Genomic DNA, 71,738 nt, shown 5'->3' on the forward strand with positions numbered 1-71,738 from the left:
TGTGCGGTTTGAATGAGAAGGAGGTGGCTTACACAATTCACCAGAACAGCAACCGATGGGATGCCTGTGTGCTCTGAGCCAATTATGAAATTTTTATGGGCCAGCGTCCAAGTCTTAGCTCTCATTTATGTAGAGGTGGGAGGCAGCCGGTGTCAATGTCTGTCTGCAGGCTGTGTGCACACACACTCTGATCAATATGGCGTGACAGCTATGTATTTATTCAAGAAAATAATGATCTCAATTTTCTTGTACTCATTTTCCACAACTTTAAAAAACACAAAGCCAAAGGGGAAAAAAAGAAAAGCCACAGTTAACGTCACCAAAATGTTCTGAGATCTCCCAACCCCCTCCCAAGAGGCACATCACCATTAATTCATTATCTTCCTCCGTGAGTCCATCCTTTCTCATCCTGGAGTTTTCGGAACTCCTTAACGCTGTCTTGCACCTCTCATGCACAAGCAGCCACCACATCCTGACACATTCAACTCCAAAGATCAGTCGATTCATTTATTCGTGAACTTGTCTTGCATTTGTTAAATAAGTACATACTGTGAACCATGCATTGTGCTAAGCACTGTCTCATAGATCCAGTGATAAGACGGTCTCTGCTGTCACAGATCTTACAGTCTGATGGGATTTCCGACAAGAGACAGGGCCCAATGCAGTAGCCTAGCAGCTGAGGTCCTCGCCTTGCACGCACCAGGATCCTATATGGGCATCAGTTCGTGTCCTGGCTGCTCCACTTCCCATCCAGCTCCCTACTTGTGGCCTGGGAGAGCCATTGAGGATGACCTCAAAGGCTTGGGACCCTGTACCCTTGTGGGTGACCCAGAGGAGGTTCCAGTCTCCAGACCTTGAGACCACTTGGGAGTGAATCATTGGATGGGAGATCTTCCTCTGTGTGTCTCCTCTCTATATATCAGACTTTCCAATTAAAAAATAAATCTTTAAAAATAAATACATAAATTTTAAAAAGAGACAAGTTGGAGGCCACTCCGTGTATGCTAGCAGTGGAGGGGGAGAAGTAGGGGCGTCCACTGGAGCAAGTCTGGCTTTGGGTTCGAGAGCCTTTACCCGCTGTGGAGAGAGCTGATGACTTAGCTGAGACATTTAGCTTCAGGGACATGAAGTGGGAAGGAGAGTGCTGAAGGCATCCTCCGCTCAACAGCATTCTACTGAAGACAGACTCCAGGGAGTGCTTTCTGTTACACTGTGGAGATAGTGAGACAGATTCGACACAACAAGCCCGGTTCTGCTGAAGCCTGGAGGCAGGGCAGAAACAGACCTGATAAAAAAATGGCCATACAAGTGGCTGCAAGCAAAAAGTTGTGTACCAACTGAAGTAAAATCTCATTGTACACCTGTGGGTGACACAGCTTAGAAACCTGCCCCAAGGAGAAGACCCTGCTAACCACAAGTACAATGATCAAGAGCAAAAGAAAAGACAAAGGCACAATGAATTATTACCAAAAACTCCCCTGCAAAGGAGCAAAACCCTATGCCAACCTCAGAGTTAACTAAGGAATACATCAAGAAAATGGGGCACACAGAATCCATAAAGTTCATTTTAAAGATTCTGATCAAAAATGAGAAGCTCATGCAAGAGCTCAAAGAATTTAAGGAAGGAATAAAGCAAATCAAGGCTGATCTATCTGAAATTAAGAACACAGAAGAGCAAATTAAAAGTGGAGAGTTTCCAAAATAGAACGAAGCAAGCAGAAAATGAATCTCAGAATTGGAAGATATTTCCTGTCAAAAGGGGGAAGCAAACAAAAAGCTGGAAGCAGAGCTGGATCAGGCCAAAAAAAAAAAAAAAAAAAGGTATTCAAGAATTGGAAGAAACTAGTAAAAGGCCAAATGTAATAGTTATGGGAGTCCCGGAAGATGCAGAAAGAGAAGCTGAGTTTGCAAATGTACTTAATGAGATAATAAAGAAAAATTTCCTTAATCTAGAGAAAGAACTGGGAAATAAGATCCAGGAGGGTCAAAGAACTTCCAGCAGGCCTGATCAAAAGCAATCTTCACCATGACATATGATTATCAAGCTCTCTTGAATCGAACATAAGGAAAAGATCCTTAAGTGTACACGTGAAAAAATCAATTGACATATAAAGGAATGCCAATTCAACTCACAGGAGATCTCTCACGGGAAACTCTATAGGCAAGAAGAGAATGGAGTGACATATTCCAGATTCTAAAAGAAAAAAATTGTTGGCCTAGGATAACATATCCAGCTTTCTTTTGTCTTTGAAAATGAAATAAAATTCTTCCACAGTAAAGAAAAGTTAAAAGAATTTTCCTCTTCCAAACTTGCCCTACAAATGATACTTCAAGATGTTCTCTTGACAGAGAAGAGGAATAGCACAAAAAAAAAAAAAGGCAAATGTGAAGAACATACCAGTAAAATGACAACAGAAGACTAAACCAATGAACAACCCATTCCTAGAAGGACAGGACCAAAGTACGACCCATACAAATTAAACTCTGAATGTAAATGGCTTAAGCTCAATCAAACGTCATAGATTAGTAGACTGGATTAAAAACAAAACCCCTCTGTTTATTGTCTGGAGTAGACACACTTCAACAAAGATCAGCGGAAACTATATCACATGGGTTTTGTTGTTTTCTGTTGGTTTCATCTCTTCAAAAACATTTTCTTCTGATTAAATCATTCAATGACTCATAGATCATACTGTAGCATCATTTTCTTCAAGGAGGTTCTTGATTTTCATTTCTTCAGCTATACATTAGTCATTTAATAGCATGTTATTTAACTTCTTGGTGTTAATTTCTTTTTTCTTCCTGATGTTGATTTTGTTTTATGGCTCTTCATTTAAGGGGATGTATAGTGGCTATGTAATGGAGACTGTCATATCTAGTAACATGTCATTTAATTTCATGGCATTGTAAATTTCTATTTTTCTTTCTATTGTTGATTTTGTATCATGACTTTTCATTTAAGGGGATGTACAGTAGCTGTGAAATGGAGACTAACATCCAGATGTGAGGACGCAGTGTAGTATGCATTTCTGCTTCCAGACAAAGATGGACTTACAATGAAGCTGTTTACTATATCTTGACAGTAGGATGCTGGACTCTCTACCATTGTGCATGCCCGCAATGATGGACATATGACTGTGTATGAAGAACTATACTTTAGTAATGATATAGAGGAACTAGGTGGGGGTGAGGGAATTGGGGAGGGGATAAGGGAATATGGAACTGTATCATAAAATGATAATAAGTATAATAAAATGTAAAAATAAAATACAATAAAAAAGAAATAAACAATAAAACAAAAGAGATAAACAAACAGAAACAAACAAACAAAATGGCCACAAGACACTTACTTAGGTATCCAGTTCCTCCTGCTGAAACTACTTCAAAAAGTTTGTGGAAAGGGCCAGGCGCGGTAGCCTATCGGCTAAAATGCTTGGTTTGCACGGGATCCCATATGGACGCTGGTTCATGTCCCGGGGTCCCTGCTTCCCATCCAGCTCCAGGCTTGTGGCCTGGGAAAGCAGTTGAGGACGGCCCAAAGCCTTGGTACCCTGTACCCGTGTTGGAGACCAGGAGGAAGTCCTGGCTCCTGGGTTCGGATTGGCACAGCTGCAGCTGTTGCAGCCGCTGGTGGAATGCATCACCGGACGGAAAATCGTCCTCTCTGTCTCTCCTCTCTGTATATCTGACTTTTTAATAAAAATCAAATCTCTCTTTTTTTAAAGTTTGTGGTAAATGGACTTAGCACATTTTGGTGTAAAAATCTTGAAACTGACGCATAACTTACTCCTCAGACACATTTCCCAGCACTTCGTACAGACTCGGTGTATACACAGTGATGGGAGACAGACAGGGGCATCATTTTCCTCCTCAAGTGGCTCCTGGCCGCTCCGTGCTGCTGCTCCAGGCTCTGCTGTGGCTGCCCACGCAGCTTCCCAGGGGATGCTCCCAAAGTGGGTGAGTGTGGGCCGGGCACTCTACCCTACCCAGAGCCCTGAGTGAAACACTGGGGGGCTGGTTACAGCAGACTGCGGTCTGGAAGCGAGGGACCACCCTTCAAGGTGACGGCTCCTTCGTTTGAGTGGGAGCCAGACCACAGGGAAGCCACAGCGAGACCGGGAAGGAAATCAGCGGCTCGAGAAGTGCTCCCTGGGGCTCCGGCTCGGGGGTCTCCCCAGGAAGCGCCACCTCTGGCCTCTGGCTGGGGGGGGGGGTCTCCCCAGGAAGAGCCGCCCCTGGCCTCCGGCTCGGGGGTCTCCACGATGAAGAGCCACCCCTGGCCTCCGAGGAGAGGAAGCAGCTGGCTCGTGACCAGCACAAGCTGCACAGCCCCGAGGCCTGTGCCCAGGGAACCCTGCCTCTCCTCGCGGCCATCACCCTCTCCGCATCTCCTGCTCCACACGGCCACCCACAGGGTACTTAGCCCTGAACGGCTGGTCCTGCGTGATGAACTGATTTCACCCTCTGGTCGGGGACCCCGTCGTTGATCCCCATGGCCTAGGAATTCAACTCTCCTAAAATATTGTTCCTGCACGGCAGAGCCTTTCAAGGATTCTGCTCAGGCCACCTGCCCGTTTTCCTCACACCGTATTGTTCCAAGCCTCCTTTAACATTAAGGTCTAACCTCAGAGTCACGGGACCCGCTGGCTTTTCTGGAACCGCGGTCCGGAGCCGGGATGACGTCATCCGCGGCGGGCCGGCTCCGTGCGGGGCGTGACGTCAGGCGGGACCCCAGGCCGCCCGTGAGGTCACCCGATGGGCGCGGCCGCAGCGTCGTCACGGGCGGGGGCGGGCCCCGAGCGTGTCAGCGGCCGCCGAGTCCAAACAAGCCGGAGACGCGCCTGGGCGCTGGGCCTCGGGAGCGCGCCGCTCGCGCCCGCGAGCCTCGGGTGGCCGCGCGGCGGCCGGGATGGCGCGGCGCGGCCCGGGCGGCTAGGGCCGCGCGCCTCAGGGAAGCCCCCCGGACGCCGGCCGGCCGCCTCGCGAGATGCCCAACCCCAAAAACAGCAAAGGCGGCCGCAAAAACAAACGCGCCAACAGCAGCGGGGACGAGCAGGAAAATGGAGCCGGGGCCCTGGCCGGCGCGGGCGCGGCGGGCACCGGGGGGCCCCTGGCGGCGGCTGCAGGCTGCGGGGCGGGCGCGGCGGCGGCGGCGGCGGGCGCGGCGGGCACCGGGGGCGCGGCGGGCACCGGGGGCGCGGGGACTGGCACCGCGAACGCCGCGCTGGCTGCCGGCGCCGCCGCCGCGGGAGACGCCAGGAACGGTAAGCCGGGAGTGGGGCGGGGGGAAGGCTCGGCCGGGGCGGACGCCGCCTTCCTCCCCGACGGGGCCCTTCGCCCGTGGCTGGGACTCCTCGCCCGTGGCCGGGCCCCGGGTGGACCACAATGCGAGAGTCAGGAAGTGCTCGGCCCGGTCCTCCGCCTGCCTCGCCCGGTTGCGGGCGCCGATGGGCGCGCCCCTACCCCGGGTGCCGTCCCTTGGGCTCCGAGAGGAGTGTCCGGCTTGGGGGGCAGCCCCTGCCCGTGGTGGTGGCCGAGCTGGCAAAGCTCGATCCAGGGAAAGAAGGGAGGGAGGAAGAGGGAAAAGGGCTGCCCAAGTTGAGAATGAGCCGATTGAAAACTTGGGCGCCAGCGCGGCCTTTCTGTGTGCTCCCCACCCATCTACCTAATAATAATAATAACCAACAGATCTGAGCTGGCCATCCTTAGGGCCACAGTTGAAGAGGCCGCGTGACATTTCTGCTGTCCAGCGTGTGTGTGTGGGTCTGGGGGTCTGGGGGGTTTCCTCCTCTCTGGCTTGCTTGAGGAAGCGAGACAATCTAACTTGACTTCCGTTCCCAGTTTGGAGTTAGAAGGAAAAATGATTATGTGTGTCGTGCTGTTTCACGTTTTTTAGAAGCAAACGTAATAATTCTAGATAGTGCCAGAATCCTCCTTCCTGGGGGACAGGTTGGGGATAGTCAGCCTGGGAAGGGTTTGCGTCCTCCGTCCAGTGACATGGCTTTTCGTTATAGGGTGCTGGCCAAGCACTTCTACTTGTTTGGACAGTTCTTTGAATTCCTCCAGCCAGGCTGTTTTTTAGGAAGGGGAATGCAGGCATATTTCACTGAAGGGCAGTGTGGGTCTTTGTGTCTGGCTTTGAAGTCAACAGTTTTCAGCTTTTGAAGCCATGCTTAAAATGTGGATCAGTCACTTTTTCGAACGGCACCTGCACTTAGCGAGAGCCCTGCAGCGCTCAGCACCCCGGAGGATGGTTGTGGTTTGTTAGGAGGAGTCTGGATCCCGTGAGTCTGCAGGATCGAAATAGGAAGATTGGTTCATCTTCAGGAGCTGGCTTAGCCCGTTTGTGGCTGTCTTTACAGTAACACTCCTTTGGACAACCTGTGTTCGCTGTGTTCGGTTTCTTTCTTAGCTCGCTCCTTTGCTTTGATGTTGATCCTACCAAGAGGAGGGTGCCTATGTTGGGCTTAGGGCTGACCCACCGGTGCAGCCTTCAGAGCATTGGCCTCTTAGCAAGGGCTGTCCCACTGAGTGTGTTTCCTTCTGTGTAAAACCAAGGCCCCTCCGAGGGAGACGAAGGCTGCCCGAGGGCTTATGCCCTGCCGGGTGCTGGGTGCCTGCTTGAAAGAGGGCGTATTGCGTAGGTGACATTGCACTAAAGTTCCTCTAGAGTGTGAGTGACAGCCATTATTCAGTCATTCAAAATAGAAATCCCCTGCGCATACCATCTTACAGGTACTGTGTTAAATACTAAGAAGAAAGTGGTCCAGCCTTCCTCGCCCTCGGAGCTTGTGCTCCTGGTGTGGGGGTTGTGGTTGGCCCTGATGTACTTATATGTCACACATAGGGCATGCATATGTTATATGTATATATTTTTGCCTTAGATGGAAGCTTCCAGTCAGCTATTTTCTTCTCTCTCTCTTTTTTTATCCACAAGATCAGACCGTTTTAAAGTATTGTGAGGAAATTGTTCTCAGGCTGGTGGTACCTCCTAGTTCCTACGTCTTATACACTGCTTGTGATACCCTGTTACTGCCCTGCTCCAAAGGAGCAAACTCAGGAAAATTTTTTGGTATTTAATACCTTTGTATAAAGCTGTGTATTTCTGTTTAGGCTCTTGATTTATTAAATGTGCTGTAATTGGGGTCGCAGAAAATGCCAGCTTGTGTTAGAGCCGTGGGCTGAGTGGTATCATGCCGACTGCGTGCTTCTGACGGTGCAGTCTTAGTGAGTCACCGTGATGGAGAGCTCCTCATGGCAGCCCTCCTCCATCAGTCCACACGGCAGGCTCTGGTGCGCATCCGTGATGAGGAAGTGACAAAGGCTCCTTTCCCAGCCACGCTTTCTAACACAGGGCTGTAGGAGAGATGGCACGAGGGGAGTTGGAAGAATGGGGCAATGAACATGCAAATATGCAGATCTGAGAAAGGCCCAGTTACTTCGAGTTTTAAAGTGGCATGAATTGGGCTGTTTTTATTTTCTCTACATTTTTTAAGTCTTTTTTTTCCCCCATTGGAAATTTTATGTAGAGGAGAGAGAGAGAGAGAGAAGAAGCAGCAGAGAGATAGCTTCCTTCTGCTAATTCACTCTCCAAATGGCCGCAGTAGCTGGAGCTGGGTCTGGCTGAAGCTGGGAACCAGGAGCTTCTTCTGGGTCTCCCATGTGGGTCAGGGTCCCAAGGAGATAGGCCACACTCTGCTGCTTTCCGTGGTCATGAACTGGAACAGCCAGGATATGAACTGGTGCCGGTACGGGATGCTGGCGCTGCTGGTGGATCCCTACCTGGCTATACCGCCGTGCTGTTACCATTTCGACATTTTTTGCTTACTGTGATGTTAAATTTTTGTGATCATGAACAATACAAGTGGAATAGATACTCTTGGGAAGGAGTAAATAAATATTTTGCTAAACCTTTAAAATGATTTGTTCTGTTCAAATCACCTTATATTAACATCTGCAAACATGCATTTGTTGATTCTTGTAAGTTATTAGCTTTTATTTACAATTGTTTAGAATTTGGAGAGTGGTTTTAGAACTTGTAGGTCTTGGGCAGTGTGGCCACTGGGACAGGGTGATATTACCTCTTAGTTGTTGATTGATTTTCTTTTCTTTTTTTTTTTTAAGATTTATTTATTTTTCTTGCAAAGCCAGATATACGGAGAGGAGGAGAGACAGAGAGGAAGATTTTCTATCCGATAATTCATCCCCCAAGTGGCTGCAATGGCCAGAGCTGAGCTGATCTGAGGCCAGGAGCCTTCTGCTTCATCCCGGTCTCCCGTGCGGGTGCAGGGTCCCTCCCATAGCTTTGGGCTGTTGTCTGCTGCTTTCCCAGGCCACAGGCAGGGAGCTGGATGGGAAATGGTACTGCTGGGATTAAAACCATTGCCCACATGGGATCCTGGAGCATTCAACGCGAAGACTTTAGCCTCTAGGCTATTGTACCAGGTGCTGTTGATTGATTTTCAGTAGGTTTAAGGAGTCACACTTACTCTGAGAGAAGGATAGCTTGGGAGACCTGAGGTATGGTTAAAGTTGAAGAAGTTGAATTCGTTGCATTTGTATGTCTTGACTGAGTGGAATATTAACTGTAAGGATTTTGTACTTTAAAAAAAATAGTTAAAAAATTTTCCCTGCAAAGGCCGATCCATAGAGAAAAGGAGAGACATAAAGGTCTTCCATCTACTGGTTCACTCCTCGAATGGCTGCAATTGTTGTAGCTGAGGTGATCTGCAGCCAGGAGCCAGGAGTTTCTTCCCAGTCTCCCACATGGGTGCAAGGCCCAAGGCCCTCGGCCATCTTTGCTACTTTCTCAGGCCACAAGCTGGGAGCTAGGTGGGAAGTGGAGTCGCTGGGACACAAACTCATGCCTATATGGGATCCTGGCATTTGGAGCTGAGCCAGTGTGCCGGCCCCAGGATTTTGTACTTTTAATGGGTTTATTAGGTTTTGTTTTACAAAACATTTTACAGGGAATGCAGGACATGAGGCTGTGCTGTCCTCCTACATCTGTCTGCACATGTTGTAGCATTTTGATTGTAGATGGACAAGATTTTGCCAATTATTATTTTTAGGATCTAGGAATCATGCAGTGGATTATAATTATGTAGTTTCATTTGGGAATTATGGTTTTATTAAACCTCTGCTTTTCCCCTTTAGGCCTAAAAATATGTGACTTGTGGTCTGAATTATGATACATAGTTTTCAGTGAGCCTGGATTTCAAATACTTTTGTGAATCAATTTGAGATGGCCAGGGCTCACTATGCCCTGTGCTCCTCACTGCCCTAGGACCCCTAATTCATTCAGGAATTCTGTCTGAGATCGAGTTAGTTCACTTGGTGATAAACTTTGTACTTGGTAGACCTCTGCATCCCACCCAGTCCTTGCTCCTCTGATTTCCTGCTGAATGAATCAGGGCAAGTCACGGAACTTCTCTGAACTATAGTATTTTGCATATATAAAAAGGAATGGTAACATCTATCCACAAATATCAAGTAATGTAGCTGTATTATGCATATCTTTCTGACAAGGTAAATATCTATCTTAGAAAGGTGCCTGACTTACAATAGGAGTTTTCAAAATTTTTAATTAATTTATTTTTATTGGAAACGCAGATCAGATTTATGAAGAGAAGGAAAGACAAAAGATTTTCCATCTACTAGTTCATTCCTCAAGTGGCAACAATGGCTGGAGCCAGGAGCTTCTCCCGGGTCTCCCATGTGGGTGCAGGGTCCCAGTGCTTTGGGCCAACTTTACTGTTTTCCCAGTCCACAAGCAGGGAGCTGGATGGGAAGTGAAACAGCTGGGACATGAGCCAGTTCTCCTGTGAGATCCTAGTGCTTGTAAGATGAGAATTTAGCCATTGAGCTATTGCACTTGGCTCTACAATAGGAACTTACGATGTGTGAGCATGATGGTTCAATTTGCTAATCCTCTACCTGTAAGTGCCGGCATCCTATATGGGTGCCAGTTTGTGTCCTGGCTGCTCTATTTCTAGTCCAGCTCCCTACTTCTGGCCTAGGAAACCTGCCCTGGATGGCCCAAAGAGACCTTGTACTCACATGGGAGGCCCTGAGGTAGAGGCTCCTGGCTTTGGATCAGCTCAACTCCGACCACTGCCACCATCTGGGGAATGAACCATTTGATAGAAGATCTTTCTCTCTCCTTCTGTCTGAAAATCTGCCTTTACAATAAAAATAAAATAAATTTTAAAAATTTCAAAGAAATGTGAATTGTTTATTTAAGGTTCTGAATAAGTTCTCTCAGAGCTTTATGTGCAGGGTGTTAGGAAGTGGGCCTGATGGTCCTGCAGGTGGGGCGAGGAGGAAGGCAGGATGGTGCGAGGGTGATTACAGCTGTGACAGCAGGGGCCTGAGCTCTCCCTCTGCAGCTGTGAGGACCCCTTCAAGGTTACCTCCCTGAGACTTTGTGGTCTCAGAATCTTTCCTTTCTCTTCCACTCTTGGACTGAGAGCATGACCTGTCCCAGGACGAAAAGATGACCTTGGAAATAGGGTGGCATTTCTTCTGGGGAATCTTGGAGGAATAGAACTCAGCAGGGTTTCATTCCCTTCTGTTTTTGATTTTCTGCCTTTCTCTCTATTTCTTTCTCTCTTTGTCTCTCCTTCTTTTATTTCTGTCTTGTCTTCTGGGGACTCTTGGAGGAATAGAATTCAATAGCATTTCATTCCTTTCTTTCTTTTCTTTTTTTTTTTTTTCAGCTAGAGAAAGAGTTTCCCTTTCCTGGTTCACTCCCCGAGTGCTGGCAGTGGCCAGAACTGCAGCTGGGAGCAGCTCAGGGCAGGTCGCCACACAAGTAGCCAGTCCAGTTGCTTGAACCATTTCCCTGCCTCTCCGGGTCAGCGTTAGCAGGAGGTTAGAGGCGGAAGTGCCAGCCAGGAACTGAACCTAGGAACTCTGCTGTGGGATACAGACATCCTAATCAGAGACTAGAGGCCCGCCTGATGAGAGCCTTTCTTGTTCCGCTAGAGTTACCATTTTCCCAATATTTCTTATTTAACCACTAAACAGGTCTCATGAATCAAACTAGGAATTAACTACCAATGTAACATGGTTTTGATGGGAGAATGTATTCTGAATTCTGTAACATCTGTTGACAAGTAGCTTTCTTTTTGACAGCACCACCTGTTCCCTGTGAACAGGATTTGTGCTTTGATTGCTGCGTACTTGGGCCACATAGCATAGCTTTTGAAAAAAATTTTTTTGTTTGAAAGGCAGAGTGATGGGGAGAAAGGTTTTCCATCCTGCAGTTTACTCCGCACGGGCTAGCAACAGCTGATTCTGGGCTAGACTGAAGCCAGGGGCCCAGAGCTCATTCTGGATCCCCCGTGTGGGTGGCAGGGGCCCCAGGCACTCGAGCCATCATCTGCCCCTGTCTTTGTGTTTTGGCAGGACGCTGGAGGTGTACTGGGCCAGGGTGAGAAAACATGCAATCTCAGGTAGGACGCAGGCTTTCCAGGCAGGATCCTGATGCACTCTGCTCATAAATATGTTTGTAGTACATTTTAAGGAACTTCTTTTTTTGTTAAAACAAAACCAAAACATATAGTTGAATTCCTGCTGCATTTAAGTTACCTATATCTTTCAGAAGGAAGTTGAAAAGATTTTGCTTTTTTTTTTTTTTTCACATTGAGGCCCATGTGTTGGGAGTGTGAGGAGTACAGAACGCCGTTGTGATCTTGGAAGAAGCTTTTGTGCCTAAGCTAGAAGTAAGCTTTGTCAGGTCTCTGAGTGTGTTGTATGTCTGGATGGTGTCTTCTGAAGTCCACCTTAGTCCTGGGGTTTGGCAGGAAGTGCTGCTCAGCCATCAGAGCTCCTTCTGGGGCCTTCTCTGTGTGTGTGTGTGTGTGTGTGTGTGTGTGAGAGAGAGAGAGAGAGAGAGAGATTATCTCTGTCTCCCTTCCAGACCTCAGCGTAAGTCCTAGAAACGAAACTTACAGTGTGAGCTTTCCCGTAAGTTCAAAGATATGCAGAGTACGTATCATCCAATGGAGAATGGGAAATGGCAGTTAAAACTGGGAAATCTCTCACTAGCTTCATATCACAAGACTAGGTGATTTATAAACAATAGATGTGTGCCTTTCACAGTCCTGGGGGCTGAGAAGTCCATGATCACTAGAATTGGCACGCCCAGCGTCTCAGGAGCACCTGCCACTCTGTGACATTTTATTGTGGCCTCCCAGGACAAAGCAGGCAGCATGGATGAACTTGGCCCTTTAAGCTCTTTAATAAGGGCACTGACTTCTCTGTGGAGTCCTTACAGTCTAGTGACCTCCTAAGGGATTAAGTTTGTACATGAGCTTTTGTACATGAGGATTAAAAACATGCAAACCATGACCCTTTCTCAGGACAGAATCTTACTTGTGGACTTGCTGTGTCAAAGGATATGTGTGTGTTTGTGACTTTGATGACGTGTTAACCAATGTATTGCCCTACAGAAAGGTTGTGCCAGTGTGACAGTGCCTCGGACACAGTTCTTGCCCCGTGGCCTTGCCTACCTCTGGTGCCTGTGGTTTTAAGGTATGCTGGTGAGTTGCTAGCCCAGTTGCTGTCAGCAGCCAGAGGCCTGTGTTTGGTGCCAGAGCCTGGAGCGTGTACCATCATCATTAGGAGAACTTTCCAAGAATGGATTTCTCTCTGATGAGAACTTCTGCCATTTGTAGTGACGTGATAGCTGGCCAGGATGCAGCAGAGCATCTGAAAAGGGCGGATCGTATTTTAGAAGCTGACAGTAGGGTTAGTGGCTTTGGATGTGTAGACTTTTGGAATTCTGTCCATATCCTCATCCTTGTCTTAGGAAATAAGCACTAGAGTTTTTCAATGTTCAATAAACGAGCAAGGATGGGGGTTTTAGCAAATCTGCACGTACATCCGGGTACCACATTTCCTAACAAAGTGACTCTGTGGCAAGTCAGTTAGCCTCAGCCTCCAGTTTCTAAATGTAGCCTTCTGGAGGAAAACATTCTACTTACATTTGAAAGGTCTTGGCAGAGACGAGCACTGTTCGCAGTAGTTCTGGGAGTTTCATGGTTGGTTAGAAACCACCCAGCCACAAAACATGGAGCACCAGCCCACTGCAGAGAACAGACACGGAGACGTGTCGTGCGCGGAGAAGGGCCTGTAAGCCCTGGTGCTGAGGAAGACTGTGCCACCATTCATGGCTCTACCTGAGTATGGAGCTGACGAGATGATACAGTCTGTCCCCCTCTCTGATCTGAGCTTTCCCTGAAAAACTGAATGCTTTGCTATCCCTAACCCCAAAGAAAGTTGAAAGCAGAGTGTGTACGCGATTACTCTTGTTTATGTAGTAATAAGTGCAGGATGGCTATTACAGGCAAGGATAGCTGTGAAATAAGCAGCAGGTGCACGTGCAGTGATCAGATATTGGGCTAAATATGTAAGGATGGGGTTTTAAGTCGGTGAGGTATAGTAACTATGTGGAGTTGCATAAATGAAAGGAGGTGAGGTGCCCAGGGTGCTCCTGGGGGATCAGCCAGGGCTTGTCTTTCCTGAGAATTAAACAGAAGGCCCTGTTCTCTTCCCAGTGACAATTGAGGAATTTGTCCATTAGTTACTCATTCATTTGTTTATGAATGGTTTTGTTTATCTACATCCATGGCCAATCACTAAACATTTGTAATGTGCCCATCCTCTGTACCTGCAAGTTGAATTGTACTTAGGAGCAGTAGAATCCACTCCTCTGAGGGCCACAGTAATGGTGACAGGCCCGAAGACATCTGGTGCTGCCGTCATGTACTGTGGGAGAACATGGATTGTCCCGTGAAAGAGAGCGCATTAGAACTAAGCTTTCCAGGAAGAGAGGCAGTTGGGTCTGAAAACAGAAGAGACTGTTCTAAGCAAGAAGGCAAGAGATTGTTTTCACTTCTGTTTGTTGTCAAGAATTAGATGGGGCTAGTGCAAGGTGCAGTAGCAGGAAACGGGGCTGGAAAGGGATGGGGCCAGTCAAATCTGGCTGATCCATAGTAAGTGGAGAACCACAGACACCTGTCTCCCAGGAGGGTGTAAAGCTTCTGTATGTTTCAGCAGAAAGCGTATCTTTTGATACAGTTAGCTCAGTGCAGTGGGCAGCAGTTACATGCTGCTTCTCTCCCCAGAGGATGACAGTGTTACAGTACCCAAGGCTGCAGTGTGGCAGGGTCTCTCCTTGTGCGCACAGCGCCCCTGGGTCTCTGGAGCCATGGGAGCTTAGCTAATTGTGGTTACCCTCAGGTAGCCCAGTGCCAGGAGACAGGGTTGGGCCACCTGGGCAGTAAGGGTTTTCTCCAGAGGGGAGAGATCGTTGTCTTCGTGGTTTGCTTTTCGTACCTGGGTAGAAAGTGTATGCTTCTGTGCCACATTGGCTGGATTCTCTTGTTTGGTCATTTAAAAAAATCATCATCCAAATTTTAAAAAAGAGGAGAGGGAGAGGCCATTGTTCTTGTACAAAATGACTATGTATATGTATGTGTGTATAGTGTGAATTTTATGTATTTCAGAAAGCTTCCAGTTCTTAGGGAAACCGGAAATGAAATAGCAACATAAGGATTTTAAACTTGTTTATACTTGAAGTTTTCTTATAAATTGTATGTTCTAAAAATGCAGAAAGTTATTTCTACTGAATTATACTTGAAGACAGAAATACAGACATTAAGAGGAAGTTTGGAGAAGAATAGGGAAAGATGAAGATGTTAAGGAGAAAATATTAAATGTGAGTCATGTAATTCCTTAGACTGCATTTAAGAAGAAAATATGATTCTCTTGTACCATAACAGAGTGTTTGGTAGATTTGACTTTACCTCAAGGGCTTCAGTTTTTGAGAGTCTGCATATAAAATTGACAGAAAGGCAGATTAGCGTGAGAAAAGAGAGATTTAATCACCAGAGAAGAAATGAATCCAAAGGCTGATTAGCATCTGGGACTTACGCAGGTTTGAATTGGAGGCGCTGGAGGAAAGGGCACTTGGGGCAGAGGGAGGAGTGTGGTGACTGAAGGGCCCTCAGGATGGGCCCTGTCACAGTCTTCCCTGGTCTCTCTCCAGAAGAGGATTTATGGTAATTGGGTCCTTTTGGGGGGTTCTGCTGTTAGGCTGATAAGAGATTTCAGGGGTCCAAATGCTTTCAGTGAAAATAGTTTTATGCCACAGTGAGATATTCTGGACTCCTTCAAAATGCATTGCCACTCAAATCATATCACCCTCAAAAGAGTAATTCCAGGCAGTTAAAATGCAAAAAATGGCCCAGGTGTCATTTTTCAGTATTTCTGTTTATTTCATTTCTTTGAAAATTCATTAGACATAGGATGCCTTAAGGTATATGCCTTTAAAAGACTAGTTTAAAAAAGATGAATTTAGGCAAAAGGTAGCATAGTATCAAATTGCTTATGTAAATTAGAAAGCTGTTTATCACATTTAAAATTTATTTTTCCCTATGCATACATGTATATTTGATTTTACTTTAGATCATGTTCTCTTAAGTTACAAACACATCTTTCTGCTCTAAAACTGAAACCAAATCACAATTCTGTTTGTTAGTGAACGTGCCCATGCATGATGATTATTTCAGTAAAACAGTAGAAAGGCATTAAAACATAGCTTATTAGTAAAGTTACATATAGCTTCTACATAACGCAGTTCAGCATCAACAAACATGGAAAATGGGAATTGTCCAGAGTCATGCAGCTTTTTTATTGGCGGCAGGTGCAGTCCATAATCTGAGAGGTCTAACCTGGGTGGCTGGGGATGGGTATTGTTGAATAGATAGATGCAGGGAGCACAGAGCAGTGTTGTCTGAAGCCGGGAGGGATTCTGGCACTGAGCCATTGCAGCGCCCCTCAGTGGTAGAGGCCAAAACATGCACATGTAGCACACAGGGCAGCTCAAAGGATCTTGCAAATAGTTTCCATTTCTTTTTTCTGTTCTTATGGATCACTATTTTTGTGTTACGGTTATTAGTTCTCTAATGAGATGACACAGTGAAGGTGGCACAACTCCCCTTGGGAGCACTGTCAGCGATTCAGATGTGGCACCATGCAATCTGTGATGTACATGTGTGGATGAAGATGCTGAGTTTCAGAGATGGATACCCCACCTCCCCCCCCTGCCTTTTTTAAAGATTTGTTTTATTTTTATTGGAAAGTCAGATATACCTAGAGGAGGAGAGACAGAGAGGAAGATCTTCTGTCTGATAATCATTTCTCAAGCAGCCGCAATGGCCAGAGCTATGCTGATCCGAAGCCAGGAGCCAGGAGCCTCTTCCAGGTCTCTCACGCAGGTGCAGGGTCCCAAGGCTTTGGGCCGTCCTCGACTGCTTTCCCAGGCCACAAGCAGGGAGCTGGATGGGAAGTGGGGCTGCTGGGGTTAGAACTGGCGTCCATATGGGATACCGGCCTGTGCAAGGTGAGCACTTTAGCCACTAGGTTACTGCTCTGGGCCCTGCCATCCTTTTTTAGGGAAAATGTGTGCTGCAGAAAATGTGCCAGAGTTGGACCTTTATTGATGTGGGTCTTTTTGACAATCAATTCCCACCCTGCCACTGGCATGTGCAGAATGAAAAACCATATACATATATTCTAGGTAGAGGATGTGGCTTCAATATAAAAATATCAAGGAAGTAACAGGGATATTTACTTTCAAAGGATTCCTTGCTTATCATACAGGGATTTGAAGTGAAGTGCAAATGAGAAAACATTTGTCCCAGGAAGCACTTTATTCATGCATTGTGCAGAGGTTGATCTGATTGCTTCTTCAGACAGAAGGTATCTTGATTGTGACATTGTGGAGATGGCTTCTTGTTGTCAAAGACCAAAGTTCCTGACCAGGATGTGATTGTTGTTAGGGCGCAGTCTTTGAAATGGGATCATTGGCTTGATACCTCTGCCCAGAAAATTGACTCATACCGACACTGGCAAGGCAGTGGAAGGTGCTCTTAAATTTATTTATTAATCTTTATTTATTTGAAAGGTAGAAAGGGAGATAGACACAGACAAGGAATGATCTTCCATCGGTTTGTATCCTGAATGCCTGCAGTAGCTGGGGTTAGGGCCGAGTGCAGCCAGGAACCCAGTCCACTTCCTGTGTGGGTTTTAGGGACCCAGCTGCTTGAGCCGTCATCTGCTACCTGCCAGTGTCTGTATGGACGGGATGCTGGAGTTAATGGCAGAGCAGTGGTTTGAATCCAGGAACTCTAACTTGGGAAGTGGGTGTTCCAGGCAATATCTTAACCATGTCACATAGTTGCGCCAAGTGCTGGTCCCATTATGCTCCTTAGTGTGAATTTTTTTTACATCTGATGTTATCTATTGTCAGTGAACTTTTTTACGTGTATACCAGTCATTTGAGTTGCTTGGTTGTTAGCGGTTTCTCTTCCTTTTACTGTTAAAGTATTTGTGTTCTCAGGGACCTTACAGGAAGTCTTTGTACACTCAGTATACTGTTGCTATACTTTAAGAATACTGGTTTATGGTTTGCCCTTCAGCCTTTTTTTAGGTGCTCCTTGCTGGCTAGAAATGTTACAGGTTGTGTGACTTTGTAATACCCACATGGAGTTAGCACTTCAACGGAGGTACAGCAGAGCTGTGAAATTATGTGTAGGCAGAGCAGCTGGGACATGGCGTCAGCTCACAACCAAGTTCATTGGAGACCAGTGCACACAGCTGCTGTTACTTGTCAACCTGTTTCCTTTTCCCTTTGGGAGGTTCTCTCCATAGAATCTGTCCCCTCCTGCCTCCTCCTATACCTCTTTATTGTCCCTTGGCAGTTGGCATCTTCTCTTGTATGCTTCTTATTTCTTCTTGTTTAAAATGAAATTGATGTATTTAATTTATTGAAAGACACAGAGAGAGGGGATGACAAATTTTCCATTTGCTGGTTTATTCCCCAAATGGCCACAGCTGCCAAGGCTGGGCGAGGCTGTAGCCAGGAGTCTGGAACTCCATCCACATCTCCTTTATGAGTGGCAGGTTCCAAATATTTGAGTCATCTTGCATTGCTTTCCTAGTCACATTATCAGGGAACAGATTCAGAAGTGGAGCAACTGGGACTCGAACTTGCACTTTTTTAGCATTGCCAATCTAAGGCTTGACCCATTGTACCACAACACCAGTCAGTCTTGCACATTTCTAAGCCCCTCTGGTTTTATTCCAGCTGTGTAGGACTTTGAAACTTGTAGATAAAAGGCTATTATATACTTGCCACCTCTTCTTAAAAGCCAAGCTGTAAAGTAAGGCTAAATGGTCTGTCTTGCATGTGATAACACACATGAGCGCTGAGTCAGAAGAAAGTTCTCATTTTTCTTACTTGGCAGGAGAATTGCAGTCACATGTGTATATTAATAAAAAAGAGACTGTAACACTCGATGGGAGCAAGAAATTCTGTGGATCCAGGCAGAACTTATTTCTTCTCTAATGTCTGATGTTTGAAAAAGGTTTCCCAGCGCATTGCTTGTTCTAAAGAACGTGAGAACTGGAGATACTAGTGTAGCTGGAGAACCGACTGTTAAAATGCAAAGTTATTGAGTCTTACGTGTGGGAAGTAAGAAAACACCTTCATGTCGTGAAGGCCCAGTGGATGGAGTGCTGTTTGGGAGAGCAGGATGTGCTCGGTTGCGGTCCTTGTGTTTCCTTGGTGAGGCACTGGCTCTCGGTCTCTGTGGCTGCAGTATGGCTACTTCAGACCCATGGTGAATGCACTCTGCTTTTTGTTGTTGCAAAAACTCATGGCAGATGTTGGCCTTTTCATAGGGAAGTAGCTAGCAGTCAATGCTGAGCTTCCAAGATCCAGATTCAGCTTCCCTGGGTCTCTCCTTTCTGGGCAGGCTCTTCTGTCTCTGAAGGCTCTTGCTGTGCAGTGTTCCCAGACATTTCCCAGGCGTGTCCCCTCGCCTGTTGGTTTCGGGGCAAGGCCACATGGGTGAGCCCTTGTGAAGTTCCTGCAGAAAGCCCTTCTGACTGTGCAGTGGGGAAGAACCGAGGTGCGTGGCGCTGTGGGAAGGGCTCTTTCCCCAGTGTGACAGTCACTGGCTGCAGGACAGTTCTGTTGTGATCTGTGAACCATCCTGTCCCTGGGGTGTCCTAGTTGGATTTTAATTACATTTTCATTTTACTCTTTTGATTAACAGAGCTCGCTCTCAGCTTATCCTGCACAGTTGACTGTATGTGCCTGGATTTGTAGTTATGCCTCTCACATTGGATCTTGATTAACATTCATCTTCTGTTTTCTCCAATTTACCTGCCTTTAGGGTTATATGGACAAGGTGCTAAAGCATTGCTCCCAAGTACTGCTATTTTAGATTCTGCATTTTAAGTTAGATTATGGACTTGTGACTTTACTGAACTATCATATACTTATCAAAATAGCTTTTATCATATTACCTGCTTGCATTATGTATATCAATGTATAAATCCATATCAATAAGTATATCTGGACTAATATTTCTTGGGATTAGGCAGAGAAATAATTAGTAACTTTATCCTTGAGGGATAGCCAAATTTGAAATTTTTGACTTTAGAAGCACACCAATCTTCCTTATAATTTTTTTAAGTGTTCCATGAGCTATGACTTAGGAGAATTTTTAAAGAATGTGAAATGTGTTTTCTTTTGATGATTCTGGAAATATTGTTTAGGATGCATTTATAGTATATTCATGTGCATATTTTTAATGTAAGCATGTTAGTATATTTACCATGGGAGAAAGAAATTTCTGGATTTTTCCCTTTTGCTGGGTAATTCTTTCATAAGTAACATGTTTTCCTTGCTAGTTTTGAAATGAATTGTTTTGAGCCTTTGAGAATGACCATAGTGTGAAGTTATCTGTGTTCTATAAAAGTTGGTCATTGGAAAAGGAATGATTGTCTAGTTATTAATAATACCACTAGCTTAGAATATCAGTGGAAATCTGTAGCTTTCCCTTAGAAAATTTTATGAACTATTCTTTTGGAAACAAAGTGCCCTGCAGTAATCTTCGTGTGTGTGTGTGTATGTGTATGTGTGTGTGTGTGTGTGTGTGTGTGTAGTCACCTGTGAAGCCAGCTCAGAGCCAGGATTAATTCTTGGAGCCAGGTTTCCTTTGTATTGAAGCATGTATAAGAATTATGCATCCCCTCCTTTGACAAGTCTTTCCTTGTTGCAGCAGGCTCCAGAACTGGCTGCTTGGCTGATGCAGCGTTCAGAAAGAGGCTGTGCATACAGTGTGGCCCCAGCAGACACTGTGCCCTTTCCCTCCAGATCTGAGCAGAAGCACTGCCCTGATGATTGTCCACAGCTTCTTCCATGTTATTTTGAGGGGCCAGCAGGAGAGCAGAAAGAATGTGCATCTCAGGGAGTTGAGAAAAACAATGAAGTATAAGGATTTTTTTTTTAATTTTTAAATGTGGGTAGGGTAAGAAAATGAATTTATCTCACACTGAAACTTTGTTTATTTAAATATGCTATTCAAAAGAATTTGGGGGTAGGTGTGCTTAGCCTAGTGGTTGAGGCCCTGAGTAAGATGGCTCGTGTTCCCCATCAGAGGTTTTTGGGTTTAATTCCCGCTCTCATTCATGATTTCAGCTCCCTGCTGACCCAGGCCCTGGGAAGCAGCAGTGATGCATGGCTCATGTCATCAGGTAGGAGACCTGGGTTACATTCACAACATTTGTCCTGGTCCTTATCTGGCTTCGTGGGCATTTGGACAGTGAACCAAATGATGAGAGCTCTCTATTTCTGTCTGCCTCGCAAGTAAATAAAAATAAGTCAATAGATAAATCAATGAAAATGATCCTCTCACAGATTTGTTCATTGACTCGGTCAGGATGCAGGCAAGGCAGGCAGACGGGCTTGACTTCTATTTCTCAGGGAAGTGCCTTTCAGCTGTCTAAGCTGATATTCTCCACATTGAGAAAATGGTGTTTCTTTACAGCTTTTGATAAGGAGAATTGCTTCATTTTCATAGAATCACAAGTGAATTTATATCACTTTTTCTGCTTCTCTTTGGAATTCAGTAGTTCTCTTAGCTAGAATAGCTTTGATTCATTGATTTGCTTTTCTATTTTTTTTTTAAAAGATGCATTTTATTTTTATTTGAAAGGTAGAGTTAGAGGGAAGGAGAGACAGAGAGCAAAATATTCCATCCGCTGGTTCGCTCCCTAAATGGTTGCAATGACTGGAGCTGGGTTGATTTGAGGCCAGGAACTAGGAACTTCTTCCTGGTCTCCTATGTGGGTACAGGGGCCTAAGGACTTAAATCATTCTCTGCTGCTTTCCCAGGCCACCAACAAAGAGCTGGATGGGAAATGAAGCAGCCAGGACATGAACCAGAGCCCATATGGGATTACAGCACTGCAGGTGCAAGGTTAGCCTACTATGCCATGGTGCAGGACCCTATCTTTGCTTTTTAAAAATATTTATTTGCAGAGAAGATAAAGGGAAGGAGGAAAGGAAGAAGGGAGAAAAAGAGAGAGGGAGAGAGTGGAGAAAAAGAGAGAGATCTTTCATCTACTGGTCCTCTCTTTGAAGTGCCTGCAGCAGCAGCCAGGTCTGGGTCAGACTGACGCCAGGACCACGCATCCAGGTAATGGCCGGGCCCAAGCAGGTGGGCCATCATCAGCTGCCTTCCAAGTGCATTAGCTGGAAGCTGGATTTGAAGCAGCCAAGTTGTCCAGTACTGGATGCTGCCATTGCAACTCGTGCCACAATGCTTGCTCCTGTCTTTTTAAGGAGAGAAAAAATTGGGGTCTAGAAACCTTTGTACTACAGTTGTGTTTGAGTACTTTTCTTCAGTTTGGCTGATCTACACGAGTTTGAGGATTATACTAGTTTTGAACATTTGAGTGAGACTCTGTTCTTAATGATAGGGCTAGGCTCTCTGATGTGATTCTGTGGAGCTGATGGTTTGGCTGGGAATGGAAGTCACTGGGTAGCTCAGGGGCCTGGGCTGTGTCAGGAGAGGATCTCCCACTTTCTCAGGCAGTGTTGATTGACTCTAAGCCAGGGCATTGCCCTGTGTGTATTCTGTGGAACTTTAGTATATTTAAATATTCAGGAAACAGTATGAAATTTTTGTCTTCATCCTGATATACAATTTAAATCAGGCGTATTTTGGATCTTTGTCTTTTTGAGACTTGATAACAAAACATGAATTTTTGACTTTGAGCCTATTGGTGTGGGTTAAAAAGTACGTAAGATAGAAACCTGCAATTCTCTATTGAGTTTGAATTTGAGGCTGGGTAGGCCTTGTGGGTTTTAAATGAAAATAAAAAAAAAAAGAGTGGGTCAAGAAAGTAGAGCTAATGTAATAAGCAAATGTTAAAAGTCCAAGTTGCTGACTACCTGGATGATTTTGTAGGGGTGTGTGTGTGTGTGTGTGTGTGTGTGTGTTTTGATAGGTGAAAACTTCCATATTTGGATAGACTGGTTTGCTGGAGCAGGAAACTGCTCTGTGAGAAAGTCGTACTTAACTGCATGTAATCATTGTACTCCATTTCGCTACCCGCTTTGGAGCTGTGCTTCATACTAATTTCAGGGTTGTTAAACTAACCCAAAGGTTAAGACAGATATGCTTAAGTGATCTTACTGTAGGCCCTATACTAATTAAAACAAGTTGAGAAAATATTTTTGCAAGTACTAGCTTTCCTTTGTATATAGATCTGTCTTAGTTTATCTTTAGTAGAGAAGAAAAAAAATCTCAGAAATAATAAATATTTGAGAAAACTTTTAAAAACCTTTTTAGCTTTCACTTTAGAAATATTTGTTTAGGTAAGTGATCCTTACTTGTGCATAAACTAAGGTGGGTGGGTCAGAAGAGGCTGTACTTGACTTCTGTCCTCCGCAGGTAGTCAAGGCAGGCTGGCGTCTAAGCCTGCAGCCTTACCGGTGACCTGACGACTTGGGGCTTGAGTCTGAGGGTGTCTGAACGTGTGCTTGGGAAGATCGTGGTCCAGTGTTCAGAAAGCTGACTTGAAGATGGTATTCAAACTTTCTTAGTTAATATACATAAATAGATAAGGAAAGAAATGCTTGCACATTTTGTCACACTCAGGTTTTCTTTAAGATTTATTATTTATTTGGGCCCCAGCATGGTGGCCTAGCTGCTAAAGTCCTTGCCTTGAATGTGCAGGGATCCCATATGGGTGCTGGTTCTAATCCCAGCAGCTCCACTTCCCATCCAGCTCCCTGCTTGTGGCCTGGGAAAGCAGTTGAGGACGGCCCAAAGCCCTGGGACCCTGCACCCACATGGGAGATCTGGAGGAGGTTCCTGGCTCCTGGCTTCGGATCGGCAGCTCCGTCCACTGCCGTCACTTGGGGATTGAATGAACGGATGGAAGATCTTCCTGTCTCTCCTCCTCTCTGTATATATGACTTTCCAATAAAAATAAATAAATCTTTTTTTAAAAAAAGATTTATTATTTATTTGAATCTCTGAGTTAGAAAACAGAGATAACTTCCATCCCCTGGTTCACTTCCGAAATGGTCCCAGTAGCTAGCTCTGGGCCAGGTTGAAGCCAGGAACCAGGAGCTTCTGGTTCTCTGGGGGCTCAGGCACTCAAGCACTTGGACCATCTTCCACTATTTTTCCCAGGTCATTAGCAAGGAATTGGACCGGAAGTGCAATAGTTGGGGCATGAACTGGCTCTTATATGGATATGGGATTCTGGAATCCCAGCAGCCAGAAGTTTTACCCACTTTGCTGCAGTGCCATCCTCTGTCACATCTGGTTTTAACTTCATAAGCATATTCATCTGTTTAAACATAATAGAAAAATTATATTTCCCGGCTTCGGATCGGCACACCACCAGCCGTTGTGCTCACTAGGGGAGTGAATCATTGAACAGAAGATTTTCCTCTCTGTCTCTCCTCTTCTCTGAATATCTGACTTTGTAAAAATAAATAAATAAATCTTAAAAAAAAAAAAAGAACCATTGCCCATATGGGATCCCAGCACGTTCAAGGCAAGGACCTTAGCCATTACGCTCTTGTAGCAGGTCCCAAAAACACACTCTTGAGAGAGCCGTCTGCAGATAAATACCTGCGCTGTGGCCAACTGTGTGAGTGGATAGGACAGTATGACTGCCCAGGAAGGAACTCGGGACCTCCCCGATTCTCATCTCAGGTGGCACTATGGCCAAAGTAGCTTTTAGCTGCTGAGGTCTTGGGGAGGCGTGCCCGGCACACACAGAGCCCGTCCCCAAGGGCAAGTCGTGCTAGGCAGTGTCTGCCCAGGTGTTAGGTGACCACGCTAACTGAGCAGAGGCTTCAGGGCTGGATGTCACCAGCAGAAGGGGACTGCACCGACTTCGTCACTGAACAACTGAAATAGCAAACAGCGAGAGTGACACATCTTGGGAGGAGAGGCAATTTAGTACTCACAATTGCTCACAATTACACTCACAATTGCCATGATGTTCAAGTTTTTCAATGAAAGACATTTGAAATACGGAAATGTGCTTTTCTTTATTTTTTGGTTGGCATCCCCTACACTCAGCTTCACTCTGGACACATAGCAGGTGTTCAGAAAACTCCTCCAGTTGCCTTATGTTGATTGGCAGCTGGTCAGAGTTAGGTTATTTTCAGAGACTCCGTGTCTTTTTCTTCTGCAGTGCATGTTAACAGCTGTCAGATTGACCTAGTGTGTTTATTCTGTTTCCCACAGAATGAAGATCCTTATTAAATGATAGCAGAAAACCAAACCAAACAAACAAGTCAATAAAATTGTCCAGATTAAGTATTTATTAGTACACTAGAAAATTCAGGGTTCTTTCCTTAGGCAATCCCAGCACTACTAAGAAAATCGGCTTGTTCGGAGACCGGATCACTTTGAAATGTGTCTGATACAAACTACTTTTATAGCTTTCGTTCTTAGAGAATTTGGGGAATTGTGTTATATTTTTTGGTGTCAGTTTGTCTAGTTACCATACATTTGAGTAACGAGGTTATTGTGCAATTGATATTTTTTAAAAAAATTCATTTGAAAGCAAAAAAGATTTCTCATCTGTTGGTTCACTCCCCAGATATCTCCAACAGCTGGGACTAGGCTGGGCTGCACCCTGCAGCTGGAGTTGAGTATGACTTTTCCATGTGAATGGGCAGGATTCAGGGATTTGAGTCATCACCTGTTATCCCATACGTGTCAGCCAGGAGGCTGGGATCGGATGCAGACATCCGGAGCGCTGTCCTCAATGTGGGATAGTACCCGTTCCTCACAGCCAGACTGAGATTTAAAACATGTTAGTGTGTCAGTTGTGGTTAGTTGGAGATAAGTCTTCTTACAGACACATGCTGATAAAAGTATGCAAATCTGACTCTGAATCTGTAACATTTACAGGTGCCTAACTTTTGCCCATTTTGTGATCCAATATGATGCAAAAGAAATTCAGCGTTGTCAGGCACTGTATTGATATTCCATGACTGCTTTTAGGGGCAACAATAGGGAAACTGGTAATGTTGGTGTCAGTCCATCTCCGAAGGTTATGATCAGTATTTCTTGTTTCTAAATATAGGTTGATTACCTTAGCTGAAATGCTTATGCCAGAGCAACTGGAATCTAAATGTGAAATTCCTTTGTTTCGTGTATATCTTACACATGTAGCCTGCAGGTAATTTTATACAATATTTTGAGTGCTCCTCCATTTTGATGGCAATTTATCATCACATGTTGTCAGATGTGGAATATTCCGCTTGTGATGTCATCTGAGTGCTCAGATGTTTCAAGTTTCAAGTTTGCAAGCATTTGAGATTTTGGATTTGCAGATGGAAGAGATGCTCAGCCTATACTTGCTTATGTATGTTTTTCTCTATTTTCTCTTTATATTCTTTTGCTTCATTGTCTGAAACAAAGGTAAGTCTACTGATCTTTCAAGCTTCAAAACTGTGTGTAACCAGACGAATGAACTTACTGTGTTGGAGGGCCAAGCATGCGCCCTTCTTTGATTGGCTTTGCAAAGTGAGTGTCAGTAACTTAGATACCCATCTAGAAAAGTAGCACATATTTAAGGAAACTCACTTGAAAATTAGAAGGGCCTGGCTTGATGGCTCAGTGGCTAAATCTTTGCCTTGCGTGCACTGGTTTGTGTCTCAACTGCCCTCTTGCTTTCCAGCTTCCTGCTTTGACCTGAAAAGCAGTGGAGGATGGCCCATGGACTTGGGACCCTGAATCCACGTAGGAGACCTAGAAGAGGCTGCTGGCTTTGGATCAACTCAGTTCTGGCCTTTGCCGCCACTTGGAGAATGAACCAGTAGACAGAAGATCTTTCTGTCTCTCCTTCTCTCTGCACATCTTCCTTTCCAATACAAAAAATAAGCTTTAATTTAAAAAAAGTTAGGAGAAAAAGGTGGTGAAGGGACTTTTGTTTTGATTGTTTTTATCCCCCTTATCCCAAAAGTACATGTAATAGTACTGTAAGATAAAAAATAAATGAGGGCATTGCTAATAGGTGTACTGTTATTAAGAAGAGTAAGAGTGCTCTGAGGCATTATAATAGGTAGATTACAAATTTAGCATTGAGGTTTCTAGCTTGCAGAGAGGAGGAACAAACGGAAGCAGTAATGTGCTCTATAGTGCCACAAAATGAAATAAAAATCTGACTGCTGGTGTTCAGCTGAGAGGGCAAGATTCCTGTGTCCCATGCTGGCCTATCAGGATTCAATTCCTGGCTCTAGCTCTTAACTACAACTCCCACTGACTCAGAAGCTGGGAGGCAGCAGGTGGCTCAAGTAAGTGGGCTCTTGCTACTGGCATGGAACACCCTGGTCTCCTCCCCCACTCCCCACCCCGTCCCATCTCCTACCCTGACCCAGCCCCTGCTGATAAAGCAGTCGGGAGTCTCTGTCTCTTTCTTTCTATCTGTCTCTCAAAAAAATGAACAATAACAACAACAACAACAACAACAAAACCCAACAGACCAGATGTAAAATATTCATCAGTGTCCACGATAATATTGTTACTAAGCAAAGCAGATGTGTGAGGCCTGATGTCATTGTTAAAGGCCATCTGCCCAGGGCAAGAGTCAGTGTGGTCCAGGTAATCAGACCCTGCCCCTCTAGCTTAGCCAAGGGATCTGTTTTAGCTGGCACAGGAGTGCTATACCGAGGTACCCTTAGAGGTTGGCACATGCATAACTATTATTGTAGGGGTCTGAGGTCCGGCTGCCTGGCGAGTGCATGCTCACCCAGAAAGTATCTGACTCATGTTCCATAACAAAACCCCGGGCTGGTTTAAGATGACACACTGCAGGCCAGCTGCACTGTTGGAACTCCGATCCAGAGGAATGTGTAAACATCACCATCCATGAAATGTTTCTTGGAAGTTGTTTCTCATCTGAACAGCAGCAGCGAGTTAGGGGTTGTGTTCTCCAGCAGGTACCTGCTGGCAACGGCCTGTGTTGTTAGTTCATTGTGGTCATATGCTTTGCCTTTGGACAGACTAGGGAAGAGATAAAGCTGTTAGTCTTTTCAGCTGAGACCATTGGAATGCCAGAGATAAAAGAGGGGCCAGCACTCATATGGTCTGGTCTTTGGTCTCCAGGAACCATTTTTGGGCCTATCAGAAGAGGAAGTAGATCCAACATTTGGAGTCACTGCCTATAACTTGCATGCTATGTGGAAATCATATCTATAAAATGTGATGAAAGAATCTTAATTATGACCAAGTCTTAAATATTTGTGATGGCAGAGGAGGGCATTGACAAGGGTAATTGGAATCAAGTCCATTTTCCCAAGGTATTCCTAAGAAAATTGCCTTAGCATAGGAATATAGTATTAAAGAATGGTGTGAGGCCCCTCTTAGTCTGTCAGTGAGATAGTGTGACAGTTCTCTGCAGCATGCATCTGTGATGTAGCTGTATGCACGAAGTACACAAATACTCATGCAGCTTTAAGTCTTGTTTTCCGCAGACATCTTGAAGCCCCTTGTATGTACAGGCACACGTGCGTGCACTTCCTCATAGGTGAAATGGAGTTCAGGAGCTCTTGGCCCCGCCTTGCCTTCAGAATGAGTTCAGACAGATGCAAGGGAACTGTGTACTAATCTTTTCTCCAAGCTACACATATCCTGGCAAGATGAAAGGCAACCTGCTGGGCCTGATGTGGTGGCCTAGCGGCTAAAGTGCTTGCCTTGCACACACCGGGATCCCATATGGTCACCGATTCTAATCCCAGTTTCCCCGCTTCCCATCCAGCTCCCTGCTTGTGGCCTGGGAAAGCCGTCAAGGATTGCCCAAAGCCTTGGGACCCTGCACCCACATGGGAGACTTAGAAGAGATTCCTGGCTCCTGGCTTTGGATTGGCTCCACTCTGGCCATTGTGGCACCTGGGGAGTGAATCATCAGACATCCTCTCATTTGGTTGCCATGTATACATACCCCTTGTCTGTGTTCCTGCTGTGCTTGTGGTGTTTTTCATCTAGTGGAGCATTAATCTTTTGACTTTAACATGAAGTTAAAAATAGATTATTTCAGAAATTAAGAAGGAAATAGTGAGGTGGGGAGGAAGGGAGTTTTATCATTATATTCTTAGAATTTGTGTCCATGAACAACAATGGATCTGTTCTTTTAGTATTTCTACCACATTAACATGAGAAATGATGACACTTGTGTTGTAGTTATGCATTTATTGTGGCCCGGAAAATCTAATGTATTAATAACTTCCTTAAAATAAATAAATCATAAAAACTTAAAAGAAAGAACTTGTTGATTTTTTGCTCCTACGGATTTAATACCATGGCTTTTAATCATCGTGCATAACTGGGTGGTTCTTAGGTGCCCGGATACTCTTCAGATTACCGTCCTCATTCCTTTATTGCTGTGGCAGCCCCTGGGGGTCAGGACTGTGATTCCCACCGCTTCTGGGTGACTTGCTTAGGTCTGAAAACCGAAGGGACACAGAACCGAGGGTCACCTGCGCACAGGCTGGCTCCAGGACTGCCGTCCTCCCGGGTCTCAGGGAAGTGTGCTGCTTGTCTGTAAGAGATGTTTTCCCATGTAAAAGAAATTACTCCCTGCAGGTTGGAGCAGGGAATCAGTGGTGTAGTAAACTACTTCAGAAACGCCACATTTTCATCTGGTACCTGGGAGCAGACCGAGGTAGCACTGACAGGGAGGAAGGGAGGGGCAGACGCTGTGCCGAGAGGGAAAGACTGGATGCAGGCACCGGTCTCAGCACGCTTGCTTTCCATCTCCCCGGCCGCTGGCGATCCCTGTCAGGAATGATGTGAACTTCATTTGACTTGAGCGCCAGTAGGAGCTGGGTCCTACACACCTGGTGATAACTCTGTACAGATAGGCAGGAGGTGCTTATGTGTAGATTTTTAAACAGTGCTGACTCTGTAAGCATGTTTCCGATAGCTAATTAGGTTATCATGGTTTGCGGTTAGGTCCGGTGGGATATTGGTGACACAAGCCCTCCCCTGGGTGGGATTCCCTGTTCCCTGTTCCCTTCTCTCTCACTGTAGGTTTACTTGTATCGGATGAAGCTGTGTTGGACCTTTGTGGAACTGCTGTTCTTAAGAATTAAGCACTTCATGAGCTTACAGCCTTAGGAAGCACTCAGATGTTTCTGTAGTGTAATCACACATTAGTCTGACTTGGAGTGTTATTGGTGTTGGCTTCTTAGTTACAAAATCTTTTCTTATGCGTTTTGAATTATAATACTTAGGAAATTGGGACATGACATTCATTTACTTATTTACTTAAATTCTGACCATTTAAATGGTGTTTCTGAAAGATAAGGAAAAACAGAATATATGAGAGCAAGGTCATTTAGTTGGGGAGTCGAATATCCAAGTATCAAGATACTGCAGAGATAGCATATAAGAATAAACGTTTTTATGAAACTTCACAAAACAAAGTATTTCCATGTACCTTTGAGTTGAGTAAGACATGCATTATTAGACCTTTAAGAATTTATTTTTTTTATTGGAAATCCAGATATACAAAGAGGAGGAGACACAGAGAGGAAAATCTTCTGTCTGATGATTCACTCCCCAAGTGGCTGCAATTGCTGGAGCTTAGCTGATCAGAAGCCAGGAGCTAGGATCCTCTTCCAGACTTCCTGGGCTGCTGCAGGGTCCCAAGTCTTTGGGCCATAAGTGAGAAAAGTGCGCTAGGTAGAATACCCTGGGGCTGCAGACCTGTCCCTGGGAGAACACACTTGTTACTTAGTGTTTGTAAAGCTCTTGGCTTTGCATTGGTGTTTGAGTTCTAGCCACAAGACCACATCACAGTGACTGATACGTAAACAAGCAGGAGAGTTGGAGGGTAAAATGCAGGTAAAAACAGCTGTGATCCGAGGCGGGATGTGGCAGAGCGGTGCTGCTGAGCTGTGTTCCCTACATATGCTTCTATTTGAGCTCTTAGATGCAGAGCTCTGGTATGTAGAAAGTGCTCTGTTGGTTAAATGGTACATTTTCTGCTTTTTTTTTTTTAAATACAAATAGTATTCCCCCCTTTTTGTCTGACTTTATTTGATATGAAAAATATTTTTTAAAAGATATCAAGTCAGTCTCAAGCTAGCATTTTGAATATTGTGAATACAAACATAAGGTCATGTCATTTGATTTCATTGGTACTGCATTAATATATTTTGATTATTGCCATTCTCTTTCAGAGGCATTTCCTTCAGTCCTTTGAAGGATTGAAGATGAAAGCAATTGAATCTTGTTTAATTGCCTAATTAACATTATAAAGCATACTAAAGGTCACAACCCAGATGACAGAAGCTCCTTTCTGTTTTTTTTTTTTTTTTTTTTTTTGGTTGGCGTTGATATGATCAAATCTTAACTTCTCTTTCCCCTCCTTTTACCAGTGTCTTGAATGTAAGTTTGTCAGCCTAGGTTTCTGTAAGGCCTGCACCTGTTGGTGCTAGAACCCAAAGAGGAATAAGAGGCATCTTTGCCCAAGTAGTCACCTGGTCAGGACACAGTGAGGGAGCCAGCTGCTGGGGATGTAGGAGGCCCAGAGAATCCTGGTCAGATTGGTGTCTGCAGTGGGTCTGAAGTAGGAGGACAGCGGAGACGTTGGGGACACTGCTTGTGTGTGTGTGTGTGTATTTTTCCATCCTTAGAACAACATCCTGATTTGATCTGCATTTTAAACAGGAGAAGGTCTTTGTCCAAGGGCACATAGCCTATAAATGATGCTGGTGGTAGAGGCACTCAGGCAGTCTGATGGTAGAGCCATTACTGTCAATCCATAGCCTTAGCTGAATGGGGTTTGGGTAAAAGACGAATGACCTATGGACTCTCAGGAGGTAAATGGAGAGGCCATAGTGAGGCCTGTGGAATTGGTCTAGGGCCATTTTGCCAAGGCCCTGGAGCTTCATGCTTCTAAGAGGAATGGGTAATACAAGTCCTAGCCAACATGTGCCCGGATTGCATGGTTCCCTGTTCCTGTGCGATGTGTCAGATGAGAAGTCATACGGTGCAAGTTTTTAAATAGTAGAGTCCCGTTGTTTATTCCCTGCCCTGTATCTTTAAGCTCTCCTGAGTTTCTGGCCTTGATGCTCCCAGTTCAGGAGGATGCAGTCTGAACTGTTGCCATCCTCTTCCTCTGGCCCTTGTTCCTTCTTTCGTGCCCTCTGTAATTCAACTTCTGGAGTATTTCCTGATTGGTTGTCTATATGCACTGTGTTTATCTTTCCATCGTTTTCTTATTATGAATTTATTTTATTTTTGTTTGAAAGGCAGAGTTACAGAGAGAGGAGAGACACAGAGAGATCCTCTGTCAGCTGGTTCACTTCTCCAGTGGCCACAACAGCTGGAGCTGGGCTGATCTGTAGCCAGAGCTTCCCACGTGGGTTCAGGCCGCAAGAACTTGAGCCATTCCCTGCTGCTTTCCTAGGCCATTAGCAGGGAGATGGATTGGCAGAGGGGCAGCTGGGACACGAACCAGTGCCCCTGTGGGATGCTGGTGCAGCCGGCGAAAGCTTAGCCAACTATGCCACATTGTGAGTCCCCTTTCTCTCCGTTTTGTCATTTTGCCTCTACTCCTTTCCACTCCCCTCTGTGCTCTCCTACTTCCCTGGAGTCGTCCTCACTCAGGTAGTAACACTTAGCTCTTTGTTCAGTCTGATGAACACTTTCCAATGTAGCATTCCAAACTGATTCTCAACCAGGGATGGTCATTTACCTTAGAGAATTTTTGGAAACACCAGAGAGATTTTGGTTGTCAGTTTTGGGCAGTGATGCTGGGGACAGCTCCCGTGCAGAGGGCTGTGGTGCTGGCTCGCCTCTTACGGAGCCCAGCCCAGGTCCTACTGCTGGGCCATACCAGGCCCAGAAGTCACTGTAGGGAGTCTGAAGACAGTACTGAGCCTGCACAGCATTCTGTCACAGTGTCTCTGTCCCCTGAGCCTATAGCTGGCCTGGACTGTCTGGGTGTGGTTCTCTTCTGACTTTTTTCTTCAGTCCATTCCCAGTTCCTTCCTGACCAGTTGCTGTAGATGACTCTTCGCCAGCCTTGATCCATTTCTTTGCTGTTTAGGGCTCTTTCTCTCGTCCCTCAGCTCTGCCCTTTCCTCCAGTTCTGGGGTTAACCTCACCGGGCCAGGGACTCCACCTCCATAGGCTCAGTTCTAGCCCTGTTGGTGCTTCCTACACAGGTCCTCCCAATTCAGTGAGCTCACAACAGTGCAGTCCACGTGTGGCTTTTGTGCACACCTGCCCCTTGCATTGGCTGGATGTGTGCACCTCAGCCCAAGTAGTCATTCTAACCTTATACTGCAGCCCTTTCCCTCTGGCTTCCCTGCCTCTATTCCGGCTCACACTGCCCTGGCAGCATGGGGGAGAGAAGAGGAAAAGAAGGGTGTGGAGGTTGGGGTTGCAGAGGAGGTGTTTAAGGCTGACAGTCTTCCTTCAGTTTCGAGTGCAAAGGGAAGCTAACTACTGAGTATGGCATGTGTAATCTTGGTGGCTCAGCCCAATGGTTCCTCTTTGGGAGTAGTGCTCTTCTCCAAAGTGTTGTGAGTTTGGACATTATGATGGGGGAGCAGAAGTCACAGACAGTGTTTACAGCTCAGTGACGCTAACTTCCTGTCATGGCCCAGATCATCCCATGCTGTAGAGAACTGTCCAGATGCCCCAGTGTGCCCTCTTTAAGAAGTGGCATGTTTGATTTTAGCTTTTGCCTGGAGAGGTGAAAAGAGGAATACCAAGCACCAGTTCTGGATAGTACTTATTTTGGGCAGTGGGAAGTAAGAGAGGAATTGAATAGTAATAAACACAGAAATGCAGGGGAGAGTTTAAAGGCAGCGATGAATTATACATGCATTAAGAAATTGTAGGCACGAATGAGGAAGGTTGTGTTGAGTTTCTGTGGCATCCTTCTCATCTCAGGAGTGACTCACACTTAGTCCCTGCCTCTCATTCCCACAGCCTCGAGCTGGGTCCCCCTTCTTGGCAGACCTACAGCCTGCTTTTTTCTGTTCCTGCACTGCAAGGTCCTTGGTTTCGCAGCTTGCCCTGCATTTGGGCAATTTTGCCATCTCATGACCCAGCTTTGGCACCTCACTACCTAGCTTCCTTTGCAAAAAACAAAAACAAAACAAAACAAACCCCCCCCCCAAAAAAAAAGAATTTCAAGTTGCATCGCAAAGATGAAGCTGATGACAGGAGCAACAACAGGATGAGTAGATTCTCATATGGGAGGTACAGCGCTAAACTGCTTCTGTACATTATTTATTTAATCCTCACAAAACCTCTATGAAATAACTGCTGTGGCTACACTGCTATTTGTAGTTGAAACAGTTGAGGATTAAACAAAGTGAACAGTCTACCACCATGCATCACTATTCCGTGTACCTGGGGTGTAGGTGGTTGAAAAAACTTTCCCTCCCTTTCATTTTGAAACTGTTCTTATTTTAGGTTTACAGCACAGCTGAGAGCTCCTGTGTGCCCACTGCCCCACAGTTGCATAGTCGCCTGTCAGCGTTCTCTGCAGAGATGCGTTTGTCTCAGTGAACTGACATTGACACATCATGTCATCCTAGGGTTCACTGCTGGTGCACACACTGTGCATTTTGACAAAGAAATAATAAACGGTGTGAATCCACATCCACTGTCCTAAAAACTTCTCTCTGTGCCACCTGTGCGTCCCTCCATCCCACAGGAATTCTTCTCATGTCTCTATCATATGTCCTTTGCATTTAAGACAATAACTACTAAGCTCAGATACTCAGATTGCAGCAGGCAGTCACAGGAGCCCACAGAGTTCTGATCGCGAAGTTGTGATAACTTCATGAGAAATAGACTGTGCCTTGTGCCACTAAGCTTCCTTCCTGAGATCCTGCCTGGCTGGTGGGATTCTGTCTGGTGAACTGTGCTGAAGATAGGGTGTAACTAGCTCATTGTTCCTGCCTTCTGTCCTTATTGCCCAGGGAGCATTCTGGACTTTCCCATTCACAGCCCAGCAGTGGGATTTTCTGTGGGCGTGTGGTGGATTTGACTACATGCCCATGCTGTTATGTGATAGACCATTTCAGAAGAGAATTGAGGAGGAGGCCGACCTGTTTGCTGCCTTCTCTCTGGGATTCTGAGCAGCCTGTAACAGAGGGCTTTGGGACCCTCTGAGATACCAGAGTGGTTTGTTTTTGAAGGGAACCCTGGAGTTGCCTGCTGTTGTTTTTCTGTGTTAGGAAACCCTGTGCCATGATCTGAGTACTGAAACATTTAATTGCACCGTAAAGGATGTGTAGTTTTCCAAAGCTTGTTGGAATGTATTTGAGCAGGTGAAAAATACCAGAAAATAAATAAATAATGTTGGCACAGCATTATATCAGAATAAGCTAGTAAATGTTTTCTGATCCATTCTGGTATTTATTCCAGTGGTGGAAATCTTGACACAGAAGCATTGTCCCTCTGGCATGAATGAGGCAGCACGTACAACAGCTTTGCTTTTGAATCTGTGTGTTAAATCTGTCTTTTTGTTCCTCTTCCAGAAGCCCCTTGTGCCACACCACTAATCTGCAGCTTCGGGAGGCCGGTGGACTTAGAGAAGGACGACTACCAGAAGGTGGTGTGCAACAATGAGCACTGCCCATGCGGCACGTGGATGCACTTGCAGTGCTTCTACGAGTGGGAGAGTAGCATCCTGGTGCAGTTCAACTGCATCGGCCGGGCCCGCAGCTGGAATGAGAAGCAGTGCCGCCAGAACATGTGGACCAAGAAGGGCTACGACCTGGCCTTCCGCTTCTGCTCCTGCCGCTGCGGCCAGGGGCATTTGAAGAAGGACACAGACTGGTACCAGGTGAAGCGGATGCAAGAGGAGAAAAAGAAGAAGTCTGGGGCAGAGAAGAACACGGGGAGGCCTCCAGGGGAGGCCGGTGAGGAGGCCAAAAAGTGCAGGCCCCCGAACAAACCTCTGAAAGGCCTGAGCCACGACCTCCCACGGCGGCATTCCATGGACCGGCAGAATTCCCAGGAGAAAGTCAGCGCCGTGGGCTATGGGGCCCGCTCGCCTTGTGCCTCCCCTGGGCAGTCGCCACCTACAGGGTATCCCATCCTCTCTCCCGCCCATTTCGGTGGCCCACGATCCTCCAGATACCTTGGGGAATTCTTAAAGAATGCCATCCACCTGGAGCCTCACAAAAAGGCCATGGCAGGGGGACATGTGTTCCGAAATGTCCACTTTGACTACAGTCCTGCCGGGCTGGCAGTTCACAGAGGGGGACACTTCGATGCACCTGTTCAGTTCCTGCGGCGCCTGGACCTCTCGGAGCTGCTCACTCACATCCCCAGGCATAAGCTCAACACTTTCCACGTGCGGATGGAAGACGACGCCCAAGTGGGCCAGGGCGAGGAGCTGCGCAAGTTCATTCTTGCGGCCCTCAGCGCCAGCCATAGGAACGTTGTCAACTGTGCCCTGTGCCACCGGGCACTGCCCGTGTTTGAACAGTTCCCACTGGTGGATGGGACTCTGTTCTTAAGTCCCTCGAGACACGATGAGATTGAATACGATGTTCCTTGTCACCTTCAAGGTATAGGTGTTCATTCACCTTGCCTGCTTTCTGTTTGTTAAAATTCAAACTGCCTGTTATATTCAGAGGGCAAACAAGGCAGAAATTTTTTGTCTCGCCTTAAAGTGAACTGGTGGTGTTACTGAGTGATTGAGTGAGTGAGTGAGTGAGTGATTTGTCGCAGGCAGGTGCGAGGTAACATCTGGCTATTTCAGCTTCCCCAGGCAGGCAGTGGTGGTGGCTTTACTGTATGTCACTGTACCGAGTAGACCTGTCCTGGTGGGAAGTTTTATGTGCTCTTTCTGTCTGATTTGAAGAGAGTTAGTTTGTCATAAATGGGAGGAAACCTAGCGAAGGAATTATGTAGTTGCCTTTTGCTGTGAAATAGTTATCTTTGAAACCTGTTTAATATGCCCAGCAAGCTGTATACTGTGCTTAATCCTTTCAAATCTGTGAGGAATGGTAGGGATCAGAAAGGGCCATGGTGGTTTTAGATTAAATTAATTTTGAAATGACAGAAGATGGTTTTGATGGAAGAAAAAAAAAAACCAGTAGAGAATAATGGGAGCTTAGGATGTTCCTGTGGTGGGGCAAGCTCACTCCTGTGGCTGAGATGCCACGGTGTGGGTCCCTCTGAACTGTGAAGCAAATGACAGAGTCGATGAGTACAGGGGAGAAGTCTGCATTTATGAGAAACTGCTGAACATGCCATAAAGAGGAGATGTGTGACTTCTGACGTGGGTGTGGCTTTAAAACCCTGCAGTGAAAATGGTAGAGCCCCACCTATCTGCTGCCTGCCTGCTCCCGCTGTCTCAGGCCCCAGAGACTCTTTTAGATCTTAACTGATTCTTCTTCAAGTTTGTAACATCCTAATTTTAAAGATTTCATTCTCGTTCTCCAATCTTAACCATTACCTGTTGAATTCCAAGGCAGATGGGTACATGTCCTCTTTTCCTTTTTTTTGGTATAATATATTTCAATTCTTGATCCAATTGTCAATGTTTTTACTGTTGTTTGTAACTGTTTAGTGTTGAGCCAAGTGTAGGTACAGAAGGCAATCCAGGGCATCTGTTGTTTCTTTGAATTGCTTCATTACCTTAGGGCTCACTGCTTCTTTTTCCTTTTCCTTTTTTTTTTTTTTTAAACATTTTGACTAGTTATTCTTACTCTACGACAGCTTTGCAAACCATCTTTCAAAAACCTTCCCACAGTGGGTGGGTGTTTGGCCCAGTGGTTGTAACACAGGTTAGGGAGCCAGTGTCCCATGTGGAGCTACCAGAGTTCAATACTGCACTTGAGCTTCTGCACCCAGCTTCCTGTAGGTGCGAATGCAAGGACAGCAGTGATGACTCAAGTCAGTTGGTTCCTGCTGGCCACGTGGGAGACCCAGATTGAGTTCGCAGCTGCTTGCTTTTGGCTCAGTCCAGCTCTACAGGCATTTGGGAAGCAAGCAGTGGGTGAGAGCTTTCTTCTCCTGACCCTTCTCCTTTCCCCTATCTCTTAAGTAAAGAAATTTAAGGAATAAAGGCAACCACAATAACAAAAAACTTTTCACACTACTTCCAGATGTTTTTTTGGGGAAAAAAGGTCTTTTTTTGAAGATATTCCTCATGCTGTCTTTCATTCAGTCACTCCCACTGGTCCTCGTGCACTCAGGGACTACCATACTGTATATGAAGTCTCTTGAAAGCTTTGTGGGACATGTGGTTAAAAATGTGAGTTTATTTTTATATGATTTTTTTTCAAATCCATATATAGTTTCTCTGTCCTATACCTTTTCTACAGTTTTGAAAAAAGTACTAAAATAAACATATATGAAATTCTATTTCCCATGAACTAACTTTTTTTTTTTAAGATTTTTTTCTTTTAAAAGAGTTGCCAAGAGAGAAATAGAGAGATCTTCTGTTTGTAACCGCCATTGTTTACCAGTTAGAAGCCAAGCACCAGGAGCTTCTCCTGGTCACCCCTGTAGTTGGGCCACCTTCTGCTGCTCTGCCAAGCCATTGGCAGGGCTTGGGTTGGAAGTTGAATAGTCAGGACACAAACCAACACCTATATGGGATGCCGGCATTATGGGTGGCAGCTCTGTCTGTGAAGCCAGTGTGCTAGCTCCTTCCAACTTGTAACTGTCCTTCTGGGAAAGCCTTTATTTTTTCTGTTTTAAATATATCTTTTCTTAGATCTCGTGTTTTCTCTTTTCTTGGTTTGTTCCCTGTTGGTGGACATCCCACAGGGGCCTTCTGAAATAAGAAGCATGGCAATAGATGATTGGAGACTTTGGAAGTCTTCAAGTATATGAATTCCATCCTTACACATGATTAGCTGGGTTTAGTCTTCTAAATTTTAAGTGTTTTGCCCATTCTTTGGTTTCTGCTATCTCAGTGTGCTCCTGTTGAAAAGTGTAATGCTCACCTCTGTCCCGGCTTCCACCGTCACGCCTTCCCTTACTGCGCATGTTTTTCTTATATCTCTGCTATCCTGAAAGTCCCTCAGGATGGACTGTCTCTCCCTTTTTTCCATCTTCATTCTTTGAGCTGGGTACCCTCTTGGCCTTTCATATATAAACTTTAGGTCAAATGTTTAGAGAAATGTTCTTTTGAATTACTTCTTTGATAATCTTATTTATTTATTTATTTAAAATGGAAGCTCAGATTTACGGGAAGAAAGACATAAGGAGAGAAAGATCTTTGATCTGCTGGTTCACTCCCCAAGTGACCACAGTAGCTGAAGCTGAGCTGATCTGATGCCAAGAGTTAGGAGTCAGGAGCTTCTTCCAGGTCTCCAAGCAGTTGTAGCGTCCCAAGGTTTTGGGCCATTCTCAACTGCTTTCCCAGGTCACAGATGGGGAGCTGTGTGGGAAGTGGAGCAGTCAGGACGTGAACTGGTGCCCATAAGGGATCCCAGCACTTGCAAGGTGACAATGAACCATCAAGCCATCATGCTGGGCCCGCTTTGATAAGTTTAAACAAAAAGTCAATGGGGCTCCTGTTAATCAGACATTGGACTACTTAAGTTGCTCCTTTTTTTAAGGTGGTGGGGAAAGAAGACTTTATTATATAAAATATGCTTGATTCTGCTGTTGGCTGTTTATCTTTGGCATGGTGGAAGATTTCCTCTAGTGTATATATTTCAAACTGAGTTCAAGGTGTTCTGTTCTCATATATTTAATGTCTAACGGCTCCTATTAATAATGTTGGGTTCTTGTTTCATGGTTGTCAACTTGTTTTCTCTCTCTGAACAGAGAAAGAGAACCAAAGTCTCATTCGTTTGGACAGTTTTACCTTTTTATTAGCCTTGTATGTAAAGCAGAACCCTCCACAATGTAGTGATTTAAAACAGTAATGACTCAAAAACTTGTATCACCTCTATGGGTTGGTTGGTTAAGACAGCCTGTTATACACAGCTGGTCGTCAGCTGACTGGTTGGCCATGGAGGACTGAGCTGGGATGGTTTCCATATCCAGTGGAGCCTTTCACCTTGCAGAGGTTGGCTCGGGCTTCCTACCATGGCTGTTTTAGCATTCATGCATGTAGGAGCTCACACTAGGGGCATAAGCATGGCGTTGTAATGCCGGTCCCATTCTGTTTGTTGACTGAGTCGTCAGGCTGGCCCCAGTTCAGGGGATATTCTGCTTCCTGACACGAGAGCTGTGTGGACACGTATGGTGGTCTGTAACCTACCACTCCCCCTTCGTTTCCTTGCAGCACCTCATCCCACCTCCCCCAAGTTTGTTGTCTGGTTCCAGAGGAGCTATTAACAGTTGCCATTCTCCCATGATTTCTGGCCTTGGGTATGCTTGGTTTAGGTTGTGTGTGCCTCATTGTTATACCAAAGATAAAGTTCAATTATTTTTTTTTCTTTATCCCATTGTAGAATGTTTTTGAGGGAAGTGGGTGAAGCACCTTCATTCCTCTAATCACAGAGTTTGAGCCTTTCTTTATGAAGAAGAATGTGAGTGCATAAAAACAGGTCACAGGAGAGTAATACATTTTCTTCCTTTTAAAGATTTGTTTTGTTTATTTTAAAACAGAGTTATAGATAGAGGGAGAGACTGAGAGGTCTTCATCTGCTGGTTCACTCCCCAAATGACCAAAATAGCCCAAGCCAGGTCAGGTGAAGCCAGGACTAGGAGCCGCTTCTGGATATCCCATGGGATGCAGCAGCCCCAGCACTTGGCCTATCCTCCAAGGTGCATTTGCAGGGAGCCAGATTGGAAATGAAACAGCCAAGACTCAAACTGGTACCCATAATGGATGCTGGTTGGCATTGCAGGCAGTGCCTTAATAGGCCATGCCTCAGCACCAGTCCGTGGTAGTAGTGTTTTTCTACTCACAGTAGACAGGTTGTTCTGATGTAGTTCATCCCTCAATTGATAAAGCTTTCAATTTAATGTGTGTCATGTACTTGTAGTCCTTACTTACCTTAAGTTTATGATATCATATAAGATGCTCTTGTAAAATAGAGGCACATTTTAATATGTTTATAAAATCTTAAAGCAGAAGTCATACAGGGGGCTACATTTTGATACACAGAAAGGCTGGCAGTGTCAGCTATTTGCTGGTAACAAGAGTGAGTGATGTGGTTAAAGAAACAGAACAGGTTGTGATCTAGAGATAAGGAGAGCACATGCTAGTTTGGAGCTGGGGTGGAATAGTACAGCTCCCTTGGCAAGCTGGCTGTGATCTTTGTGAATATTACCTGCATGGTTTTCAACATTTTAAAAGGTAGGGGGAGTTGCTTGAAAGGACTAAGACCTAGAGACAAAGTTGAAACGTTTATGAGTTCCAGTGAGAGACTGTTGAGGTGTGAAATGGCCATGGGCTGTGTCTGCAAGGTGTGATCCTCAGGGAAAATAGCAGCTTTGGGGCCACTTGACTGTGGAGGACACATGGTGACTGACTCAAGAGCGCCAAGTAGTGTTGTCACAGGCAGGAGTGGAGAAAGTTGGGAGAAGGATATAATTTTCGAGGGAAGATGAGGGCACTTGGGGTTGTTGGTCTGTAGAGTCGCTGGGACTTGCATGGCACTGTCTGAAAAGCACTGTGTTTTAGAAATGAGCACTTGGAATGGACTCAGAGGAGCCTTTTTATTTCTTCTTGTATTATTATTATTTTATCTAACAGTGGAGGTTAAAAGCTTCAGAGTTGAAGAACCTTGGGTGTAGAGAGAAAAGGGTTGTGACAGCTCAGGACAAATCTTGAGGCTGTTGAAGAAATGGATAAATAAAGAGGTGAAAATTAGGCCTGACTGTGTGTGTAAACATATAAACACAAGTAGATGAGGGCTGTGTTGGCGACACACTTCCAAGGCTTTCAGAAGCTGAGCTGTTGATTATGGGCTTGGAAGATCCAGGTGTGTAATCAGTGGGTGAGTCCTTAGTACCGCGAGGAAGGCCCCCGGGCATGGGGCAGTGTTGAAGCCTGGGAAAGCTTACTCAGAGAGGCTGCTGTCAGTCATTTGTTCTGTTACAGAGCACCAGCCTGGCTTGCTGTGGCCCAGCAGAGTCCGGGCCACAGGATGCCACAGTTTGCTGCTGATTACATGTGCTCCAAGACTGACTGACGGTGGCGGACCCTGGTGCATTGTTCTCTCGCCTTACTTCTTACCCTTCCCTGCCCTCCCCTCACCACCCCTGCCCCTGTAATCTGACACATCTCTGAGGAAGTGTTTGGTTTGGTTTTAATAAATTATTAAGACTGTTTTAGTCAGGACATTCTTACTGGGCTGCTTCACCGCTTGGAACCGCAGGCAATTGTTTTCTTAGGATCTGCTTTTTGCTCAAACTCCCAAAGAAAAACCTGGGCTAGGGTTTAGACATTCTGAAGTCTAGGCACTTAGGGTCTGTGTAATAGCAACGGAAAACAAGTCCTGAGACTCAGTTTGGGCGAGGCACTCCCAGGAGCTTGCCTGCAGGCCAAGGGTCAGATCCCAGTTTGAGTTGGACTTGGCTACTTACTATCTTTGTGTGCTTGGGCAAACGGCTGAAGTACTGTAAGCTTCACTTCCTCCCGGTGATGTGTGGAGACAGTAATGCCTGCTTGGTAATGCTGCTGTGAGAGTTAAGGAAAGAGTGGCCCCCAGAGCTTGCAGCACAGCACAGATCCTTGGTCAGTACTCTAGCTGAAATCATGTGTGGTGCACAACATTATGGTCATTTTTGTTCCTCACCTGACTTGTGTGCCCCCCCTGACCTTCCCTCTGCCTAGCAGCAGCTGTGTGCCATTGAGAGTTCTAGGGTGCCACAAATGAGGTATGTTCCAATGGTGGCCGTGGTAAGTAGGCTCCTTCCACCGTCAGTGTCTTAGAGCAGCAATAGGCAGTCCTGCAAGCAACTCTTGTAGCTCTCCTGTTTTGTCGTAGAGGCCCCCTAAGGTTATAGTGTCTTTTGTGGTTAATGTGTCTTATTAGCCTTAAGGTGCTAGTGAATAATACAGGAATGAGGCAATGACTTTTAAAAATGCAGTAAATAATAAGTTGTTGGTTTCCTTTTAATAAAAGATTTACAGATATGATACATTTCTGCTTGCTAAATTAGATGTGATGGCTGGGAAATCTAGGAGACGAGGGCAGATTAATGCAGTCGTGTGACTGTAGTGCAGTGCTGGGCTATCAATACTGAGACTTTTTAACCTTTTTTTTTTATGGGAATTGATGGGTAGCCCACTTTCGTCATATGCATGCTTCTGAGCAGGATGTCCCGGTTTTGAGCCTGTGGCACTCTATTTAAATCTGGATGCACATAGTATGTAAACCCAGCAATAATTTTTGGAAAATCAAATTGAAACAAGTGTTTAATAAGCTTGAGCTACATGTTTTGCTGCCAGAAGTTAATGATTCATCTTTAATCTGAAGGTCTGCTTGGGAATATAGGAGAATTATCAACAGCTTCCTATTTACATAAATGATAAGGTACTTGTTTACCATTGGTGGATGAGGCCTGCGGAGATGAAGTGCGGTGTGGCGATGGCCGCTCTGAGCCTGGTGCCTTCTCTCTCCAGGGAGACTGATGCACCTGTACGCAGTGTGTGTGGACTGCCTGGAAGGAGTTCACAAGATCATCTGCATCAAGTGCAAGTCGCGATGGGATGGCAGCTGGCACCAGCTGGGCACCATGTACACCTATGACATCCTGGCTGCCTCTCCCTGTTGTCAGGTTGGTATTGAGCCCACTATGTGGGCAGGAGGTAATAAACAGTAGCCTTGTGTCACCAAGTACATGCAGGGGCCTTGCCTCGGAGAAGATGCTTCCGAAAGAAGGAATTAAGTCTTGAAATACCGCCAGAGTGCAGCAGAGGTGGCTCATCTATAGTATGGCCATTGAATGGAATGTCACTCAGTCATTAAAAGGGATATTGTAGAATAAAATAAACTATATGGGAAATGCTTTCCATTTATGAGAATGCCTCAAGAAGTTTATGAAATATGGATTTGAAAATTTATTTTGGTTCAAAAAATTTTGAAATCCATGCGTAGATCTCTTATAATGCACATTTTTCATGAACTTTTTAAAGAGCCCTAGGAAGCCAGAAAAGCAGGTTATAAAAGGGTGTAATAATATGGTTGTATTTTTAGATAAGCCAGCTTTCCCGGGGACCGGCCCTGAAGTTAGTGTGTATCTTTTGTTTGTTTGTTTGTTTTTCAAAGCATTGCTAAGAGGCCAAGGAAGACAGCACCTGAGAGTTAGCTGTCTGGAAAAGAGGGATGCACGCATTCATGAAAGCTCATTAAATGATCTGTGTGAACACAGGGGCTGAAGCACAGAGATACTGTGGCTTATTTTGAAGTGCTTAAGGAAAAAAAATAGCCTGTTATTTCTTGGATACTTGCAGATAGAGGATAAATTTTCATTTTCTCTGTAGCTGCCAAGTCTAGCTTGTAATTAGTAATGCATACTTTATTAGTTATTACATGACTTGCATCTGTAGCATTATAGTTTGTTTAAGAGATAATTCCCACTATCATTAGCTCATTCTAAAGATGAGCCGTGTCTGTTGAAAGGAAGAATTGCCAAAGTTAGTGTTTTAGCTGTATTTTGTCCACGCCAGTATTCTTCAGAGGAGCAGTCGGGCTGTAAGAGACTTACTTACATAACCGTCCTGTCCTGTCCTTTGCTTCTAGCAACATGTGATTAATTTTATGCTGTTCTAATAAATCAATTACATTCTCAATTTTTAAATGAGATATTACACTCTTTCAGTTATTCCCGGTGGCATTTTATGATGCTTACTGTGCCCTGATACCAGCTCTCGAGATCCAGAGGAAACCAAAGCAAGGAGTTCCTTTCTGGCACATCATCGTATCGTCTGTTTAACCTGAAGAAGAAATAGGAAGGAAAAGAATGTTGGGTATATCCACTCGGAGAATCTGAGTACTGCACAGAGAGCCTAGAAATCCGAATGGTTTACACCTTGCACCTTGTATCATGGGTGTGAGCAAAACACAGCATTCCCATTCTGGTATTTTTTTAAAATATGCTTTTTTTAAAAAAAGATTTATTTATTTCTTTTTTAGAAAGTCAGATATAGAGAGAGGAGGAGAAACAGAGAGGAAGATCCGTCCGATGGTTTACTCCCCAAGTGACTGCAACATCCGGTGCTATGCCGATTCGAAGCCAGGAGCCTGGAACTTCTTCCAGGTCTCCTACCTGAGTGCAGGGTCCCAAGGCTCTGGGTCATCCTAGACCGCTTTCCCAGGCCACAAGCAGGGAGCTGGATGGGAAGTGAGGCTGGCAGGATTAGAACCGGTGCCCATATGGGATCCTAGCGTGTTCAAGGTGAGGACTTTAGCTGCTAGGCCACTGTGCCTGGCCCTAAAATATGCTTTAAAAGAAAAATGATAGTTGGGTTTTTCCTGTATCTAAGGGAGAAAAAATGCAAGGGCATCCTGCCACATTAAGCCAGTTGGTACTAGCTGTGTTCTATATATTTTTTTTCATTAAAGCATGATAAGCCCAGGTCTATATTTCCTGGCCTAGAACTGAAAATGCAAACATACTTGATTATTGGGGTGTGTGAGTGAGACAGAAAGAGAGAGAGAGAGAGTTAGTTGACTGCTTATTGTAAAGTATAAATGTTAGATAGTACTAAGGAATCAGAAGTATTCCAATAAGACTGAGCCAAAAATGAACAGTAATTGATTATTGGAAAGGAATAACAGGTTAAAGACAGGTTTGCTTGAACTCTCACCTTTACTGTTGTAAGCAATAAAGCAATTGAAGGGAAGATGATCTAATGTCATGGAGAGTGGGCTGTGGGACAGGCCACTTGGCTTTCAGTCAGCATTTCTGCCTTCTGCCCCCTGGGATCCTGAACATAGTTCTTTGTATCCACGTGCCTCAACTGAATCATCTAAAATTCACAGGGTCCCGCCTGCTTCACAGGTTTTAAGACCCCATTTTCTAACTTCATCTTTAGAATGACTGCAAATTGAAAGTCTGTTTACTTATGCTATCCGGTTTCTCATTGAAATCCTGAATCCTTGGCTCTGTGACTGTGCTGTCAAGGAGAAAGCCTGCAGAGATGCACTGGAAAGTGCTGAGAGAGTCCGTAAGTCTCAGGATAAACACAGCACTTATCCAGGCTGCCAGTGAGAAGATTTTGGGAAACATTTATTTTTACATCACAGGGACTGTTAAGTAGAGTTAAAGATGTGTGTGATTCTTTTTTTTTTTTTTTTTTGAAAGTCAGATATACAGAAAGGAGGAAAGACAGAGAGGAAGATCTGCTGTCCATAGATTCACTCCCCAAGTGGCCACAATGGCCAGAGCTGAGCCGATCTGAAGCCAGGAGCCGGCAGCCCCTTCCAGGTCTCCCACATGGGTACAGGTTCCCAAAGCTTTGGGAGCTGGATGGGAGGTGGGGCCTCCAGGACGTGAACCAGTGCCCATATGAGATTCTGGTGCATGCTAGGTTAGGACTGTTAGCTGCTAGGTTTCTGCACCAGACACCAATTTTTAAAAGAAACTCAGACCCTTCAAAGGAATTTCACGCCAGCTAGGCTAGACTTGGGGTACGCTCTTGCCACTCTGAAATGCAGGAGGCAGGGGAGAGGGTAGACGTCACGGTGCAGCACGTTAAGCCATCGCGTGTATACTCACATCCCACTTCAGAGTGTTGTCCGGAGATCTGGCCCACCTGCTGTCTTTCACACTCTTGCTCAGATAAATGAAAATAATGTAATGTGCATGTAATATTTTTTTTATCCAGGAAATAAGAAGTTCTTACTGCTGAGGGGTCTTTCCTGGACAGTTAGGAGTCCTAGTTTAGGGTTTTCCTTTTGCTGGCGAGTGGGAAGATGAGCAGCGTTGCGTATCAAGAGAGAGACTCAGAGCCGCTCATCGTGCACATCGATGAGGCGTATTTCATCATGTATCTTACACTTTGCATATCCAGTTTTTGATCATGCAGAACATACTGTACCAAACCATTGGTCAGCTCCCCAGGGTGTTTGCTTGGAGGACTAACTCAGTCTGTGTCTCCTGCAGGCCCGCCTGAACTGTAAGCACTGTGGGAAGCCCGTGATTGACGTGCGGATTGGGATGCAATACTTCTCCGAGTACAGCAACGTCCAGCAGTGTCCACACTGTGGGAACCTGGACTACCATTTCGTGAAGCCATTCTCCTCCTTCAAAGTTCTCGAAGCTTATTGATGAAAGCTTTGCTTTAATAATAGCTATTTTGTTTACTTTATTACATATCTTTTATAGGGCACCATTCTGTGTCATCCATTTCTTTTCTAACTTGAGGGAGAGTTTTGTTGTGTATGCGTGTGTGGGTGTGTGTGTGTGTGTGCGTGCGCCACTGAAACTGGGCTTGCCTCTTGCCCTGTCTTGATTCCCGAGTGCTAGTGTGTGTGGTCATGATCAGTGCACTGGTGAGTAAGCCTGAGGGTTTCTGAATCTCAGATGTAGCTTCATGGTGGTGGGGAGAATGGGACAGATTTAGCAAAGGAGTTATGTGACTGACTAAAAGCATGACAAGAGTTGGGAGGGAACTCTTAATACAATGTTAGCTTTCCTAAGATCCGCTGTTAGATCTTCCCAGAGCTTGGGAACGATATGAGACAAGTGAGTACCAGTGCTGGAGACCCCGTGGTGTGTTGGTCTGCGTCGGGCGTTCTGCAGCCTCTCTTAGCACCTGGTTCACTCTCACTGACAGAGGATTTGCAAGTGGACATGGGTGCTCAGTCTTCCACTGTTGTGATTAAAGAGCTTTTCATACTGAAAGCAATATCTAAGTTGTAAGATGTACAAAAGCTATTGGCATTGTGAGTGGTGAGTAAACAGAACACACGTGAAGTGAATTTGCAGATAATGCACACAGCCTCAAAGGCACACAAGGCAGAAATCCATCGTTTGAGTTGTGTTTTGAATTGTTCAGAATAGTTTTTAAGGAGAACCCATAAGCAGTATGACTTGGGTGGTGGTGATTTATACGGCCCGTTTCATTGAAGTGCCATTGAATGTCCGCGCCTTCTCACAGGTAAATCTCAGAGCTACACAGAACCAAAAATTGCCATGCTGTTCTTCCTCAAAATTGCTTCTGGCCACTTTTAACCCTGGCTTAATACTGAGTTTCCACAGTCCAAGGTTTAACCTTAGAAAGGAAAGGAAAGAAATTGAGAAAATGATGAAGAGAATAATAATTTTAATACTTACTTCAAGTATATTCCATTTTTTAAAAGCACTGATTGTCCTGTATAACACTGTAATTTAAAAACCAGATCATTCTAAAGATCCCTATGACACTTTACTGTTGCTGAAAACATGATCATATATAGAATTTGACTAGTCAGAGCATGGACATTCTAAAATTCAGTGTTCTGTTTATTAAATCTTAGTAACTGAAACAGACTGCCACCCCATACCCCAATAGAATTATAATTGGAATATGACTTCTTCAACATGAATTTGCAAGTTTCACATATGATGTGTACACAGGTCTTCCAGAAGTTCCTGGAAATGCTAGTAGGAAAAATGACGTGTGGATTTCACATTGCTTAGAACTAAAATAAACACTTAATTCCATTTCCCATGAACTTTTTGAAGTGTCTTTGTTTATATTTTAAAAATGCTGAGAAGAATCATTTTATGGATAGCCATATTTAGGATACATGCCAACATTTCATATTTCTCATTTGGATGCTGCCAGTTTTTTCCTCTGTGTTCTTTACTTTCAGAAGTAATTAGGCCTTACTGTAAGTTTCCCTTCTCCTACTCAAAATATTAGATATTTTGTTTGAAATAACATAGCATTCATGTACCAACTTATCAAATGATATTCATCCTTCAGTCTGAATTGGTATTTGGTTTGCTGCATCTGAAGAGTGTTTCTCAGTGAGGGGACAGTCAGAATGCCTGTGGGAAGCCAGGAACCACCGATACCATCTCATGCAGCTCATGCAGAGGTCTGTGGGATGTAACCTTGCAAATCTGTGTGTAATCTAAAAAGCTGTAATTGTAAATTAATTATTGGATCAATTAATACTTTGACCTACCCAAGTCTAAAAAATTGGTTCCTCTTATCTTCTTGGTTTTTACTTGTGAATTTAAAGTAATCAAATATTTGTGGTGCTGTCCTTAACCTACTTCAGTTTTTGCAGTGAAACGTGCTTGTATCATTCTGAAGCTTCAGGTTGGTCTGTACACTGCATTTCAGCTAAACTGCTGCAGGCCCGGTGTGTCTTGTGCTCCACTTTGTCTCATTAGATTCTTTTTCTGCCCTCCTGAAAAATAAGTATGATGGGGTCTCATCATAATTGGCTAAAATTCACTTAGATGTTAATTTGATGATATTATCATTCTATAAATGCAACCAGCGACTTACATAAAAGAGGCTTAAATATCATACCTGAAAATCTCTTGTCTTTCAGGTATTATCAAAGAGAACATCTGGCTGGTTTGAGAATAAAGATGATTAAGTACACAAAACTGTGATGATAAATCTTATTTTAGAAATTGTCTGGCTAGTGTTTTCCCCTGGCTTGCCTTGAGGACCTTGATCAGAATGGAGACGAGTCTAGAGGGTTCTGCTGTGGCTGGGATACTGACAGGCACCGTTGCCAAGACCCCGAGTCTGGGAAATGGCTCTCAGGAGCATGAAGCAGGGAGAAACCAATAGTTTCAAAATGGATTTTCATCCACTCTAATTTGTTTTTACTATTCATTTGTAAGAGTTCTATACCTTGAACAAATCAGACTATCTAGTTTATTGAAAAGAAAATTGTGCTCATATTCAGGATACCTGAGTACTTCGCCTTTTTCTGGCTATATCTAAGCAGTTGGCATACTGGATTCTTTCTTTAAAAGAGAGATGTTGTGCTGTGAAATCGAGGAATTCATGAATTAACCCATTTAATTAGAAAAGGGCTTTTCTCAGACACCCTTTTAACTTCTAGTTTAAGAGAAGTTCATCTTCTGAGGGAAAAAAAATGGTTATTTACATATTGATTTGAGGAAAATTAACTCATTAGGAATATTATTAAATGTTTATTCCCTAAAATTAATAGACTGATATGCATTTTAATCAAATCATTTAATCTGTCTTCTGATATCTTACTTAGTCCTGCAAGACTAATGTGGTGTCGTCTCCTGTACCCAGGTCCTATACTCCGTTTTGCTCTTCTGTTTAGTCTCCAGGATGCAGGTCTTCAGTCATTGGAGTTGGAGACTGGGGAGGAGGTGAGGGAAAATGCTCTTGTTTGGTGTTTTCCTTCCTGTAGTAGGATGCGCATAATTCACTCATCTCCATGTCCTATTGACTATTTCAATCCCAGGTAATTGAAAGGAAATGTAACTGATGGGCATCATTAAAACCAACTCAAAAGAATATTCACATCAGGAAAGATTTCTTTTAAAGATATCTTGGATTGCACTTTCATTGAGAGGAAACAGTGTAAATAGTTGAAGAATGTTGATGAAATTGAAACACTTGGTAATGGAATTGTGTGGTGATGGACGGTTTCTGTGAAAATGTGTGTATTAAAAACAATAAAATTGCAGAAACTGACACTGTGCTTTGTTTTTTCTTTTTGTTGGTGTTTTTGAGCCATGGGATTGTCTGGTTAGAAGATGGTAAGCAGTAGAGATTCTATAGTTTTGGCCTCTGTTCAGGTAACTATTTCAAAATTACTACTATAGTTAATCACAACTATAGATTTTTATTGGTGAGTGCAGGCCATGTATCCTCTCTGCCTTCCCTCCACAGCGAGAGAAGGATTCTGAAAAGCAAAGCTGATTTCCTATGCAAAACCCAGAGTTAATTGTGTTGGTTATGGTAACTGCATTGAATAAATTCTAGTAAAGTAAATATGGAGGCACAGGTTGTATTTACCCACCCCAAAGGCCACCATCCAGAGATGTGCTGCCAAAACCAGGCATCCTGAGTACTCTCACTCACTCTCATCTTTAAGAAGATGTAAGCTTTATGGCCTGGTTGTCATGATTCAGTGATATTAAAACAAATAACCACAGACAAGTCAACTTAAAGGAATGTTAATTTATGTAACAGCCAATAACAAGAGAGGGCAAAATACTTCTTCCTGAGTTAACGCTTTATAAAGGAGACTGTTCTGAGCTGGGCTTCTTAAGCATTTTGGGTTTGAAGCCTCATAGTTTTAAATTTTTTTCTGTTTTGTTTAGGATTACATAATCTTAGTTTTCATAATGAAATGATCCAGTTGCTAACTATGGCGAAGGGAAAATTGAGTCATAAACTTGCTGACCCCATATACTGTGATTAAGCGTAGTTTCTTTATTTTTAAAATCTTTTTGTTGGGCCAGGCGCGGTGGCCTAGCAGCTAAAGTCCTCGCCTTGAACATGCTTGGATTCCATATGAGTGTTGGTTCTAATCCTGGCAGTCCTGCTTCCCATCCAGCTCCCTGCTTGTGGCCTGGGAAAGCAGTCGAGGCCCAAAACTTTGGGACCCTGCACCTGTATAGGAGACCTGGAGGAAGTTCCTGGGTCCTGGCTTCCCATCTGTGCAGCTGCAGCCGTTACAGTCACTTGGGGAGTAAATCATTGGACAAAAGATCTTTCTCTCTGTCTCTCCTCCTCTCTCTATATGTGACTTTCTAAAAATAAATAAATCTTTTTTAAAAACTTTTCTGTCCCCTAAATTTCAGATTATTTTAGCCATTGGATTGAAATGTAAGGACACTTTAGAACAGAGGTAAGATGGGGATGACGATGGGCGGGCTCTGGGGGCTGATGTATGGAAAACCTGTGCTGCCACTAACTGACTGCAGGTGCTTAAGGCTTAAATTCTGTTTAGATCCTAACAGACTTGTGATCTTATTTCCGCAATGTGATTGATATCAACAGAATTTCTTCTTAGTTCTAAACAAAATTTAATTCTTAACTACAGTAGGAAGAAAATTTTAAAAGTTAGACAGTAATTAAGAATTCCATATCTGGAAATCTTTTGTCTTCACTTTAAATTTGTCAAATTCAGCACCAGTTAGATTCCTAAGAATGTAAGCTGTTTAATCAAGAGTTAAATTTTAGAAGGAAAGGAAATAAAGTTTGTCCTTTTTCTGCTCTCTCTGCTCCATGCTGAGATAAACCTTTTGTGAAATCTTGGGAGACAGTCAAGTGTTCTAATGTTTGTAGTAACAGTGTGTATTTAAGATACACTTTTCTTCTAGTGGGAGCTTTTAGCATTGCGATGATTATGTAAGTTTGATCTGACATTACTAAGCCTCTGAGCTAGCAAAAGTAAAGCACTTTGTCTCATGGAGTTTAGCAGAAAAGCGCCGGTTACTTATGTTGGTGCTCAGATGAAATTGGCCTCCATAGCACAATTTTTGGTGATGGGCACCCTGTCATATGTTCTGATAGGCTTAATGAAAAGTTGAGATGGGGCCCAGCATGGTAGCCTAAGTGGTTAAAGTCCTCACCTTGCACATGCTGCAATCCCTTGTAGGCACTGGTTCTAATCCCGGAGGCCCTGCTTCCCATCCAGCTCCCTGCTTGTGGCCTGGGAAAGCCGTCGAGGACGGCCCAGAGCCTTGGGACCCTGCACTCATGTAGGAGACCTGGAGGAAGCTCCTGGCTCCTGGCTTTGGATGGGCGCAGCTTCAGCCATTGTGGCCATTTTGGGAGTGAATCATTAGATGCAGGATCTTCCTCTCTGTCTCTCCTCTCTGTATATCTGCCTTTCCAATAAAAGTAAATAAGAAATCTTTTTAAAACTTAAAGAAAAAATAAAATAAAATAAAAGTCAGAGGTAAGCTGATGCTCTCATTCTGGGCACATGGCCGGTGTTGGTTTGAATGGATTCTCTACTGATTCTGCGATGAACTGCAGCCCAGAAAATCTAAATCTACGTAAATTCGAATTGTTCATGGCTAATTAGAAATTAAATCTGGATTCCATCTCCTAGTCCTCAAAATGGAATCTTCGGAAATGCTCAGCCCCTCGCTGTGGCTTAGAGAGGGCTGTCCGTAGTGTGTTTCGGTGTGGCCCACTGACTTTGGCTACTGCTTCCAGGCAGGCTGCCTGGGGCGAACTTGCAGACACAGATTTCTACGCCTGAACTCAGCTTTATCCACAGCCCACGTGTACGCTTCTATCCTGAACTTCCCTTAACTATTGGAGTTCGTTACGTCTTTCATCATCTTCATTCTGTATTTTCTGATTTCATTTCCATTTCTTAATGTGAACAGGTGACAGACCTGGGCGCCTAATGAGTGGGCAGTTAGTGTAAATTGGAAGAACATGCCGAATGCAGGTACCTCAGGTACCAGGTGTAAAGAGAAAGTGATGCACTTCATTTGTTGAGCATACGAGTTCAAAGGATCGCGTTGAATATAAAAACAGAATAGTGAGTGCCCAGAAGTGACACGAGCCAGTGGGTGAGGAAGGCACATTCCTAAGAAACCAGTTTCTTGTAAATACCAGTGCGACTTGGTTTTCAGGGGAGAGGTGACCTGGGTGTGTTTTGAGGGAGCTGGCCCCGTTGCTGCAGCTCAGGTGCTGATCAATAGCATTGGTCTGGAAGGCCTCAGCAGGCACCCTGCCCAACGGTAGCACGCATGCTCAGTCCATTCCCACCTCGCGGTGGAGTGAGGACGAGTAACCTCTACAAAGACATCTGTCCCCCCACGGTTCTGGAGGCGAGGCAGTCCAAGAGAGACACTGGTTGCCAACACCTGGGTTTTTGAGGGTACATTCAGACCATAACCAACATTCCCTGTTTCTAGAAAGAAAAAACAAAAGCATTTTCTAAAGGGAAAGGCAATATTTGAAATCAATAATTTTGCCTCACCTCATTTTTTATGCATTGATTTAGAGACATTTCTTGTTAAGGTACATAGATAATTGCTTGGGGTTATAAAGGACTTTTTTTCACAGTCTACTCTGAAAAATTGTCATTTTATTCCCCTCAGGATCTAACTGTTGAGGTATTTTTATATTTAAACTTGCCGAGCTGTCAGATTCGATAAGGTGGATTTGTTTGGTTTGGGCAGTTTTCACTTACAACTGACTTTTCAAACAGTTGCTCTGAGTATATTTCAGTTTCTGTTTCTCACAGTTTTGTCTGAAGTTCTGGTATCTCAGACTTTTTGGCTTGCTAAACCTGCTCACTGATTGCACACAGCCTTCGGGCGGGACAGTGCCGGGTCCAAGGGGCTCTCAGAGAACTGCATATTCTGCTGTTTTAACAGGGCTGTCTTATTAGCTACTTAGCCGTAGTCCAACTTACTGCAGAATCACAGGTTGCCAGTCAGTGTTTTACTGTCTTAAGGTTTTCATCACCTTAACGAATCACTTTATTCTGAGCTCTGGTGATGTGGCAAGTGATTGATAGGGGAAATGAAGCCAGGTGGAGCCTATAAACTCGGAAAACCCCACAGTCAGAGGAGTGATTTGGGCAGAAAGTGGGATATGGGAGTGCAGGGGTTACTGTGAATATTTTCAAATGCTTAATGGAGATCATAAAGGTACCGTAAGGCTGCACAGAGTATCTAAGAGGTCAACTTGCACTTGGCAAGAATTACAACAGCCTTGGTTCTTTTAAGTTGCTCAGAAACACTGCAGTAGCATGATGATTTATGAGAACACAAATGAATTATTACTTCATACATGCTACTTTTTTCCATAAACAACCTTTTAAAATATAAGCAGTTCATATTGAGGGAGGATGGCAAAGTGGAAACAATGCCATTTTTAAAAAGATTTAGTTTATCTGAATGAGTGGTAGAGAAAGGGAGAGACCCAGTAGTTCACTCCTCAGACAGCAGCCAAGGGATGGGCGAGGCCAAAGCCCGGAGCCAGGAAGTCCGTGAAGGTCTTAGCACATTGATATCCCAAGAACTTGGGCCAACATCTGCTGTCTGCCCAGATGGCATTAACAGAAAGCTGGATCAGAAAGAGTATGTTAGCTTTCATTGCCACAAACCCAAAATAGCCAGACATCTTAAGTCACACTGGAGGTCTTTATTTCAGGAACGAAGGTGGCTGCGATCAGCAGAGTGGAAGGAAGGAGAGAAAGAGCAAAGGGAATGTATCCTTTATCTCAGTGGGGCAGGTAGTGGGAGCATGGGGCCGTTAGGGACAGGTGAATTAACTGTCAGGGCCACGGGGCGACCGTGGGGTAGGAGAAGTCTCTGTTTTTGAGGCCTTATGAGGATCCAGGAGCTGACTTAGCAAACTTCTAGAGCATGCAGAACTAGCGGAAGTGAAGAGGTGGGGAGTGCGCATCTAAAATGGCAGGGTCTTATCTAAGTCATGTCCGAGCCGCTCCTCAGAGTAGCCAGAACACCAGCTGGCGTGGGATTTGGGGTGCTAGGGTCCATCACAAGCTGTGGGTTATCCTCTGCACTGAAGATCTGACCCTGGAAAAATGACATTTTAAATAATGTCCTCCAGCTTTTCCTTTTAACTTTTGTGATACTTTCTGTCTTATATTTCCCTGACTTGCCAGTCTCTTTCCTACTGTATCCCTTCTACTATTTCTGTTGCTTTAAGGCTCTCAGCCATCAGAATACAGTCAAAGCCCCCTGGTAACACGCACGTGAGTTGGCCCCTAAGTTTTACAAATTGGTTAAGAAAATAGATTGCTGCAAATCTGTAATCAAACTGATGAATGAAAGTCCAGAAATAGACTCCCACTTACACATACATGCATACATATATGTGTTGTTAATTCATTTTCAACAAAGGCATAAGGAAGCTTTAGTTAATAAAAAATAACAAATGAACCTGGAAATTTGGTGTTTGCTGAACAGTTTATTTGATATGTATCAAATATATTACTTAAAAAAATTAAAATGTATCACAGATGCAAATAAAAATATGTTAGATTTTCTTAAATTAATACATTGTTCAATGAATAAAAAGACAAGACAAATACTAGAAGAAAAGGACTTGTATCCAAAATAACAAAATGATGATGTACATGAGGAGGACACAATATTTAAGCAGAGATTTGCTCAAAAATAAAGGAATAACAAACACCTAATATTCTCAATAGGGCATTAGGAAAATGCAAGTCTAAATCACAAAATTAAATGCTGGAGAAGACCATATAAAGTCACTGGAACGAGAAGTTTCCTCATTTGCAACACCCATGTCCTAGCTAGTCCGCTTCTGTGTACTAACTTAAGAAATAAAAATCCTATGTCTCCCTGGAGACTTATCTAGCAATGTCCATGACAACTAATAACCCAAGACAACCCAAATTTCCATCAACGGAAGAATGGCTGGAACAAAGTGATACAGTACTCATCAATAAAAAGCATGCAACAGTTTAGTTGATCTTGGGATAATTACACTGGAGGTAAAGAAGCCATAGGGAGAAAAAGGTATATACTGTGTGACAGTATTACATGATTTTCTAGAATGGGTAGGGAACCTTTTCTTTTGCCATAGGCCACTTGAATATTTATAACATCATTTGTGGACCACACAAAACTATCAATTGAAAAATTAGCCTGCTGTAGATTTGCTAAGTTCCTAGTTCTGCCCTGCCTGTGGCTGCCTCGGCAAAGCCAGACCTAAGTGACTTCACAGGTCTCGTACCACTCACGGCCAGACATGCCCAACCCTGCTCTAGAAGTTGCAGATGAATCTGAGAAATCAGCAACTGTGGGGGGCAGGACCAAGGGACATTAAGGGAGGAGAACTGAGACAATTACACAGAGGTGTGCGGAAGCTTACGATTCTAGGCATGGCTTCACAACTGTACAGAGCTGTCAGAACTGGTTGGTTACATACTTTAAAAAGCTTATTGGGCTCAGAGTGGTGGCCTAGTGGCTAAATTCCTCACCTTGCATGTGTTGGGGTCCCAGATGGATGCCATTTCATGTCCTGGCTGCTCCATTTTCTCTTCCAGCTTCCTGCTTGTGGTTTGGGAAAGCAGTCGAGGATGGCCCAGGACCTTGGGACCCTGCACTCTGTGTGAGACCCAGAAAAGGCTCCCGGCTTCAGATCAGTTCAGCTCCGATTATTGTGACTACTTGGGGAGGGAATCATCATTTGGAAAATCTTTGTCTCTTACTCTCTCTGTAAATCTGACTTTCCAATAAAAACAAATAAGTCTAAAACAAAAGCTTATTGTGTATCAGTTATGTCTCCATAAAGCAGAAAAACACTCCATATTCCATCTAGGGGATACTTCACACACTAAAATCATTTTATTGACTTACATATTCATCGTCATGTTGGGTTCATTTGCTTTCTTGATAATTGTAGCACTGTACTGCCTTCTTGCAAAATCTCATTCTGAGACATTCTTTAAGAATTATTCCCATTAAAATGCAAGATGAACTTGAAAAGAATGACAAACCACTTATAGATTAAAGTTTCTATTCTCTTTTGCTGTTTTCTCTCCCATGTTTAATTTTTCCATGATTTTCCTGTTCTGTTCAAAGTATCCCACTGAGTTCTTTATATAGTATTTTCCTTGACATATGCAAATTTTTATTAAATTCATTACAATAACAGATAGCTGCATAAACTTTGCCTGTGGAAAGCTGTACCTAATGTGAGGGGTCTTCAAAAAGTTTGTGGAAAGTGATTATTGCTGAACAAACAAAAAAGCTATGTTTGAATTTGTTTCCCCGCAAATTATCTTGTTTTTCCATTAGCCCTGGACTTTCTGAAGCATCCTCTGAGAGAGGAGGCTGTTCGCTCTCACATTCCTCGTCTTGAGATGGGGAATCACAGTGTGGTTTCACAAAGTGAGTTGGAGTCAGTTTGTTGGATTGGTTAAGAACATGTGGGTTGCGAGCTGGTAGTGTTCAAGTTGTGTCATCTTCGCTTTTCTCAACCACAGGAGTCCTTGTCTGTGAGGGAAGCATCAGGAGTTAGATGAACTAGTGTAAATATAGTATTTAGTCTAATCCTTGGTATGTGATGGAGGTGGTGCCAGTAAGCAAAAGAAATCTGTCTTCATTGGATGGATTAGACGTTTTTTTGAAAGCCACATGTTTGTTTTTCCTTACTTGGGTGCAGCTTCAAACTAAGACCTGTACTCAAAAATGTATTTCTTCTTGGCTTGAAAGAAGATCTACTTCCCCTGAGTACAGACAGCTGAGTACAGACAGCTGCCTACAAGTTGAGTTGTCCTGTCAGGCACTTTTTTTTTCTTTTTTTTAATCTCAAATATGTGCAGAAGGAATAGCACCCATTCTCTTGAGTTACTGCAACAAAAGTCATTTGGCAGCAAGAACTTGGAGTGTGATGGAGGGATTCACCTCTGCTGGCCAGATGGAACTCTTTAGGATTGGTGTTTACGGGTCTGACTGCCTTGGGAAGTGCTTTGGTTTGGATGTTTATCCTCCCAAAATTTATATGGGGAAATCCTAACCCTTATGTTGGTGGTGTGAAGAGCTAAGGAGTTTGAGTAGATGTATCCCTCGTGAATGGGATTAACGACTCTGATAACTGTATAACTAGTCTTTATTCCAGTCTCCTGGCACACAACTAAATTACTTGGAGTCTTCAGACTGGTAAGTGTTTTGGTGCACTATTGAGCTGGCCTAAGGTTGGCATGAGAATGGTGGCTGGCTCTGGTCGAGATAGGGTTAGGGGGCTGGGCATTTCAGTCCTACCTACCCCAAACTCTGAAATAGAGAACCAGAAGGTTGAGCTAATCACCAATGATGAAGGATTTAACCAGCCATACATATGTAAAGAAGCCTCTGGAAAATCAAAATTCTGGGAACTTCTGGACAGGTGGTCACAGGGAGGTTCCTGGAGGGCAGAATGCCCTGCTGGAGCATGGAGCTCTCCACCCATCTCCCATGCTTAGTCCTGTGCATGTGTCATGTGTGATATTGCTCCGGCCAGCAGAGCCAGGAACACGGACACGGAGAGGGTCTGGAGGTACGCCCCGACAGGAGACCAGTGATGGTGGAAGTCTCTCTGAAGCCTCCCTTTATCACTCCTTTTATACTCTTTCCCCCAAGCCCTTTAACCAAACAATAGGATGCCAATGAGTCCAATTAGACCAGGTGCTTTTAGCCTCAAACCCATTTCCTGTTACTGCTCAGCTTAACGAGTGCTAATCAACTCCTTAGCCCACAGCATAATATGCTTTTATAGCAAACAGGTAAGTGTGTCTCTGATTTCTGTTGAGTTGCTCAGATTAAGCTCTAGGAGGGGTTTGTGAAAATGCCACTTGTTGGTTGGCGAGCTGCCAGGAAAAAAACAGTTGGTTTTCAACTGACATTTTAAGATGAAGCAGTGATCCTGGGGGATCCCCCAACACTGTTCCAGGTAGCGTCAGGATTGAATTGGATTGGAGGACATTCAGCTGTTGTCCGACACTGCAGAATCAAATGCCTGCTGGCAGACAAGCCCACAGCTTGTGAAATCACACATGTGTTCCATTTGGTTCTAAGAGCAAGGGGGAAACCCTTGGTGTTTTGTTTTGTTTTTCCTCCCTAAACACAGTGGAATATGTAAAAGAGGCTCCAGGAGGCAGATCCCCTCTACCCTGCGAGGATAGAGCTACATGGCGCCATGTACGAGGAAGAGGTCCTGAGGAGCCAACAGATCTTGTCAACAATAGAAATCTCCTTCTCAGCTTCTCAAGGCTGTTGTCCGGAAGCCACTCACTGTGTGCTGTTCGCGCTGGCAACCTGAGTGGCCACAGGTGGGGCCTCGATCTAGCACACCTCACCTGCTCAGAGCCCGCAACACTGCTGCCCCGACTGCCGGCTGAACTTCTCCAACCGCCGAGGCTCGAGGTCCTTGGCTTCCGTGCTGGTCTCCAACTCAGGCAGTCGGGGTCTGCACCGTGCTTCTTAACGCGTTCAGGCGAGCCCACCGCTTCACTGGTCAGATACTGAAAGCACCAACTTTCCAACATCCCAGTGAGACTGAATGAGGCTCAAAGAGTTTATAAACCGTTCAGTGAGGAATTACTGAAGCAAGTGAGTGGCAAGTCTATTTATTTCTGCTTTGAAAAATGAGCAACTATCTCAAATACCTTTGATATTTGGTGTTAAATAGCTGTGGCTTCCTCACCAAAATTTGTCTTTTCATGTGTCATGGGGCTGTTCAATGCTGCAGCTCTGTAGCACACATTATATGCAGTGGTAAGATATAAAAGGAGCATGAATTTTTTTCCCCCCAAAGACTGGTTATTTTCAGTAGCTGTGAACATCTTTTAAAAACATTTATGCTAAATCGTGGCTTTGAAGGGACTGCTTCCTGCGAGAACTGACAGGACTCCTGAAGGTAATGTACATAAAATGGTTCTTGTTAAGAACTGCTGTATTCATTAGTAATCTACCCTAATAGAAATGAATTTAAGCACAGATTCTACAGTTTAAGCCAATTGGAATTCTAGCAATACATTTGTCTTAGAATTTTGTTGGACTGAAAAAAAAAAAATCTGAAAGAGGAATTTCGCTCCTGGGATGTCTCATTTACATTTTTGTCAGGTTTATTCATGCCTAGGAGGCACTCCGAGTGCACAGAGCCAGAGCTTTTTGCAGAATTATGTTGGAATCTCAATCGTTTTCCACATGCCTTTCAGCTGACGTTCTGTGTAGATGGAATATGGACTGGAAAGAATATAAGAATATTCTTCTGAAGTGGGGGTTTCCACACTAAGCGATTTTAAATCTCTTAGAAGTACTAGTGCGTTATTACAAACTTCAGGGCAAAAACATTCCAAAGGAGGTGACAGACACTTTTTTTTGCTTAAAAACTTCTGTGATTTCTCTTAGAACTCTGCATTTTGTGTTGCATATTTAGATTTGCATTCGTTGAAAATTATAAAAAAATAACTGCAAGTTATTTAAGCTCTGTGAAAAATTGCTAAGCAATAATATTCAAAAGTGGTAAGTTTTTCTAATAATGTTACAGTGGCCAAATTGACCTTTTTATTATTAAAATTGCCTCTGAATCTGAGCAAGTATTTTGACACTTAGTCTTCTTGATTTACATAAAATTTTACATATAAGTGATTAATTATGTCTGAAGATTGCAGAATTTATTAAACTCAAAAAGAAGGAAATTAAATCTTGCAATCAGAGAGTTCTCAGCTTGTATAAATATGCATTTTTTAAAAAACATATATAGCTTTCCAGGTCGGAGTTCTGGTTTGAGCCGAGGAAGTAAGCTTGCCATTCTTCAAAGACGACAGTGACAGGGAATACAGTGGGAGAGAGCAGAGCCAGATCAACCCTAGATTTTTCTAGAATGCTGTCAGCAGTTAGGGAGATTGTGTTGAGCATGTGGTCACTTGGGTGTGGGTACCGAGAAGTTGCCAAGGTATTGTGAACCATGGGATGCTGGAGAGCAGGGACTATGATTTGGCTGTTGGATTCGTAGTGCCTCCTGCAGGGCTGTGGCTGTTAACTGTTAGATGAACAAGTGAATATCAGGGACACATTTCAGTGAATTATAAGAGAATTCAGACAGTTTATATTTCCTGATTTTGTATCTGTTTGTGTGTGTGTGTGTGTGTGTGCGCGCATGTGTATTTCTTTGAAAGTTAAGATCTCCCACCTTCTGGTTCATTCTGTAAGTGCCCATAACAGCTGGTTCTTGGGTAGGACTAACAAAGCAAGGGGCCAGGAGTTTAATTCTGGTCTCCCATGTGAGTGGCAAGGGTCTAACCACTTGAGTTATCATCTGCTTCCAGACCTGGGGCACACACCAGAAGAAAGCCAGACCTGGGAGGAAAGCCAGGTCATCAATCCAAGGGCTCCAGGATGGAGGATGACTGTTCCAAGCTGCAGCTTAACCTCTGTGACAGATTCCTAGTCCTAATTTTGCATGTTTTGATGGTAGTTCCTCAAGATTTCTTTTTAGAAAACCAAGTGTCAAAATTAACAGTAAAGAAAATAACTGGCATAGAATAATTATTTTCTGATCTAAACCATTGATAAACACCACTTCATCTTCACAGTAGCTTAAAATGAATTCCTAGGAATAATTTAGTCAAAGAGTGAATGACCTCTGCAATAAACATGGCAAAACATTGTTGAGTGCCATCGAAGAGGGCGTACCAGAATGGAAAGGACACAGTGTTTCTGAGTTGGGAGAATTAGTATTGTTAAAATGTCCATACTAACCAAGGCAATTTCCAACTCAATGCAGTTTCTTTCAAAATACCAATGAAATCCCCACCCCCACCCACAACACTCCTAAGACTTGTATGGAACCATAGAAAATAGCAAATAGCCAAAACAATCCTGAGCAAAAAGAATGGAGTGGTATTCATCATAATACCCAGTTTCAAAACTTAATTCAAAATGATAGCAACCAAAAAAGCATGGTCCTCACGTAAAGATGGGTGCAGACCAACAACTGAGAACCCAGACATAAATTCATATATTTATATCCAACTATTTTTTAACAAAGGCAGCAAGAACTTTTATATTCGAGAAAGGACAAAGCTCTGGTAATGGTGTCAAGGGAGATCTAAATAAAGAAGAAAGAAGCGAACCCCGCCCCCATCACTCATCAAATAAATAAGTCACCTCGGAGTATATCAAGGGTTTAAGCTTAAGACTCCAAACTGTGAAACTGCTGGAAGGAAACAAGAGAAATGCATGTTGACTTTGGTGTAGAAAGTTTGTGGTGTTGTTTGCTTTTGAATGATTCCCAAAGTGCAAGCAGTTCAGAGGCAAAAATTGAGATATGGGATTTCATCTGCAGAAAGGCATCTCCACGGCAAAGGAAACAGTGAACAGAATGAAGGATAAATTACCAAATGGGAGGAAGTATTTGCAAACTGCGTAACTGGTAAGGGATTGTTGTCCAGAAAATATAAGAAACTCAAAACAGTTATGCAGCAACAAGAAATTAAATAATCAGGTTTTTTATATGGGCGAAAGACCTGAAAAATCATTTCTCAGTAGAGGATACACAAATGGCCAACAAGTATATGAAAAAAAAAGTTCATCATCACTAATCATCCTGGAAATAAAACCGAAACCATAGTTAGATATCATCTTATTCTCCACCTCCTCCCACTCACAACAGCAAATGCTGGTGAGGAAGAGTTAAAGGGGCTCTTGTGTGCAGTGAGGTTGGAATGTACATTAGAGCCGCACCTATGGGAAGGAGCGTGGAACTTCCTCAACAAGCTAGAAATACAACTACCCGTAATATAGCAATCTCACTGCTAGGTATGCATCCAAGGGAATTTAAATCAGTATGCTGAAGTGATGCACTGGTGTGGTTATTGTGCCACTATTCGTGGTAGCCACTAACAGATGAATGGATAAAAAGATGTCGGGTGTTACTCAACCCTAAGGAAGGACAGTATTGTATCATTTGCATCCATATGGATGGAATTAGAGATTACTATGTAAGTAAAATAAATTGGCATAGGAAGACAAAAATTTTGTGTAATCTGTTTATTCTGGAAGCTAAAATATTGGTTTCATAAACAGAGACAATAAGGTAGTGAATACCAGAGCTCAGGAAGGTTGTGGGGAAAAGGTATTGGGATAGTTTGGTTAACAGACTTGGAATTGCTTCAATACGATGAGTGACTTTTGAAGTTCTAAAGCACAATAGGACAACTGTGCTTGATAAAAATGGGATATTTCTATACAACTAGGAGAGACTTTAAAAATTTATTTTATTTGAAAGGCTGGATGGCAGAGAGAGAAGTCTTTATTTGCTGCTCACTCCCTGAATGACTCCCTGACCAGGGCTGCACCAGGCTGAAACCAGGTGCACAGGGCTGCATTTGGGTCTCACACTGGAGTGGCAAGGGACCTGCTACTCCAGCTGTCGTCTGGTTTCCCAGGCATATCAGCAGGGAGCTGGATCACATGAGGAAAAGCTGGGATTCCAACTGGAACTCAGTATGCGATGCCAGCATTGCGAGTGGCAGCTTAACGTGCTGCATTGCAGTGCTGGCCCCAGCAGAGTTCTGAATGTTCCCCACACAAAGAAATGATCAATGTCTGAGGTTAGAAATATACCAGCTGACTTGATATTGTCATTACACGGGATGAGGAGATATTAAAATGTCACGTTCTATGCCATAAATAAGTATAATTTTTGTGTATCAGTGAAAAAAATTGTATAAAGTGAGAACATCACATATCCCATGTATAGAATAAAGATGATTATTTTGTTCTATGTAGGCTGCTATATTTAGAATGGGTGATTTAGAAACAATAAATTTATTGCTTATAGTTCTAGTCACTGAGCATCTGGTGAGGGCCCATTCAGCATAACTGGCACCTTCTGGATACTATTTTCAGATGCAAAGAGAGACCACAGATTCCCTTGGACCACTTTGATAAAAAGCATCAATCTCCTCCATAAGGATGCTCTCCCTGTGATGTAATCACTTCCTCAAAAATCTTCCTTTTAGTACCATTACCAGGAGGGTTAAGTTATGGCATATGAGCTTAATGGGGGTGGGGAGAAATATTGAGACCCAGGATCTGATTAGAATCAAGGACCTTATCAGTCCCAACCATGAAGAGAAGTGCGGGTTCCAGAGTCTGCCATGGAGTGCAAATGCCAGAGCCGAGCCTCCTCAGAGGCTCAGACGGAGCAGTGGACAGCACAATCAGTGAAAAACTGGGCAAACAGAGACTCTGAGGTGGACAATGTCAATCAGTGGATTCTGCAGTGACTTCATTGTACTTGGAATGGCGAGACTGGCAGTAATTCATAACTGTTGAACTATCAAAACCACTTGGGCAAGACCCTCGGAGCATGCCCCACATCAGGGACCTGGGATGGGTGGGAGGCTGGGTGAGGCTTTCCCGTTTATCTCCCCCTTAACCCCAGATACAGAAAAAGAAGAGAGCATGGAAATAATAGTCTTATCCACTTTCCTATAGCCCTTATAAATAAATTTTTTAAAAAAGAATCAAGGTGGGCCCGGCGCGGTGGCGCAAGTGTTAAAGGTCCTCGCCTCGCACGCCCGGGATCCCATATGGGCGCCGGTTCTAATCCCGGCAGCCCCGCTTCCCTTCCAGCTCCCTGCCTGTGGCCTGGGAAAGCAGTCGAGGACGGCCCAAAGCTTTGGGACCCTGCACCCGCGTGGGAGACCCGGAAGAGGCTCCTGGCTTCGGATCGGCATAGTATCGGCCCGTTGCGCTCACTTGGGGAGTGAATCATCGGACGGAAGATCTTCCTCTCTGTCTCTCCTCTCTGTATATCCACCTTTCCAATGAAAAAATAATAAAAATAAATCTTAAGAAAAAAAAAATAAAAAAGAATCAAGGACCTCAGATCTGAGCTACCCAGCACCATAGCCAGCAGCTACACATGGCCATTCATATTGCATTATAAGAAATTTTAACTCTGGACCATATTAGTTATGACATGCTTCCATCACTGGACAAGCTTCTATTGGAGGATGATAGATTAAATTTTTTTTTTCTGAAGCTTTTTCCACTGTGAAAATCTTAATCAGTGGTTTTCTGATGACTGGCCATTAGACCACCATATCATACACATCAGTAAATTATTTAAAATTGGAAACAGATGGGCATTGTGGTACATAAGATAGTGGAATACCCACATCCCATATCAGAGTGCTAGTTTGAATGCTGGATTCTCTACTTGCCCTCCAATTTCCATGCTGTAGCCTGGGAGGAGGCAGCAGGCAGGGCTCAAGTGCGTGGGTTCAAATGCTGCCCACGAGGGAGACCAGGATGGAGTTCCTACTTCCACTGGTGGGTGTGGGCATTTGGAGACTGAGCCAATGGATGGAATATTCATTTTGTTCTTTCAGATAGATGAAAATAGATATTTTAGAGATAAATACAATTGGGAAGAGCATATAAAAATGTTTTTCTTACTCATTTTTGTTACCCTAGGAGAGAAGTGTACCCAGGAGACTCAGGGTATGTTTGCATGGCTGTGTTTCACTCAGAAAGCATTGGCCTTAAGTGAGTAATGACAGGGCCCTATTTCTGAGACAGCAGCAAAGGGTTTATTTGGCCTTGTTCTGCCTCTTATGAAAGGCAAGGTTAATTTCATTTCAGTGTCAAGGGAAAGCAATCTGCTACAACTGCACTTCTTAAAATCCCTGTTCAGTTTATCCACTTCTCTTAAGCACACAGTTCATTCAGTTTTTAATAACCCAATATGAATAATAAGCACTTACGAACATTTAATGCAAGATTATTCTTTATTGGCTGATTCTGACAGATCACAGCACTAATTGGATTATTCAGAATTTAACAGGGAAGTAAGTAGAGGCTGAATCTTGGTTTTGTGACTTCTGCTTTATTTATTCAGCTAATTAACATTTTGAGAAGTCTTAAGAGCGACAGGTCAAAAATATGTACAAGACCGCTTGCTGCCAGCAGAGGGCTGTCAATGGGACTTTGAGGCAAATGAAACCCTGAAATAGTCTTGGATCAAGACGTCAGGCCTGCAAAGCTATGAATCAAGTGTTACCTTCAGGAGTAGGCGGCTGGCCCGGCAGTTAAGACACGACTTAGGATATCTGTCTCGTGTTGGAGTGCTTGAGTTTGACAGTCTCCTATGGTTCCTGACTGCAGCTTCCTGCTAGTGCAGGTCCTGGGAGGCAGTGATGGCTCAAACAGTTGGGTCTCTGCCATTCTGTGGGAGACCTGGGTTGGGTTCTCAGCTCCTACCTTTGGCCCGGACCAACCCTAGCCAGGGTGGACATTTGGGAAGTAAGTCAGCAAATCAGAACCCTCTCTTCCTTACTCTGTCACTCTGCCCACTGACTCCTTTTCCCTACACACACACACACACACACGCACACACACACACACACATACACACAGAGTTATCAACTGGTTACTTCCCAAATGCCACAATAGCCAGGACTGAGTTGGGCAGAAGCCCAAAACTGGGAACTCATTCCAGCTCTTCTTCATGGGTCGCAGAAACCCAGTTGCTTAAGCCTTCATGACTGCCCCACAGGTCTGCATTAGCAGGAAACTGGAGTCAGGAGCCAGAGGCAGGGGTTGAGGACAGACATCCCAAGCTTGGCTGTTGGTGTTTTAACACTGAGACCACATGCCTGCCGCTGACTATGCTATGTAGATTGAATGGCCTGGCATTCAATGATTATTCTTCTGGAACTAGAGTTAGGCTTTTCATGCACTATTTTCATTAGCCCTTGATATTTCCTGACTTACTTATTATGTGTATTGTTTATTATTTATCCTCACTAAAATCTCAATCTGTAAAGAGTATGGGTTTTTGTTTGGGTGTATAAGGGAGTCTGTTCCACTGTTGGAAAGCACGTACTTAGTGCTTGTCACATAGAAGATTCTCAAAAATTAGTTATGAAGGTTTGAATTATTAAGTGAATGGGTCAAAATCCTGGTACTTCTCTAAACTCCTCTAATTGCAAAACAATTCCTAAATCTGAATGGCTTAAACTGACAATGTAGTTTCTTACTGATAGGTCTATATTTTGACTAAATTGAGTTTGCATTTTCTTCTTGTCTTAAAAGTGGCTCTTTGCCTCTATTCTCCTGGGACTTAAAAAAAAATGAGGGAGGGAGGGAAGGAAGGAGGAAGAGAAACAAACAAAGAGAGAGAGAGAGAGAGAGAGAGAGAACTCCTCTATTTGCTGGTTCATGCTGTGGGTTTTGCAGTGACCAGGGGGCTGGGACAGGCCTGCAGCCAGGAATTCTATTCAGCTCACCCATGTGAGTGGCTGGGACCCAATTCCTTGGGCCATCAGCTACTGACTCTCAGGGTCTGCATTAGCTGGATTATGGATTCAGGAGCAAAGCAGGTGCTCGAAGCAGGCATTCTGCTGGGTGATGTCGGCTTCTGCTTCCATGGAATGAATGAATATCAATACATTCTAACAGAACATCTATTACACATTTCAGACTTAGCAGGCTCAGTACTGAGGTCTTGGTTTTTCTCTCCAAACTTAATTCTCCTGTGTTCCTCTTTATTTCAATCACTGATAACTCTTAGATCAAATGCATTGTAATTGATTTGACTCCTCTTTTTCATACTCTATAGCAAATATTTTAGCAAATCTGTCCAACTTAGCTGCCAAAATATATTTAGAGTTGAACCACTTTATGCAAACCAGCTTGGTTCCTCAGTGCAAGTTATTTCTTGTGTTGCTTACTGCTGTAGTCTTCCAGTTGATCTTCCTTTGCCTTGCCCTCACATTGTATTTTCTACACAGTAGTCCTGGTTGAAATCATGTGATGTGCTCTTTTTTTTTTTCTCAAAATGAAAGTCAAATTCCTTAAAGTGACCAACAAGAAACTACATGATCTGGCCCCCAATTACTTCTCTAAGCTTGTGTGTTGCTACACTTTCCCTTGCTCATTCTGAGTGGATCCTATTTGCTATTCATCCAGCATACCAGACGTGCTTTCACTTGCATTAGTTTCAGTCACTGTTGGAACAGATTGCCATGAACTTGGTGGCTTAAAATACACAGATTTATTATCTACAATTCCATAGTCAGAAATCTGACATAGGTCATGTCTTTCTGAGCCAATGTTGCAGCGTTTCTGGACTTCTTCCTTTCTGAGGACTTAAGGGAGAAAGTGTTGCTTTGTCATTTCCAGCTTCTAGGGACCATCCACATTTCTTGGCTCATGGTTTCTCTCTTCCATCTTGAGAATCAACAAAGGTGTGTTGAGTCCTTCTATCTTGAGAATCAACAAAGATGTGTTGAGGCCTTCGTACAGTGTGTCATTCTAACTTTATTTCCTTCCCTCTTTCCTTGTCCGCTTCTAAGGACTTCTGTGAGTACATTGGCTCAACCTGATGATCCAGAAAAATCCCCCTATTTTAAGGACAGTGGATGAGCGATCTTTTTAAAATTATTTTTATTATTTTCCATGATACAGTTTTGTGGGTAAAGAGATTCCTCCCCTTTTCCTCCCTTTTCTCACCCCCATTTTTCCCTCCTAACCTCCCTCCCCGCCCATATTTCTACAGTAGTATAGTTCTTCAGCCATAGTTACAAGTCTAACATTCTGCTATTTACCTGCTGGATGAACAATCTTGATTCCAGCTGCAATCTTTATTAGCCTTGACCTATACCTTCACATGCTCGTAAGTGGTTCTTGGATTTAGGAAATGATGTCTTGGAGCAGGACATTGTATCCCAAGGTTATTTTTCTCAAGACACTTAGGACCGACAAACACACCGTTTATTGGACTTACGAGCCCTCTTTATTCTCTTTTTCTACCAGAATGCAAGCTCTGTCTGGTTAGAGGCTTTCTTCTGCTCTGTTCATGGCTGTGTTCCCAGCATCCAGAACCATGTCCAACATAAACTGAGAACCCAGGATAAATGAATGAAGACTTTTCTCCTATTTTATCGGTTGGAGGATGATGCATCATAATCAAGGAAGCCAACCCATCATTAACAAATATTTGTTAAGAATTGCAGGACTAAGGGATGTAAAGAAAATGGTGTCTGTGGTCTGGGAGAGTTATACCGAGAAATCACAAGAACCTGTGCAACTCAAACAGGTTTTAGGTTCTAACATTGGAGTCTTTGTGCTACTATGGCAGGGTGTCTGAGACCTGTGCTTGGAATGTACAGAAATGTATTGTTCCACAGTTCTGGAGGAGCAGGCAGACAAGAGCAGTGTCTCGTGAGGGCGTTTTCTTCTTCTGAGATGTCACCTCACAAGCTGTAGCTTCTGGAATTGGGTGGGTTAGATCCTCACATGCTACAGGGTGGATGGACAAGAGGCACAAAGGGCAGGATTTGCCCTTCTATACTGGAATTACTGCTACCCTTGGAGGAAAAACTCCTGTTGCCTGTTCGGCTCTTAAAAGGTCTCGCCTGTGAATTCTTTTAGTGGCAAATACATTTGAGGCTGTGTCTGGGAGGGGACAAGCATTGGAACCTCAGTAGTGAGAAAATGAGGAAAGGAGTTCTGTGGGAAAACCCATGCCATCTCACAGTGAGTCTGCCTCTGGTAGTGTGTCTGCAGGTGTTGTTTCCCAAGGACCTATGCAATATGCATTCTAGGCTTTCTGTACTAAAACCAATCAACACCTCATGCTTTCACCCAGGGAAGCAGTAGGCCCAGCTAAAATACTCCATACGTTTTCTAGTCTCCCTGGTGGCAGCAGGTAGCTTTGTATGGTTAATCAAGTACAAGGGTAAGTCCTGGTTGGGACGCCTGGGGAGTTCCTGAAAGGAGCTGTGCCCTTTGGCATTCTACTCCTTTCCCTTCTTCTTTCTTGGTACAAAAATAGGACATTAGGAGTTGCAGGGACTACTTGGAATGGGAAGTAACTGCCAGGAAGGAGACTAAGTGTGAAAGGCAAAAGACCAAAGCAGCCTGGGTTCCTGAGGGACAGGGAGCCCGCACCTCATCCCTGGAGTACCACTCTTAGACTTGCCAGAATGGGAGATGAATGAGCAGCTGTGTTGTTATTTTTCCTTTGCATGCTCCACTCTCTCTTCTGTGATCTGCCCTAGAGGTCTCCTTACCCTCGGCTTGCAGCTGGTTCTGATCATCCGGGGCACTTGGCAGGAGACCAGTGCAGGGAAAGGAAAGAATGACCTTCCCTCCCTGCTTGTAGTGCTTTGTGTCCTGCCAAGGTCCTGTTGCTTTACAGCCCCAGTGCCTGCCCAGTGACGTCTGGAAAGTTTAAACCCTCAGTTATCACCAGTAACATGGTGTTTCTCACTTCTACCACATCCCTGAAGCCTGGGGTGGTAATGGCCTTGTACTACTGCTAACCACAGGGAGGTTCGCCACTCTTTGTTGAATTTTTTTGGTGTCCATACCTCTATAAATAGTGACCTGTTAAACCTATTTCAGTGAAATCCTTTTGGATGTCTCATTTGTTTCATGCTGGGATCCCCAACTATTACAGTTTCCTGTGTAGGTTTCCTGCTGTATGTAGCTAAATTTAATCTGGCCTACAGAAGCCATCTCATTTGATGATCTCTATTTTTAGACCCCAGATTCATGCTCAGGTCAGCAAAAATGATCTCACTGCATGATATTTGCCTTGATTTTAATTGCAAACAAAACATTAAAAAAATCTTACTTCCTAATCCTCCTCCTGTTCTAGTTTTCTAAGATTCTTCTTCTCAACATTTTCTAGTTCTGTGTGTCTGTTAGTGCCATTATTTCTCACTAACAGTGTTTTTCTACCTGATTTCCTTTCACTAGCAAACCAGGAGGAATGAACCTCACATTTCCTGAACCTCATCCTCTCTGGCCATGGGGTCCACTGGCAAGCCAGGCTGGTGAGTTCTGCTGTCAGGGAGCGCCTGTGTCTGGGATGAAAGCCAGATAGGAGTTAGATCCTTCCTAAGTGGTCTCTTCTATAAGGGAGAGAGCTTGCCATCCGTAGGACCACCTAACAGGATGGGTTGCACAGTCTGAGGGGTTATACAGGAGAGCTGGGTGGGGCCAGGCATTTAAGTGAAGGTCAGGAAAATGATAGCTCAGCTAATATGGAAATGGGATCAGGGTGAACTTTCCAGGTAGGGGACATAGTATGAGGCCTTGAAGGGAGGGGCAGTATGATCTGTTTCTGGAACTGAGAGAGGTCTGGAGCAAGATAAAACAAGAATAGTATAAGACTGGATGGTTAATGGAGATCAGAACTTAATATGGTATAGGAGGCTTTTATTGTTATTTTTATTAACGATTTTGTGCTTTAACCAAAGGTATTGGAAAGCCATTTATGGTGACCAAAAGAATGTGCCTCTCAGGACTTCAATGATAGGGTGAAACCCGTTACCACCAGCTTTGTGGCTGGCATACTCTCTACCCAATGCCTCGCCGGGGCAGGGTCGTAGAGGCAGGCCCATTCCTGGGTGACACAGATCTCCTGTGAAGGCCACTGTTGGTTCAAACACTCCCCTCAGCCTTGCCTTACTTGCTTTAGGTTCCCTGACTTCTGCCCATCTTCCTTCCAGGTCAGACTTGTCTTGCGGTCTGACAGTTTGCCCAGCCTCTGGTTTTCTCTCACAGGCATTTTTCCTCATAATGTCCTGGCACATTTAATCCTATCTTGCCATCCAGAATCTGGGAGATACATTTTAAGGGGTGCACCTGCCAGCTGGAGTGTGTTACAGAAGAGAACCTGGAGTGAAAGAAGGAAAAACTCAGGTCATCCCAAGATGGTGTTGAAGGATCTCAGTGTTTAGCTGCGTTTCTAACACCATGAAAGGATTGCGAGCAGGCAGAAGTAAGATGGATTTAGATATTGAAGGAGAAATTTCAGGTAACTGTGATCAGTGGTGGCTGTTGGAGAGCTTGTAGGAAGTCAGGGATGCTGGTGAGCATGTGGTGAAAATAGATCTGGAGAGAATGGAGGGAGGTTCAGGATGTGGAGTCAATGGGACTTCGTGGTTATATCTAGTGGAAAGTTTCTATTGGTTTCTAGCTTCTTATCGGCTTTAATTTCCTGTTAAGAAA

At 44.1% G+C, this 71,738-nt stretch overlaps 1 protein-coding gene across 1 annotated transcript; it reads left to right on the forward strand.

Annotated features, from left to right (window-relative positions):
* The first annotated feature begins 4,945 nt into the window (after positions 1–4,945).
* HECA (hdc homolog, cell cycle regulator) lies at positions 4,946–49,935 on the forward strand. The gene is made up of 4 exons (XM_040965412.1): positions 4,946–5,264; positions 34,913–35,950; positions 42,928–43,082; positions 46,413–49,935. Exons 1-4 carry the CDS (start codon positions 4,988–4,990, stop codon positions 46,575–46,577), a joined length of 1,635 nt encoding a protein of 544 aa, XP_040821346.1. The 5' UTR covers positions 4,946–4,987; the 3' UTR covers positions 46,578–49,935.
* The last annotated feature ends 21,803 nt before the right edge of the window (positions 49,936–71,738 follow it).

This window comes from Ochotona curzoniae, unplaced genomic scaffold (genome assembly GCF_017591425.1).
Source record: "Ochotona curzoniae isolate NIBS_2020 unplaced genomic scaffold, NIBS_Ocur_1.0 scaffold_3890, whole genome shotgun sequence".
Lineage (NCBI taxonomy): Eukaryota > Metazoa > Chordata > Mammalia > Lagomorpha > Ochotonidae > Ochotona > Ochotona curzoniae.

Coding starts and splice junctions, on each gene's coding strand:
- HECA (XM_040965412.1), top strand. CDS start 4,988: ATGCCCAACCCCAAAAACAGCAAAGGCGGCCGCAAAAACAAACGCGCC. Junction 5,265..34,912: donor CGCGGGAGACGCCAGGAACG/GTAAGCCGGGAG, acceptor TTCCTCTTCCAG/AAGCCCCTTGTGCCACACCA. Junction 35,951..42,927: donor TGTTCCTTGTCACCTTCAAG/GTATAGGTGTTC, acceptor TTCTCTCTCCAG/GGAGACTGATGCACCTGTAC.